Raw genomic sequence first — 61,312 nt, forward strand, 5'->3', positions numbered from 1 at the left:
ATAATAAATCCAAATCTTGAAGGAATCGTTCCGTAGCTTATCTTTTGGTACAAAAACCCATCACATAAGTGACAATTCTGCCCTCCTGCATCAAAACACAGCCTAGACCCAAGTGTAAGGAATCACAATACACCTAGTAGCCCACTCCACTACAAGACACTATAACAATAGGCATAGAAGTAAGTCTCCTCTTTAGCTCTTGAAAGCTTTCCTCACAATCATCAGTCCACACAAAACGATGATTCTTTCGAGTCAGCATAGTAAGAGGGGTTGAGAATTTTGAAAACCCTTCCACAAAGCATCGATAATATCCAGCTAGCCCAAGAAAACTACGCAACTCTGCTACGATGCTCGGCTGTTTCCAACCCAAGATTGCTGTGATCATGGATTAGTCAACTCGAATGCCCTCTCCTGACACCACATGCACTAAGAACACCACCTCATTCAGCCAAAACTTACACTTTAAAAACTGAACAAATAGTTTTTCTCTTCTCAAGGTCTCTAGTAACAACTGGAGATGCTTCTCATGCTCCTGTTCTGAGGCTGAATATATCAAAATGTCATCAATGACGACCACAACAAACCGATCCAATAATGGACAAAAGACTCGATTCATTAGATCCATAAAAATAGCCGGAGCATTGGTTAGCCCAAAAGGCATAATCAAGAATACGTATAAACCATAATGAGTGCGGAAAGTAGTTTTGGAGACATCCACTACCCTAATCCTTAGCTGATGATAACCTCAGATCAATCATTGAGAAGACTCAAACTCCATGCAACTTGTCAAAAAGATCTTCAATGTGAGGTAGAGGATATTTATTCTTTACAGTCAGCTAGTTCAGTTACTAATAATCAATGCAAAGATGAAGGGTGTCATCTTTCTTCTTAACAAAGAGGATTGGAGCTCCCCAAGGTGATGAGCTAGGCTTGATAAAACTTCTATCCAGTAGATCATCAATCCTCTAAGTTCCTCCAATCCTCCTAAAATCAGGTCAATAGTGAACTCGACTCCCCTGTTTGGAGGAAGCCCTTGAATATCCTCAGGAAAAACATCCAAAAACTCTCAAACCTCCAGCAAGTTAGTTAAGGAAGACATGATTGCCACCAACTACGGGTAGTCTACCTGTCGATCTTTAAACAATCGACATTCTATGCCATCATTAAGCTTCAAAATAACTTTCTTGTTGTAGTAGTTAATGCTGGCATGATAAGCGGCTAACCAGTCCATACCCAAAATCAGATCAAAATCATGAATCATGTATCTGAAATGGGAAAAGGGCTGCCCTAAATCCCATTCGCCAAAAGTTAGAGTGCCAGGACTATAAACTTAGCGAATTTCCAAAGAATCACCCATTAGGGTAGCAATGAGCAAAGGTTCATCAAGAGGGTCTAGGGTCAATCATGCATCTCAAGAGGTAAAAGGTCTGTCATAAAATATCATTCACCAAAAGTCAGAGTGCAAGGACGATAAACTCGGCAAATTTCTAAATCACCTATTGGGGTAGCTATGAGCATAGGTTCATCAAGAGGCTCTACGGTCATCAGTATGCCTCACAAATGAGGTGGAAATGAAAGAATGTGTAGCCCTAGAGTCAAATAGAATTCCAGTGGTATGAGAGAATAAGGTCATAGTACCTGCCTTTGCCTAATTTTCTCTAATAAAGAAGGAAGAGACTATTGATTCTATTTAAGCAGGAATTTTGTATTATATAAGAAGCAAATATAATTGTTACCTATTGCCACATCATTACATGCCTCTGCATCCTGCTCCGTCATGGCAAATACTCGACCAGTTCGACCGCCTCTACCTCTGCTAGAGGACCCCATCGGACACCGCCACATCCTTTACTTACAGCAATACTACCTCCTAAGGCTCCAGAAATAGCTGGCATAGTCGAAGTGACTAACCCACTAGTTAACAGAGGACAATATGGTCGAATAGGTCCAGCCTGCCTGTCCACAATGGTGATAGATCACATCCTGAGTACCATGACAATCACGGGATAATGTCCCCTCTGACCACAAGTATAGCAAGTCCTCTCCTTTAATGTAGGCTATCATGTATATCCTCCGCTACTAGTGCTGCCTAAAATTGCTGCTTGACGCCCACCACTGACAGAAGGTGATGCCTTAGTAGGTCCGCGAAATTCTATGAGCTGGAACTGCTCAGAGCTACACTAGAATTGGCACCACCAGCATAGGGGTGAAACCTCAGACGATAAGACCCAAAGGGTCCACTCCAACTCAAACCACCTCATCACGGACGCCCATCAAAGCAACCTGGACGTCTGGCCACTCGCTCCTACAGCTGAGAACGCTCCTCTAGCAAATCTCTCTCAGCTATCCCTATGTTCTCCACTAGCTCTACATAAGTCAGGTTCCTCACCATATTCTGTTACAATTTAACCACATAGGTTAAGTTGAGTCAAGTTAGTTAGCTTTGTCTTATTGTTATGAATTTCAAATAAATAGGATAATCCACATGTGGATCCGATTCACAAGGGATTTTTACTCCTATAAATAGGAGTGGACATGTGTTGATAATTATCACGGAATGAATTTGAGTTTAGCCAAGTTAATATTTTCTTCCTTATCTCTTACCATAACCGTTAGATCATTTTTATCTTTTTAGCAGTAGCTCATAGCAGTAGAGCATTACAATCTTCCAAACCCTAGTCATCTTCCTCCACCAAAAGACACCCCACCTTACAGACATCAAACCACCACCCTTGCTCGCTTGCCACCCTTCGACGACCGCCGTAACGTCGGTTAGTTACCATTTTGCACTATTTGACCTTGCTACCGCCGTAACGTCGGTTAATTACCATTTTGCGCTATTTGACCTTGCTCCGCTATTAGACCTTCATCCAAATATCAGATTCTCATGAAACTAGATCCATTAGAACCCTAACTTCTGAGGTTACCTCATATAAATTTTCACAATTTTCTTACATCTAGGTCGGTCCAAATCTAGTTTGTAATATATTCATATGCTTACGGATTTCAATCCATAGTCCTATTTTGAATTGCTTAGCTCTAGCAACGTCATCTAGCACAACTCTAAGGCAGAAACAAGATAAGGTATTAAACATTTCCTCATACTGAGCTATTGTCATATTCCCCTACTTTAACTAGGTAAACTCCAATGTTAGCTCAACTCGAAAGGATGCTAGGAAATACTTCTGATCAAAGGTGTCTGAGATTGCCTTCCATGTGATGAACTCTCCTGTCTGCTGGTCTGGCGTCAAACGCTCGATGGCCTTCCACCACTCTTCTGCCTCCCCATGGAGAAGAAAGGGGGCAAAAGTCACATGTTAATCCTTTGGGAATCTAAAATCAGTCAGGATCTTCTTAACATCTACTAGCTACCAGTTTGCCTCCATAGGATCGTTCGTGCCACTAAACACTAGAGGATTAAGCTGCATAAAGTAGTTTAGTGGCCACGATGATCCACCTCTAGCTTGCTCAGCTGGGGTAAGGTGCTCGAACGATCCACCCAATGTGTTCGTCCTAGTCGCCACCATGTGCTCACGAACTAGCTCCTCGATGAATCTCTCCTACTGTCTAACCAGACGCCTAATGTGACCCGAGTCTGATCAGATCAATTCACGGGGACACTGGGCTCAATTGATCGAGTCTATTTATCTTTTAATTATTTCATGATATAAGCCTTTTAGGCAAGTCTAATTCAGTCATGTGAGCCATTAAGACAAGTTGAAATAAGTCATGACAGCCTATAATGCAAGTCTAGTTAAGTCAAGTAAGCCTTTAAGGCAAGTCCAATTAAGTCATGTAAGCTTTTAAGGCAAATCCTAATTCAAGTCATGTCAACCTTTAGGGCTAGTCCTAGTGGGACTCGTTATAACCTACCTCTATATATTAAGGGGTTGGGCTCCTTGTTACGCATCCAAGGATTCAAGCATTGATAATTAATTGGGTTTAGTTATTTTCTTATTATCGTATTTAATATTTTATCATAGCAATTAAATCGTCTTTACCTTTCTAGGAATAAATCATAGCTGTAGAACCTCCAAAGCTTCCAAACCCTAGCCATCACCTTCCTCCAGCAGCCATCCTACTCTACAGCCATCCGCCACCCTCCAACAACCGCCGCAACGTTAGATATTTACCGTTCTACCCTATTCTAACCCATCTCCACTATTTTATTTTTATTTTTTTATCCCAACCTCTGATTTAAGTGAAATTAAACCCGTTAGAACCCTACTCGAGAAGCTACTAATACCTAAATTTTCATAATTTTCTTACATCTGGGTCAGTCCAGATCTAGTTCATAACTATTAGAGCTGATGTTCCTCGGACAACGGTGAACACGTGACCTAAAGCTAACCCAAGAGAGATCGCTGCCATGAAGGACCAAGAACTCATCTCCCTACCAACTGGGTCTTCTCTGACACCATCACCACCACCAATAGTCGACGACAAGCTGCCGGCATGGGTGAAGGCAATTTTTAAAGAATTTTCTAACGATGTCGCTAGATCCATCAAGAAGAGCTTTGAAAGAATCGAGAAAGCTCTCCAAGCCTTGACAGCAGTTATCCAAGCTCATTACCACCGTCCTGCGCCACAACTGTCGTCGGCCATCATGGAATAGGCACCACCTCCACCTTCAAGTACTAATAATGATGAAATCGTGAAGACCATCCAAACCGCATCAATCATCCCTTCTCCGGTTGTGGTGGAGCACCCTTTATCCTTGCAGATTGAGTCCTCCATTATAATAACGACGGAGCAGGCCCCAGCAACAGCCCCATTGTCATCTTCCCTGGTCGAGGTGGAAAATAAAGGTCGAAACCCTAATTTTCCACCAATGGTAATCTAGGCACTTTCGGTCCAAGCCACCACCGTCAACGCCTTCCTTGGACTAGCCACACCTAAACCATGGCCTAAATAACATGCGCTAAGACTTTGGCTCGAACCACCTGTGGCGAGGATTTGGTCGAAGCCAACCACGGCTAGGGTGGACTATGGCTCAAACTAGTGAGCCCTAGAGGAGAAACCACCATGGGACCCCTTCCACGTGGTAGATGAGACACACAAGGAGATCGAGGACATAAAGTTTGAGAGTGAATGAAGGTTTGGAAACCACCATTGACACTTTGAGAACAAGATGATCGGAAGTGTGGTGGATTGATGCAATCCAGGTTTGATGGGATCAATTCACGGGAACATTGGGCTCAATTGATCGAGTCTATTTATCTTTTAATTATTTCATGATGTAAACCTTTTAGGCAAGTTTAGTTTAGTCATGTGAGTCATTAAGGCAAGTTGAAATAAGTTATGACAGCCCTTAAGGCAAATTTAATTAAGTCAAATAAGCTTTTAAGGCAAGTCCAATTAAGTCATGTAAGCCTTTAAGGCAAATCCTAATTCAAGTCATGTCAACCTTTAGGGCTAGTCCTGATGGGACTCGTTATAACCTACCTCTCTATATAATAGGGGTTGGGCTCCTTGTTACGCATCCAAGGATCCAAGCATTGAAAATTAGTTAAGTTTAGTTATCTTCTTATTACCGTATTTACTATTTTATCATAGCTATTAAATCGTTTTTACCTTTCTAGGAGTAGATCAAAGCCGTAGAACCTCCAAAGCTTCCAAACACTAGCAACCACCTTCCTCCAGCAGCCACCCTACTCTACCGTCTTCCGCTACCCTCCAACAACCACCGCAACGTCGGATATTTACCATTTTGCCATATTCTAACCTATCTCCACTATTTTATTTTTAACTTTTTATCCTGACCTCCAATTTAGGTGAACCTAAATCCATTAGAACCTTAGTTGAGAGGTTACCACCACCTAAATTTTTATAATTTTCTTACATCTAGATCAATCCAGATCTGGTTTATAACATTAGTATGAGAGCTGACGTTCCTCAGACAATGGTGAACACGTGATCCAAAGCTAACTCAAGAGAGATCGCTGCCATGGAGGACAAAGAACTCATCTCCCTACCAATTGGGTCTTCTCTGACACCATCACCACCACCAATAGTCGACGACAAGCCGCCGGCATAGGCGAAGGTAATTTTTAAAGAATTTTCTAACGATGTCGCTAGATCCATCGAGAAGATCTCTAAAAGAATCGAGAAGACTTGGAAAGCCTTGACGGCAGCTATCCAGGCTCATTACCACTACCCTGCACCACCACCGCCGTCGGCCATCATGGAACAGGCACCATATCCAAACCGCGGCAATCATCCCTTCTCCGGTTGTGGTGAAGCACCCTTTATCCTTGCAGATCAAGTCCTGAACAACAGCCCCATTGTCATCTTCCCCGGTCGAGGTGGAAAATAAAGGTCGAAACCCTAGTTTTCCACGGATGGTGATCTACCCAAGGCACCACTGTCAGTGCCTTCCTTGGACCAACCACACCTAAACCATGGCCTAAACAACATGCACTAAGACCTTGGCTCGAACCACCCGTGGTGAGGATTTGGTCGGAGCCAACCACAGCTAGGGTAGACTATGACTCAAACTAGTGAGTCCTAGAGAAGAAACCACCATGGGGCCCCTTCCACGTGGTAGATGAGATGCACAAGGAGATCGAGGACATAAAGTTTAAGAGCAAACTAAGGTTTGGAAACCACCATGGACATCTTGAGGACAAGGTGATCGAAAGTGTGGTGGATTGATGCAATCCGAGTTTGATGGGATCAATTCACGGGGACATTGGGCTCGATTGATCGAGTCTATTTATCTTTTAATTATTTCATGATGTAAGCCTTTTAGGCAAGTCTAGTTTAGTCATGTGAGTCATTAAGACAAGTCGAAATAAGTCATGACAGCCCTTAAGGCAAGTCTAGTTAAGTTAAGTAAGCCTTTAAGGCAATTCTAATTAAGTCATGTAAGCTTTTAAGCCAAATTCTAATTTGAGTCATGTCAACCTTTAGGGCTAGTCCTAGTGAGACTCGTTGTAACTTACCTCTATATATAAAGGGGTTGGTCTCCTTGTTACGCATCCAATGATCCAAGCATTTTATTTTCTTATTACTGTATTTATCGTTTTATCGTAGCCATTAAATTGTCTTTACTTTTCTAGGAGTAGATCATAGCTGTAGAACCTCCAAAGCTTCCAAACCCTAGTCACCGCCTTCCTCCAACTGCCACCCTACTCTATGGCCGTCCACCACCACCCTTGGCCGTCCGCCACCCTCCGACAACCGTCTCAATGTTGGATATTTACCATTTTGCCCTATTTTCACCTATCTCTGCTGTTTTATTTTTACCTTTTCATTCAGATTTCTGATTTTGGTGAAACTAAAGCCATTAAAACTGTAACTCATGAGGCTACCACCATTTAATTTTTTTTAATTTTCTTATGTGCGAATCAGTCTAGATCTGGTTCATGAGATTGGTAATAAAGCTTTGTGAGTTAGGGTTTCGATGGCTTTAGTTTCACATAAATTGGAGGTCGGGATGCAAAGTTAAAAATAAAACAGTAGAGATAGTTAGAATAGGACAAAACGGTAAATATTCGACGTTGCGGCGGTAGTCGGTGGGCAGCAAATGGCCAAGGGTGGTGGTGGACGGCCGTAGGGTAGGGTGGCTGCTAGAGGAAGGTGGTGGCTAGGGTTCGGAAGCTTTGGATGTTCTACGGCTATGATCTACTACTAGAAAGGTAAAGACAATTTCAACGGCTATAATAAAATGGTAAATACAATAATAAAAAATAACTAAACTCAATTAATTCTCAATGCATGGATAGTTGGATGCGTAGCAAGGAGTCCAAACCCTCTATATATAGAGGCTGATTACAATGAGTCCCAGTAGAACTAGCTCTAAAGGATGACACGACTCAAATTAGGATTTGCCTTAAAGGCTTATATGACTTAATTGGACTTGCCTTAAAGGCTTACTTGACTTAACTAGACTTGCCTTAAGGACTGTCATGACTTATTTCGACTTGCCTTAGTAGCTTACATGACTAAACTAGACTTGCCTAAAAGACTTACGTCATGAAATAATTAAAAAATAAATAGACTCAATCAATCGAGCCCAATGTCCTAGTGAATTGATCCGATCATACCTGGATTACATCAACGCCCGAGGGACTCCATGCTGTTGGTTGATCATCCACAGACGGCTCGTCAACTAGAGCAGAAGCTACCTCTAAAGTAGTCGCACGAATCAATCTAGCGCATTTAGGCGGCATTCTAGTTAAGTTCAAAGTAATTCATTTATAATTTCAAAATTATATTTACATGTCATTAATATTTATTATCTCTAATCCATCATGGTCTCTAAACTTCCTAAATATATATATGGGTTGTACCTTAGAGAACTTGTTAGATTATGGTGAACCTATGTTCTCATACCAAGTTGAAACACCCACCTCTAAAAATTATGTGTTCTTCACGTGAAAAAATTCACGTGACTCTCACATGATCTATTAGTGTAATAATCTCATAATGTATCTAAGATAGGACTAAAATATCATAACAATCTAAGAAAATATCCAAAATTACAATTATCGTAGGTCTCAACAAGACTCTAGGAATATATGTGTATATACAAACTTAAAACATAAAAACCCTTGCGGGGCTAAAGTCCAACTATGAAGAAAAGAATAAGCAACACTAAAAGAAAATAAATCCGCTACTCCTCGATATCCGCATCCTCCATACTTAACTCTGAAATATTTTCACCAAAAAGGTAGTAAGCACACGACCCAGCAAGTACAATCCAATAGTAATCTATGAATAATGTATTGCATGATAAATAAAAATACATGCCCATAATTATCAATATATCAAAGTAATATGTACAATGTAATTTATAATAAACTTTTATTTACTCATAACACACATAAGAGCATAATATTATCATAACTCAATGTGTCAAAATCCACATAGCAACCTTATCAATGATGTCATAATCCACATAGCAAATATAATAATGAGGAGCACTAGTCATCTAGCAGTAATATTGTCGGTAGATGCCTAGCAACGCTGTATATGATTGATTGCATATGGCTATCAAACTAAGGACACTAGTCGTAAGTCCATCATCATCAACATCATCACCGATCTAGTAAATCATCGCATAGGGCAGAATCATTACATGTAGATGAATCACCGCACAAAGTAGAATCATCGCATACAGCGAAAAATAGCTCATAGCTCAATGGATGACCTAACCCTGTGTCATCGAGTATCGCTAGAGCTATAACCCTATCTCTTAAACATCTTTCTACTATCATCCTAGATTAGTCTCCAAACAAGGCAGTGTAATCACCTGAGTGCTCCGCCAACTAACGATCTCAAGTATAGACCGCTAATATGGTAATACTATATAATACACTCTACCCTTAACCCCGGGTTGAGTGGGAGAAGGGGGGACTACCTAGTTGGGACTAGACTAATAATGATGCGTGCATATAATGTCATGTCTTCTATTATCTTATTACATACATTATGATCAACAAGATAACATATGTCAACTAAATATGGAGTTTAACATGAATAAAGCGATTAATAATAAATAATACATGTAAAAGTAGTCATTAATAACATAAAAGAAATTATCATCACAATAAGTACATTATCGTAAACTAACATAGGATCTAACTCACTTGAAATATCTCTAGAATCTGTCTCACTCTCCTAAATAGTCAAGCTTCTCCTGAATCTTGAGATCCTCCTTGCATAGTAATAGGTCTAATAATTTAAAAACTAAAATAGTGCATACGAAAAAAAACTTATAAAACTAAATTCCATATTGTATAAATTAAGTTCAACCCTCTAGGTCAGGATAAGTTTGACTTAGACTTGCATTTATTCTTCCCTATCAATATCTTAGTTTATATTAATTAATTTGATAAAAATTAGAATTATCCTTAGAAAAATGCAAGTATTAATAAATCTAACTACCTAACTTAGTTTTGTATTATTCTAGAAAGGTAGCTAATATAAATAAAAAAAAACTAATAATGGCTAGCCTATGGTCCACAGGTTGGGCCGGGCTCAAGGCTCAGCTTGCATTACTTGGTCGAGGAAGTGGGCTGTGAGCCTACCCACAGCCAACTAATAAAAAGGGAAGGACCAAGCTTAAAGGCCAAGTCAAGCAAGGTGAAGAAGTGGGTTGCGGCGAGCCTACCGCAGCCTACTAAACTGAAGGGGTGGACTAGGCTCAAGGGCCCAATCGATGCCTTGGTTCAGGCTTGCGGGTGTGGGCTGTGGCCCACCCCATAGCCCAATAGAGAACTGGGTAGGAGTTGGCCCAACTAGCACCACCTCGCCCCGCCCTCAAGGTCGACAAGGTCGGACTGAGTTACATGGTTGGGTGGTTGGCCGAAAAAGGGGAAGAAAATAAAGGAGAAAGGATCAAGCTCATCGATGGGGGAAGGAAATTACTTCACAACCAAAGATGAAAAGGGTCTAGAGCTATGCTACAACACTTTATGAGGTGGATAGGTAGGTTCTCAAGCGATTGAATCTAACTGTCAAAGCGGTCGATGGCGAGAAGAGGGGTACTCCATGGCCGGCGGCCATGGAGGTTCCCATTTCGGTCAAGGGCCATTAAGGATCCTACTTGAAGGTAGCCGCCACTTCCTTGGGGCGAGGGGAAGCCTACATGTTAGAGGGTTGGGAACTAAGCCATCCACGGTGATTGGAATTGAGCTGAAAAGTGATGGTGGGAGGCAACCTCCCACACGTAGCGTGGGTACCCAAATTTGGTACCCACGACAAGAGGACAAAAAGGCGGAGCTTCTTGAACCGGTGGGTGGTCAACCCGAAGTCGTCGGCCGACGAAGATAAAAATAGTAAAACTAGGATTTATCCATAATTTTATAATAACCAAGATCTAAATAAAATAAAATATAATAATAATAATATATTAAATTAAAATAAGATAAAAAGAAAGAAAAAAAATTAAATTTAGTGTTGCATGGCACGAGCTCGTGCCATGTAGGTTGTGGGCGCACACTAAGGGCGCCACATGCTCCCACAACTGCAGGCCCGGCCAATCGGGTCGAGCCAACTGGCTGCGGCAGGCCCCGATGCCACCATAGCTGCTGCCTTCCCTCCCTCACCACCTCTCTCTCTATCTCTTTATAGCTCTCTCTCTCTAACTCTCTCTTACCCTCCTCTCTCTCTCTCTCCTTCTCGTCATCGCCATCGTTGCCGCCGCCGCACCCCCCCCACACCACCTCTCTCTCTCTAACTCTCTCGAGCTCTCTCTTTCTCCCCTTCTCTTAGCGACGTTGGCCTGTCGCCTCTGCCGCCAAGGTGAGCCTCCCTCCCTTCCCTTCCCATCTTCTTCTTCTTCTTCTTCTTCTTCTTCTCCTCTACTTCTTCTTCCTCTCGTCGTTCTAACTCCTTCTCAGACAATAAGACACCTATCTAAATCACTTGTTTTATTTAGTTAATATAAATTAGATTTTTAGATATTTAATTTTTCAAGAATATGTATATATTTAGTAACATGGTTATTAGATAAGTGTAATTAGGGCAATTTCAATTAATTATAAGTATAAATATCTGTACATAAATTTACTTATAACTTCATATATTTTATTAGATTAATACATGTCTTTATAATTAGGTGTATATATATATACAACTTATTATACATTATTATGCATGTAATAAAATAGTAGGCTTACTTAATATTTATAGTACATGATTAAGTAAAGATTATTTTATATGCAACTCTTAATGGATTTAGTAAGAGTAGTAGTCACAAAATAATTAAAGTATAATTATATAATATTATATAATATATGTGCTTGTATTTTAAATTATATTATTGTACATGTAGCTCTTTTAAGTTTTTTATCAAAAAAGATTGACTATTATATACTTAATATATAATTAGCAAACTATGGTTTTATAAATAAATCTACAATTAGAATAATAACATATTAATATTATTATAATTAAATATATAATATAAATCAAATTATTTAATAAAAATAATAAAAAGAAATTCTAAACCAAATAAATCATCATATGTTACACAAATGGATCCTATTTGGATAAATTATTGTACAAATGGATCCTATTTGGATAAATAACTAACTTTAAATTGCTTTATTTTCATATCACAACCCCCTTATTTGGGACCCCGTGAACCTTGCTAGTGATGAATGATGATTGATTGACGAATGTGAGGAATACGTAGTTCATGTCTTCTGATCAGATATGAGTAGTCTTATACCTTAGATGCCTTTCTCAAATTAAGATATATTATATAATTATGTGTATGCATATTTTGGCCTAGAGCATGATTATATGACTTTATCTAGAGATGATTTCAATTGATCATATTTTATCATGCATTTGATTAGGCTGATCTGGGATATGAGTACATTGGTGATATATAGAGATGATTGGAGCTAACTATACTGTTATGGTTTTATGTCAAGATGACCTCTATCATGAGTGTGCATGCGATAAACTAGCATGAGTATGCATATATTAGATACATGGCTAGAGTCTGCATTGCATCATCTTTCTCTTAGCTTCTTTACTATCTAGATTTCTGAATTGCATGATCTGTTGGGTCCAGACTAGTACTGGACATACTCTTAGCGTACGACAGAGTATGGTGATGGCTGATACTCTTAGTGTATGACAGGGTACATCTATCATTGATATACCCTTAGCGTATTGCAGGGTATAATTATTTACTAATATACCCATAGTGTATGGCAGGGTATGATTTTCTTCTAATATACCCTTAGTGTATGACAGTGTATGATTTATCTCGAGAGATACTCTTAGCATATGATAGGGTATGCTCTGAGCTTGTGGCATGAGGTGTATCGAGTTTGGGGCCGGGTACCGTAGTCCAGCATGGTGGATGATATTCAGAGTTGAGATAGATGATTGTGATAGTGAGAGATAAGTGGATTATATATGGCTCTGACATATACGATTATCTAGTGGTTGGCATGCGATATGCATCATCATTGATGTGACTAGTATCACTCGATTATGATTGTTATACATCATATGTTGTTATATTATAATTTCATCATGAGATATATTTTTGGTTGAGGATATAATATGCTCATTTATGAGATAATCTTGATTTCATTTATGTATAAGTCATCAAGGATACATGTATACATGCTCATACATGGCATCATGTTTCTTTCTGATTCATATTATCCAGTACATGATTTACTCTCTGTTTAGCATCACTGATTCGAGGTAAGATCTATTCACCGAGCTTTTAGCTCATGACTCTCTTTATCTTTTTTCTAACCCCCGAGATATTATGGTACCTAGTAGCGACTTGAGATATCCCAAGGAGAGTGATGATGAGGTAAGATATAAATGCGAGATGGTATAGATGATAGTTTATATAAAAATTGAGTTGTACAATTATTTGATATTTGTACTCCATTGTATTAGACGATATTTTGTATAATACAGGTCGAATTATATTATACTCGTGTGTCAGTGGTTATAAATTGTATTTTGATGGTTTATCGTGGCATGTGTGGGCCCTGCCAGATTATGTAGCTGTCTAGTATGGTTGTTGTGGATATAGATATGAATTTGTTAACATGTTTAGCTTAATGATGTCTTGATTTATTTTGCGGTCTAGTGTATATTATTGTGGACTTAGATATTCATATGTTAACAGGGTTATTTAGATCAATAGTATAATTTATTTGGTGATGGATTATTTGAGCATACGGATGTATCTGTGCGTGATGGATCCTGCCCGACCTGTCACGTGTGCCTTGCGTGTGCCCGTGCCGGTGGGCATGCATGTGCCTGTGCCGGGCGGGGGTGTTACAAATTTACTAAGCAAAACTCAAATTAATTATAAGGGAAGATAAAGGCTGACCTGAGAATTGGACTAAGGGTTTTGATTTGGCCTGTCAGTGCTCTGGTGATCCACACCCCTCATCGAGGTCTTCAGTGGTACAAGAGAGAGAGAGAGAGAGAGAGAGAGAGAGAGAGAGAGAGGGAGAAGAGAGTGGCAGCCAAAAGAGAAAGAGTTGAGGGGGTTGGGTTTTATAGAGATAAGAGGGTGAGGGCAAAGTGGAGTCTGAACTCCACTCCAGCGCCTTTCTCGCCCACTTCTTGCAACCAATTGCGACAAATTCCCAATTTCTTTCCCAACCAGATTGCAGTAGATGAAGGAGCTAGTGATTATAGTATTTTGGTGGACCTTCTTGAGAATGAAGACATTGGTGTTCAAGAGGAGGCCTCGAAGGTGGTGTCGGTGATTGCATGGTTAGATTCCTACAGAGGAGCTCTAGCTGTTGCTAGAGTTATTGCCCCGTTGATTTAGGTTTTGGAGGAAGTGGTTTAGTGAATGAGAGAGCAGCTAAAGCTATGAAGAGTTTGGCAGAGAATGTAAATAATGCGTGGTCAGGTTTGCGCTCATCGGGGTGTCACAATAATGCTAAAGATTTGCAATGATAGCAACACAGAGTTGGTTTGCTCTATTTGTGGTGTTCTCAAGAACCTTTGCGGTGTTGATGAGATCAAGAGGTTCATTGTGGAAGAAGGGGATGTTGATGTCTTCATCAAACTCTTGAGATCAAAGGAGGAGGTGTGCCAAATCCAGGCCAAAGAATTCTTGATTGCCATTGCTTGTGATAAGCCGGCCATTAAGTAGAAGGCTATGCAAGAAAGGGCTTAGTCCGGCACAGCTTGAATAGGGCTCGATAATAGGCTCAATTCAGGCTCAAGAGAAGCTTGGGCTCGATCTGGCTCAACTTAGGCTCGGTCTGGCTTAGCTTGAGCTCAGCTTGAGTTGAGTTAAGCTAAGCCTGAGCCTGAGCCTGAGCCAAGCTAGTAGGCTCAAGATTAATTTCGAGCCAAGTCTGAGCGGGAGCCGACTCGCTCAGGCTCGACTTGTTTACGCTCCTACATTCGTCACCATCACCACTACTACCATGCCCACTACCTAAGAAACACCATCAGCACCCCTCACTATAGCCACCACCACACTACCATAACCACCACTCTATCATTGCCATCATCATCAAGACCACCACCATCCTTGAAGCACTACCATCTACCAACAACACCTTCACCTTCACCTAAGCTCCATCATTACTATTATCACCACCAACCTATCGTTATCTTCATTGCCACCACCATCACCTCGCTACCTCGATTATCACTTTGCCCACTTACCTAAGCAATACCATCACCACCCATCACTACTGCTAGGGGTGTAAACAAGACTTATTGCTACCTAAGGAGGAGGCGACGGGACCGCGACAGCTTGCCATTGTCGAAGGAAGAGGATGCGGCAGCCATGACACCGCTGCTGCAGAAGAAGGAGGAGGAGGAAGAAAGAGGAGGCGGGATAGCGGGGCACCATGATGGCTTGCCGCTGCCAAAGGAGGAGGAGGTAATAGCCGTTGCACCGCTGCTGCAGAAGAAGAAGAAGGACGATGAGGAGGAGGAGGAGGAAGCGGGGCACCACGGCTGCTTGTCCCTGCTCAAGGAGGAGGAAGCAGCATCGCTGCGGCTTAACACTGCCGAAAGAGGTAGAGGTGGCACTGCGGCGGCTTGCCATTGCCGAAGGAGGAGGCGGTAGGGCACCCCAATCGCTTATTGTTGCCGAAAGAGGAAGCGGCATCGTAGCGGCTTGCTGGTGCGGAAGGAAGAGGAGGTGGCACTGCTGTGCTACCACGACGGCTTGCCGCTACTGAAGGAGGAGGCGACAGCCACGGCACTACTGCTGCAGAAGAAGAAGAAGAAGAAGAATGAGGAGGAGGCACCCTTAATGAGCCTATCGAGTTGAGCCTGAGCGAGCCGGCTCCAGCTCAGGCTCGGCTCGACATTAATTTTGAGCTAATTTTAGCGGATCGGGCTCGGCTCTACTCTGATCGAGTCGAGTTAGACTCAAGCTTTAGCCGAGCCGAACTGAGCCAAGCCCAAGCCGCTCGTCGAGCTTGACAGCCCTAACTACAGCCACCACCACTCACCATCATCGCAACCACCACACTACCATAATCTATCATCACCATCACCACCACCACTAAAGCACAACCATCAACATTACCACAACATCACTTTCACCTTCACCCAAGCACCACCATTATCATTACCACTGCTAACTCACTGTTATCTTAATCACCACCACCACCACCACTCTACTATCTCGACTATCACCTTCACCACTAACACTATCTAACCACCACCCTACTATTATTCTTCAACTATCATCTTAACCATTGCCTTCACTTTCACTATTATTTTAACTATTATTGTTGAAAATGGTTGTATCACTAAGAGTGTGAAAATAATATGATTAAAAAATCTTTTGTGTAAATACAAAGTGCATATTAAATTATTAAAATGGTTTAAGGCTTTTATTTAAATATTTTGTAACTTACTCTAGGAATTAAAAATTAATATAATTACACAAAAATTCTAATGCACGTCTATTTTCCAAATTTTTAGTGCATTGTTAGTTCTGCATCAATTTTTCGTAATAGTGAATCAATTTGTATGATAATGTGCATCATTTATTCAATCCGTCTGCACTATTAGTTTAAAAGATGTGTATCAATTTTTTATAAATATGCACCAACATGATTTTATATCAAACATAAATTTTAATAGAAAGCTAGTCGTATTAATATTTTATTTCTTATGTGCATCATTTATTTCAGTGTGTTTATTCAACTTTCGTGTGCCGCCAGTTCAAAAGGTTTGTATCAATTTTTAAAATATGTGCATCTATTTAAAAATATGCTAGTCAATTTTTTATTAATATATCTATTTTAGTGTGTATCGGTTATTCAATTTATGTGCACCGTTTGCTCGAAATTTGTTTGTTTTGATGATAACAAACAAATAAATTAGCTATATTATTTTGATGATATCAAATAAGTTAAAATATTAATGGCCAACTAGAAGAGGGTTGTGCTGATTTGCAATGCAGCCAGTAATCTCAAGCTAACCAGGTGTATCATACTGGACAGCTGCGAGAATGCCCTAAAAGGTAAAGCCCTAGCCCTTTTCAATGGCTTAGAAAACTCTACAAGTGTGGAGCCAAAGATGGTGATTGCTTGATTGTGGTGAACGTCGTCAATGATCTCAAAAGTGACTTCGACTAGTTAATAGCACCTATTGTTTATGAATGTATTAGGTAGATTGAAATGTTCTAATCCATTAAGGTTTCTTATACAACATTTTCTTGTATGTGGATCAATTTGAATTGAATTTGTCTACAGAATTAAATTAAAAAAACTTTTAATTTGTGTGCATCCATTTAAAAGATGTGCATCAATTTTTAAAATATATGCATCCACCTAAAAATATATATGTCGATCTTTTCTTAAAATATCTTTGTTAGTATACATCACTTATTAAATTTGTATGCACGATCTATTCAAATTAAAGGCGTATATTAATTTTCAGAATATATGCATCAACTTAAAAATATGTTAATCAATCTTCTATTAAAATATTACTTTTACTGTGTATAATTATTCAATTTGTGTGCACCATATTCATTCTATGTGCATTGCTTTTTAGAACATGCGCATTGATGTAAAAATAAGTCAGTCAATTTTCTCTTAAAATATCATTGTAAGTATGCATTACTTGTTCAATTTGTGGGCACTACATATTTAAAATTGATTTTTAAAATATTTACATCGACATAAAATATGTCAGTCAATTTTCTATTAAAATATCATTTATTTAATTTGTGTACGCCACCTATTCAAAAAGTGTGCATCAATTTGAAAATATATTGGTCAATCTTCTCTTAAAATATCATTGTTAGTGTGCACTTGTAACAACCCAGCCCTAAAAAAGAAGAAAAGAAAAAAAATTGTTGTGCATGACACGACGCTGTGGCTGGCCTCGTGCCATGCAACATCAAGCAGGCTTCTCTCTCTCTCTCTCTGGTTTCACCGGAATTGAGCCGCCAGCGGTCCCACTCGCTCCAATATGCGGAACGATCCAAAATACTGATGCGCTAACTTGGGATTGCTTATAGGACGTAGCATAACTTGCCAATATAGCTGGGCTCATACAAATACAAGGTCCTTGACCTCAAACTCCAACTCCCAATGTCGGCGATCATACACTTGCTTCATGCAGTTTTGGGCCGTTGTCATGTGCTCCCGTAACCTCCATAGAACCACATCCTGATTTGCTAGCTCCATTTCTATCTCTATCCTCACTGTTTATGCCTCAGGGTCATATGTCTTCAAGGTAAGTGACGACCTACCATACACTGCCTCGAATGGTATCAACTCGATGGTGCTGTGAAATGTAGTATTATAGGACCACTCCGCCCATGGTAAATAGTCGAGCAATCTCCTCAGTCTTTCGCCTACAAAGCACCGCAGCTACTACTCTATGCCCCGGTTCACCACCTCAGTTTGGTCATCTGTTTGTGAGTGATAGGTTGAACTAGGGTTCAAGCAAGTACCCTAGAGTGCGAAGTACTCAGTCCAAATGTCACTAATGAAGACTTGATCTCGATCAGATACAATCGAACACAGCATGCCGTGAAGCTTGGCAATGTCGCGCATGAACACCTCTACGACCGTTCTTGCTGAATCTGGGTGCGGTAGGGCTGAGAAATAAGCATACTTACTCAGTCTGTCAACCACCACGAATATGACCGAGTACCTCTCAAAGAAGGTAAGCCCTCAATAAAGTCTATGGAGATGTCCTCCCAAATCCTCTATAGTACGGGAAATGACTGAAGTAGTCCAGCTGGCCTTAGTGAGTCGGACTTTGCTCGGAAGCACATACGAACACCATTAGCTCCTATCGTACTCTAGGCCGCGTACAACTTTGTAGTAGTCTCTTGTGAGTCCGTAGGAGTTCCTCATGTCCTGCCTCAGGGATGGAATGAAAATGTTCCATCACTCTTTGTCGCAAGCCTACGTCCGTAGGTATCCAAATGCGCCCATGGTCCAAGAGCAATCCACCTCGGCTCACCATCCCAGGATAACTAGTGGGGTCGTCCTCCTTCTCCTACAAGATTCTCCAGATATCTGGATCAGTAGCTCCTGCTACACATATGTAATCTAAGAAAGGAAAGATAGGCACGGAAAGGGCCGCCAATTCGGCCGGTTCAGGTTGTTGGGATAGCATGTCTGCCGCCTTGTTCTTCACTCCTTTCTTGTATTGTAGCTCGTAGTCATACCCTAGTAGCTTGGTGATCCACCTCTGCTATGCGGGCATGTGAATCCGCTGCCCCATAAAATAAGGTAAGCTCCTCTGATCTATTCGGATAACAAATTGCTTCCAAATCAAATAGGGTTTCCAACTCGTCAGAGCATGCAAGATAGCGTGCATCTCCCGCTCGTAAGTGAATAACTGCTGTGACCTCCAGGTCAAGGCCTTGCTAAGGTAAGCAATGGGCCTCTCAGTCTGCTTCAATACAGCTCTGATACCTGCACCCGACGCGTCGCACTCAATAAAAAATTGCATGGTGAAGTCGAGTAGTGCCAATACCAGTGCAGATGCCATTGTTATCTTTAGCTTGTCGAATGCTTTTGTCGCTGCATCCGTCCATTCAAAGGCATCCTTTTTCAGCAAGGATGTCAATGGTGGTGCAATCTTTCCATAGTTGGCCAAGAACCTGCGGTAGTAGCTTGTTAAACCAAGGAAACCACGTAGCTACCGTACCGTCCTTGATTCTGTCCAGTTGAGCATGCACGCCATCTTGCTTTGGTCGGCTACAACTCCGTCGGTTGAAATGATGTGCCCCAAGTACTCCACTCGTCGTTCGCCCCAAAGGCATTTACTTCACTTCACCTTCAGGGAATGGTCCCTCAAGAGTGCCAACACAGACCGTAGATCATCCAAGCGCTCCTTCCAAGTCTTGCTGTACATGAAAATATCATCAAAGAATACTAAAACATACCATCGTAAGAGTGGACGGAATATGTCATTCATTATTAGCCCTTGGAAGGTCGTCGAAGCATTCCGCAACCGAAATGGCATCACCCAAAACTTATAGTGCCCGTCATGAGTTTGGAACGTCGTTTTGTGGACGTCCTCAGCTTGCACTCGGATCTGGTGGTACCCTTAATGAAGGTCCAGCTTGCTGAAGTATGATGCTGCAGTCAGCTTGTCCAGTAACTCTTCGATGACTGGTATATGTGAAAAATTAAATGTGACGGAACGAAGACTCTCTAGCCATTGGGTGCCTAGCACAATGTCAGCTCCTTCAAGTGCTAGCAGGTACAAGACCAAGGTGAAGCTATGTCCATGCACTTGTACCACTACTCCTCGACAGATGCTGTCAGCTCTAAGGCGGGTGCCATCACCAATGGTCACATCAAATCCAATAATAGGCTCGGCCTCAAGTCCTATACTCCGTACCAATCTCTCATCCAAAAAGTTATGCGTGCTCCCTGTGCCAATGAGGATATGTACACATTGCTTTCGGACGAGCCCATTAGTTTCTTTGGGGTGCTAGTACCGGAGTACGCATGCATCGAAATCTCGGCCAACATATCCTCCTTCGCTATCTCCTCAAGCTCCTCTCTGACTATCTCCTCCGTGATGTCTCCCTCTGCCTCTTTGTCATAGCTATCGATCAACATGACACTGCCCGTAGCCTTGGTGCATCGATGTCCCGGAGTGTAGCACTCGTCACACCAGAAGCACAAGCCCTCGGCTTGTTTTTCATCCACCTACGCTTGGGACAAGGACCGGCCCTTGGGTTGCATGTCTCCTCATCTGAATTTGGTCATTGGTCTCGGGGTACCTCGCTCTCCAAAAGGGGGAGTCAGTGGTTTCGTCATGGAATTGGAACTGCCGATTATGGACGTTGTTCGTGGCGTATACTAGCTATCCTTCGACATCCAATTCATCCTCATCTCCTTTCAAAGTAGTATACTTCTATTCCATCCTTCTGGCAATCTTAAAAGCCTCCATCAAAGTTCACGGTTACATTGAATAGATATCGGCTTTTATCTCTTAGCGTAACCCCGCCAAAAATGTGCTCTTCAATACTTCTTATGGCCACCTTGGAAAACAATGGCTGCTGAGACGCTCAAAGTCTTCTTGATATGCTGCCATAGTAGTCTTTTGTGTCAGTTTGGAGAGTATAGCCCCATAATCTTCATATCCAACAATCCCAAACCGTTGAGCTAATGCAATTGTGAATGCCGTCCAATTGTCGATAGTTGGTGGGCATGCATTGATTGGTACCAATGTAAGTCGCATGTTCCAAATGAAAGCTCGCAATAGATACCTTAGCCTCTTCCGACGTGCCATGGCATGAAAAGAAATGTTCACCACGAAAAATCCAATCAATAGGATTACCTCCGTTAAACTTTGGAAATTCTAGCTGAGCACATCGTCCACGGAGGCCATAATTAGGATTGAAGGGAGATCTTGATGGTGATGGAAGGGGAGGATGAAGATGATATGTAGATATGGATATTTGCGATTGAGAGGGGAATAGGATGAAGGGAAGGAAGAGGTTGCTCTTAGGAAAATTAGGGCCGGAACAGACGAGGAGAAGAATCTAACCAATGAAGGTTAGGGGACGATAAGAAGTTAGGGCAAGAAGGAAGAAAAAGAGAAAGAGAGAGATAGAGAGAGAGAGAGGAGAAGAAGATATGATTTCATAACATAACCCAACTAGACTCCACAATACTTAGAAGCTATTATTTACACTCAAACAATAGAAATAAAACCCTAAAAAAAAGTATTCTCGCCGCGGTGCGTTCGAACACGCCCGAGGCTGTTCAAATGTGAATTTCCCATTCTCTATTTTTGCGAACGCGTGCAGGCGTTTGAACGTACAAATCCCGTTCTCTGTATTTGTAAACACCTGTAGGCGTTCGCATAGTGCGTTCGAATGCAATCCCTAGTGTTCGAAAGACCCCCAACAGAAAGCTATTTTTTCTTCCGATACAACTTGATCTGGCTCTAGTTGTATCAGCTTCCTAAATCAATAAGAATTAGAACTTTATTCTTCTTGATCATACCTTCGACCCGAAGAGTTTTCAGAGTCGACTCGCCGGTGAAAGAGTGAAGGGAAAGCTCAACTTGGACATCAAGCAGGTTGTCCTCTTCAGTCTGGCCACCTTCCTCCTCTTGCTGCTCCTCAAGATTTTCAATGGAATCATCCTCCGTCATCTCATCCATGAGCAAGATGGCAACAGGCTGTTTGGAGCATTTGTGGCCCAATACCAAGCACTTGTCACGATAAAAGCATAGGCCCTTCAAGCGCCGCTCTTCAATCTCCGCTGTTATGAGGCATCGACCCATCATCCGTGGCTGTCCCATAGGGTTAGGGGCTGTCCGTGGTGGGAGTAGTCAATTGGGGTTTGGCCAAACCAACCCCGAATATGCCATACCCGAGACCGGCGATCTAGGATTAGAGCACAGGTCGCTACTCCTCCAAGCTAGACGGTGTGTTGCCTTTAACTCTCTTATCTTCTCTTCCATCATTTGAGCCGCTGAGAAGGCTTCCAACAAAGTAGTAGGACGAGTCGACTTGACTTCCGCTTGTATATCACAATGAAGCCAAGAGACGAAAGTGCTTTTAAGAGGTGAGTCCGACCACCCGTGGACTCAATTGCTAATTCTTTCGAATTTCTCTTAGTAGGCTCTTACAGAGGTCTTTAGAGTTAGGTTCGTCAGGGTGGCTTAGAAGTCTTCATAGTCGGATGGTCCAAAATGCACACAAAGTGCATCAGCGAACTTTTCCCAATTGATTAAGGCGTGCGCGCGATGTGCTGCTCAAAACCACCTCACCACTACGTCTTCAAGGTGGAATGAGGCCAGAATCACCTTTTGGTGGTCAGGTGTCCCTTGGTAGGTGAAGAATTGCTCCGCCCTATAGATCCAATCCAATGAGTCACCCCCGCTGAATTTAGGAAAATCGACTCGAACGGTTCGAGGTTGTAGCATTTGATCACGTCCATTCTTGCATCCTTGGTGAAGTGGCTCATGTTGCTGGACCCTTGTTTGATATGGGCGCTCCTCCCACTCCTCCCAAGGTTCCTCCTCTGGGTCTAGCGCCATAGGAGCCCTCGAGTGCATGGATGATAAATCTGTGCGGCGCCCTTGCAATTCGTCGCGTTGTAGCCATGGTGCCTCCAGGATCGTCCTCACCGAAACCTATCTCATGGTAGGGGATGATCCTCTTTCTTCCATAATGCTTACAAGGTAGAGGTCGACAATCTGGTTGGGCAAAAACCGGTGGTGGAGGCACAAATGCTATAGCCCTGGCTAGATCTTCCTCTTTGTTTCTACGTGGGATGCCGTCTTGATTAACTTCACCATGATTGTTATGCTCAGGGGTATGCTGAGAAGCTCTGATACCAATGATAAGATATGGAACCAAGATACGCTACGCAATGATTCCTTCAAGATCTGAATGTATTACAAGAATCAATTCCCGCAACCGTGGGAAACTATTCGCCAGATATTCTCCAGTAGTCAGAAAATAACGAAATAAATTTTGTTAGATCCGTAACTTCCTGATCTAAAACTTTCGTATTTACGCCCTTCACAGATTCGAAGTGCAGCAAGGATGAAAACATGGAATAACGTGGGTGATTGTGGTGGTGACGAGTGGAGTGGATGTTAGGGTTATGGATGGGTATGGGGATGAAGGTGGCGAAGGGAATGAAATGGTCGAGATCACAAAGAAGAGGGGTGGCTCGACAATAGAGGGAGATTAGAAGTTAGGAGAAACCTTGCCAACTATAAAGGTGGAAGGATGGTGAAGAGGGAGGAGGGAGAGAGTTTAGAGAAGATAGGAGGCAAGAAATCAATAATTCAATAGAATAATGAAGTTGGCTACCATCCACATATTTATAAAGGCTAGCCAACAAGTCCTAAAATAATATGAAACCCTAATTCTACAACTTTCCCATTGATCGCGTTCGAATGTGCCAGATCGCGTCCAAACGCACTCAAAAAGCTCCATCTCTAGATGTGTGAACGCGATGCAGGCATTCTAATGCAGGCGTTTGAACTCGCCCGACCGCATTCAAACGCACAATATGCATTTTCTGTATTTGCAAACCTAATGTAGGCGTTCGAATGCGACCCCTCCTGCATTCGAATGCGACCTACAGGAATTTTATTTTAATGAAAATGAATACCTAATGCAATAAGAAAAAAATCCTAACTAAGTGTATTATACGCCTTGGTGGATTTTGGTTCATGTCAGCAAGGGTTGTCTTGATCTCCAATATCATTTGTGCCATGAACGTTAGGGTTTGCACAAGATCGGAAAGGCCTTCCATCTGTCCTCGTGAGCTCTTTGGGGATGGCAATCTTGACGGAGCCATGTGGTCCGTCCCCATGCCTTGGTTGCTCATTTTCTTAGCTGCCTTCGATCTTGTGGTAGCCATGAAGGTCCAAGGAACATTGGCTTTGATACCAGTTGTTACGAACCGGCTTGATCCGATCCGTAACAGTTCTGGACTAGATTAAGGATGTGACTTTCAAAGGAAGCTACGGATGATCTAGCCATTGGATCATTCTGAAATTTGGATATGCTGTCTGATACACCTTGTTAAAGTCTTTTCTAATTGCATTAGTTATTTGTTTTCATTAAAGTAAATTTCATGTAGGTTGCATTCGAATGCGGAATGGGTCGCGTTCGAACGCCTTTGCGAACGCTTGTATTAAGTTCACAAAAACAGAGAACGCGAAATGTGTGTTCGAATGCGGTCGTGTAGGTTCGAACGCCGCATTCAAATGTCTGCATCAGGTTCGCATCGACTGAAGATGCCTTTTGTGCGATTGAATGCGATCGGGCGCGGTCGAATGCGATCATGCACATTCGAACGCGATCGGCGGGAGTCCACTAGAATTAGGGTTAATTATTATTATTTTGGCTTATTAGCTAGCCTCTATAAAAGTGTGGTCAGTAGACAAAATCAATATGCTATTGGAATATTAGTTTCTTGCCTCTCTATCTTCTCTCTACCCTAATCTCCCTCCCTCTACCGTTGGCAATGTCTCTCCTAACTTCTCATCTCCCTCGTCTGTTGAGTCCTCCCACTTCTTTGGGATCTTGAACACTTTTTCCCTTCATCTTTATCCATTAAACAACATCACCCATCCACCCTCATCTCCATCATCATCCATAACCCTAACATTCACTACACCCGTCACCACCACCATCATCCCTACTCTATCGTGCTTTTGTCCCTGTTGCAGTTCGAATCGGTGAAGGATGTAAATATGAAAAACATAGATCACGAAGTTTCGGATTGATCCAACTTTGTTTCGTAATTTTATGACTATGGAAAAATATTTTGTGAATATTCTGCCTCGGTTGCGCAGAATGCTTCCTACAATCAATCCAGATTTTGAATGGATCGTTCCGTAGCCTATCATTAGTATCAGAGCCAAACGAACCTCAGACCACCATTAATAGTAGAAATAAAGAAGATGGAAACAACAAGGAGATCAATGGAGAACACACCGACATGGGAAGACTCAATCCATCTAACCCTAACTATGAGGTCGATTCCTTTGGAGCGACCATGGCAGGACCAAGTCAACCAATGTCCATGGGTGTGAACATGGGCTTGGCGGATGAACTTAGGGCCATGTTCCAAATATTGCTGCATAGAATTGACGCAATGCAAAATGATCATAATGCTTTAAAGAAATATGTAATGAAACGATCGGCTTCGTCATCTCCTCGACGAAGATCGGTGCCTTAAGAAGGGCCAACGGTCGGACCACACCGAACCGATACCCCATAGGTCCAGGTGCGACATGTGTCAATGATCCTCTTTTACCTATGCCTACACATCATCCCCTACCTCCGATACCAAACCCAAGACCGGTGGTGGTGGAACCAAAGAGGCGTGTGACACCGGTGCGCTTCATCGATGAAGAGGATTGGCATTTAGAGGATGATGTTGGTCCCTCCGGTGATGGTGATGGACGTAGTCGAGGATTTAGAGATGGAGATCAATATGCACAAAGGTTCAGACCTGAACCAAGGATTTTTCGCGAACCCGACAATGTTATTCGGGGGAGAACCGCACGCTTGGACTTTCAAAAATTCCAAGACGGTGATCCAACGGATTGGGTGTTTCAAGTGGAACAATACTTTGATTGCCAAAGGATAGCAAAAGACACAAAGGTCCAGATGGCAAGCTTTCACCTGCAAAGAACGGCAAGGCATTGGTATCAATCGATTATTCGTCGTGGAGGATTTACCGGTTGGACTGACTTTTGTACAAGGATTACACGCAAATTTGGGACAGTGCAATATGAAGGTTTTGCTGCCACAATAAGCAAGATGGTTTAGAGGATGACCGTATTGGAGTACCAAGTAGAATTTCAAAGAGTTAGTAGTCGTTGTGAGCCACCTTGGCCCCGAACCGACAGGCGAATATGCGTGCTCTTTGTACTAACACTCATGAGGAGGCCTTCGAGAAGGCCGTGAGAATTGAGCAAAAGCACAAGGCTCTCAAGATGGCAGCAAAAACAAGTTGGGACAACCGAGATGGACGATTTGCACCTAGAACGCTTGCTAGAAATTTTGCGGGTTCAAAAACAACCGAGATGGACCATGACCACCTTTGAGACTTTTTTCTGATGTTAGAGGAGGCACAAGACCCACCCACCCCCCGTTCGAACTCTCACACCTGCCTAGGTGGAGGAGTGAAGAGCGAAGGGCCTTTGCTTTCGATGCGATGAACGTTTTACCCCTAGTCATCGGTGTTCTAAATCGATCGGGAGTGAGCTCATCGACGGTCTCGAAGAGGATGATGAGGTTGTTGATGATGGAGAGTGTCTAGAGGAGGTCCATGAGGAGGCCCGTTGAGGAGGGCGTGGAAGAAAATATCCAAGCTGAAATATCGATGCAAGCATATTCGGGTACTTGTGCGCCGAGGACGTTACGGGTAGAAGGACTTGTTTGAAAGCATTGTGTGCACATCCTCATCGATTCGGGAAGTACACACAACTTTCTAGACGAGAGTTTAGTGAGGAGATTAGGTGACAAAGTGGTGGCTTTATTTGATCGGTAGGCGATTCATTATCCAAACTAATCAAAAGAGCCTTCCATACTTTATGGGACAACGTATACACACTTCGGCACAGCAGAGATGGGTCAGAAAATTATTAAGGTATGATTATGAAATACAATACAAGAAGGGAACTGAAAATAGTGCGGCGGATGCACTATCACGCCAACCCGATACCGCCGAGCTTGCAGCCTATACATCTCCTACCATTCCCTTCCTTGACGAGCTGAGGTATGCACGTACATTTGACCCATATATTTTGAGATTGTTGGAGGAGGTGATGGATCATCTAGTGTACCATCCTTAGTTCGAGAATCAAGGCGGTTTGCTGCTGGACCGCGGATGCATTCGAGTGCCCGCAAATGATGGATTGCGGCAGAAATTGTTGGAGCACTTCCACCAAACACTAGAGGCTGGTCATGAGAATGGCTTGAGGACTTATAGGAGGATATCTCAGAGTTGCACATGGGATTGAGACGAGATGTGAGGAGTGAGGAGTTTTGCCCGTACTTGCGAAGGCTGTTAAAGGTCTAAGGCAACCACATTGAAACCGGCCAGATTACTTCAGCCTTTACCTATACCGGACCATATTTAGGAAGACATTTCTATGGATTTCATAGAGGGTCTTTCTCTTGTACGTGGATATTTTGTTATTTTTATAGTGATTGATAGACGGAGCAAGTATATTCACTTTTTGGCAATGTCACATCCGTTTTCAGCAAAGTCGGTTGCTGAAATTTTTGTTAGAGATATTGCTCAGTTACATGGCACGCCACGCATGATTGTCTCGGATCCTGATCATGTATTTATGAGTGACTTTTGGACACAGTTTTTCAGATTGCAGAGGACTCGATTGAACTTCAGTTTGGTCAACCATCCACAAACAGACGGCCAAACCGAGGTGGTCAATCGAGGCATTGAGATGCTTTGTTGGAGAGATGCCAAGACGATGGTTGGAGTTCTTACCATGGGCGGAGTGGTCCTATAACACCGCCTACTATAGCAGCATTAGCATGACTCCATTTGAGGTGGTGTATGGATGCATGGCTCCGACGTTTCGCGCTTATGATCCAATGGCATCAACAAATCGGATGGAGGTGGACTTAGCTTTGATGGATAGAGACGCCACATTGAGGAGGCTGCGTGCCCATCTTAAACTTGCTCAAAACCACATGAAGCAAGTTTACGATCGCAGCCATGTTAAGCAGGAGTTCGACATCGGCAGTTGGGTGTTTGTAAGAGTACAGCTGTATCGACAGGTGAACTTGCGTCTCATGCGTAACCAAAAGTTAGCACATCGCTACTTTGGTCTGTTTAGGGTGTTAGAGCGTATTGGTCTGCTTAGATATCGTTACGAGCTATCGGAGGGGTCGAGAGTGCATCTTGTCTTCCATATTTCATTGCTATGGGAGCGGATTGGAGATCATGAGTTGTTGGATCAGTTCTAATGGAACCATTGGAGGAGATTGAGATCATAGAGCCAGTTTGAGTACTTGCTAGCGTCGACGACAACATGTTATCAAATTAGAGATGGAGATTCTAGTTGAGTGGATTGGCAAGCTATCCGATGAGGCAACTTGGGAGTTGGAGACTAATATTTTGGAGTGTTTCCCCAACTTGTCACCTTGAGGGAAAGGAGGGGAAAGCATGGTGGGCTGATACACTTAGTTAGGATCTTTTCTTATTGTATTATTTGTTTATTTTCATTAAAAAAATTCCTGTAGGTCGCGTTCGAACACAGAAGTGGTCGCATTCGAACGACCTTGCGAACGCCTGCATCAAGTTTGCAAATACAGAGAACGTGCAATGGGCGTTCGAATGCGGTCGGGCGCGTTTGAATATCGGCATTTGAATGCCTGCATCGTGTTCACATATATAGAGAACGTCTTTTGTGCGTTCGAATGCGATCGGGCGCGTTCGAACGTGATCGGCGGGAATCCTCTAGAATTATGGTTACTTATTATTTTAGAACTTATTGGCTAGCCAATATATATTTATGGATGGCAGCCAAATTCATTATACATTTGGAATATTGATTTTTTGTCTCTTTGTCATTTTCTACACTAATCTCTCTCCTCCCACTTCACTATCCTTCCACCTCTACCGTTGGCAAGGTTTCTCCTAACTTCTAATCTCCCTCGTCTGTCGAGCCACCCCTCCTCTTTGGGATCTCGACCACTTCGTTCCCTTCATCTATATCCCTTTATCACATCCACTATCCACCTTCATCTCCATACCCATCCATAACCCTAACATCCACTCCACCCATCACCACCACCAATACTCACGTTATTCCGTGTTTTTGTCCCAGTTGTAGTTCGAATCTATAAAGGGCGTAAATACTAAGAAGTTACGAATCTAATTTACTTGGTTTTGTAATTGTCTAACTACAGAAGAATATTTGACGAATATTTTCCCAGGGTTGCACAGACTGATTCTTGTAATACATCCAGATCTTGAAGGAATCGTTGCGTAGCTTATCTTTGGTTCAAGAACCCATCAATTTGGTATTAGAGCTTATCAGGTTCTCTAACGGATAGCATTGTCAGGTTCACGAAAGAACCTTGGTTTTGGTCTAAATCTTTGTGCTTGTTGATCTCCTTCTCCGAATCCTTGAGCATGTCCATCACCATCTTCGAAGGGATCAACTTCATCCACAAAGTGACAATCATCTTCAGCAATAAAGTGCACCGGTACCGCACACCTCTCGGGTTCCACCACCGCCGGTCTTGTGTTTTGTATCGAAGGTGGGGGATCATGTGTAGGAATAGGTAAAAGAGGATCATTAACATTAACATATCGTAGCTGGACCTATGGGGTATCGGTTCGGTGCGGTCCTACTGCTGATCCTTCTTGAGGCACCGATCAGTTTATGACATATTCTTTTAAAACATTATGATCATTTGGCATTGCGTCCACCCTATGCAGCAATATTTGGAACATGCCCCTAAGTTCATCCGCCAAGCTCATGTTCACACCCATGGACGTTGGTTGACTCAGTCCTGCCGTAGTCGCCCCAAAGGAATCGGCCTCACAGTTAGGGTTATTGTGGATTGAGTCTTCCCTTGTCAGTGTTCTCTCCATTGATCTCCTTGTTGATGTCATCTTACTTGTTTCCACCATTAATGGAGGTCTGAGGTTCATCTGGCTTTGATACCAATGAAAATCTACCGAACGATCCCTTCAAGATCTGGATTTCTTGTAGGAAGCAGACCGCGCAACCGAAGTAAAATATTCACCATATATTTTCCTATAGTTAGAGAATTACGAACCTAAGTTGAATTGATCTGTATCTTACTAATCTAAGTTTTTATATTTATGCCCTTCGCAGATTCGAAATGAAACTGGGACAAAAACACAATAGAGTGAGGATGATGGTGGTGGTAACGGGTGGAGTGGATGTTAGGGTTATGGATGATAATGGAGATGATGGTGGATGGGTGATGTTGTTTAGCGGATAAAGATGAAGGGGAAGAAGAGATCGAGATCGCAAAGGAGGAGGGAGGACTCGATAGACGAGGAAGATTAGAAGTTAGGAGAGACCTTGTCAACGGTAGAGGTGGTAGGTTGGTGAAGAGGGAGGAGGGAGATTAGGGAAGAGAGAAGATAGAGAGGCAAGAAACCAATATTCCAATAGCATATTGATTTTAGCTGGCATCCAGACCTTCTTCTGATGTTAAAGGAGGCAGAAGCCCCCCCATTCGAACTCTCACACCTGCTCAGGTGGAGGATTGAAGAGTGAAGGGCCTTTGCTTTCTATGTGATGAACGTTTCACCCCCGATCATTAGTCTTCCAAATCGATCGGGAGTGTGAGGCTCATCGACGATTTTAAGGAGGACGATGAGGTTGTTGGTGATGGAGAGTGTTCAGAGAAGCTCCATGAATAGGCCGTGGAGGAGGGTGTGGAGGAAGATATCCAAGCTGAAATATCGATGCATGCATATTTGGGTACTTCCGCGCTGAGGACATTATCGGTGGACAAACACTTTAGAAAGAGCATTGTGTGCACATCCTCTTCGATTCAGGGAGTACACACAACTTTCTAGATGAGAGGTTAGTAAGGAGATTGGGCTTGGCGCTGAATCGATCGCGGGGTTCAATGTTGCTATTGGAGACGGCACAAAGCTTCGGGCGGAGAACTGGTGTCGCCGGGTCACTATACGGGTGCAAGGACATGATATAATTGTGGACATGTATCCGTTGGCACTGCGAGGAACAGACATTGTCCTAGAGTCTTTCAAACTCAAGAAAAGTAATCTTAGACTAGTTTAGAGACTCAAGGTAATTGAACCAGAAAGAAATCAATTTGAGGAGAAGTATAAATTGGAACTTCAACGTGTCAAAAACCTTACTCAACAACTTGATGAAGCTAAAGATAAGATGAAGTCTGATGAAATTGAACTAGAGCAATTGCAAAAGGAAGTGACATTTCTAAAACGGAAGAACAAATTTGACGAGATTTTAAATGCTCAGATCTCTGAAAAAGATAGATATGGAGTTGGATACACTAGTAATTCTAATAATAAAAAGACTATTTTTGTTTCTGCAGGTCTACAAAAAGAAGAAAACTTAAGACCATCATGATACGATCTGCCCTTTAGCTAAGGTTCGATCTCTTCCAATTCTCAGATCTGGACTTATTCTGGTATGGAACTTTGTAAATAGATCTCGAAAGATACCGCCATCGGATCAATGTGAAATTTTGACATTTCGTAGCCCCAGAAAAGAGCTTTCCAGCAAATCAAGTTTCAGGTCGTCCGATTAGTTGATGAACGTCATAGTGGTCTCATCAGGATCCGTGGATGGAGGCACGAGATCCTAGGATGATGGTGGTTGGAGGTGGACCGGCGTTTGTCGGGTGGCACTCATGAAAAGTGGTGATGGAAAGGTTATGGTTGATGGAAGGGTTATGGTTGGTAGAAGCGGCGTCGCCGGGGATTGAGAGAACGAGAACGAAGAAAACGAATGAGGCAAGGCAAAACTTAATTCTTCAATAATAATCTTTTGATTGCCATCCACATCCCTTTTCGAGGCTAACCCAAACAACTCAAAATGAACCCTAAAAAATACAATTTCGCCGACCACATTCGAACGCACCGAGTTTACTCTTCTCTGGATTTGCGAACGCGTTGCAGGCGTTCGAACGCGCCTGTTTCCCACTTCTTTGGATTTGCGAATGCGATGCAGGCATTCACAGTGCGTTCGAACGGGGCGTTTGAATGCACAACCGCGTTCACAACCGCGTTCGAACTCACTCCACCCGCGTTCGAATGCGACTTATAGAAAACTTATTTTCTTAGAAGTTAAACATTAAAACAAGAAACAAAGACACTCCTAAAGTGAATCCATGCTCGAGATGACATCGGTGAAGTCCGAATCGTATCAATCCACCACGTTTCCGCAACCTTGTCCTCAAGGTCTGAAATTTGGGAAGCGATCTTTGAACTCTGACTCAAGCTCCTCATGATATGATCTTTTCCTGCCGCTATGGTTGGTTGAGCTTGATTGCGGCTTCCTTGGCTCGTCCAACTCTGTTTTAGGTGTAACTTCATGGCCCTGTGTTTGTCTTCCATAAGCACCACATCTTCGAAGGCCTCCTTTAAAGTTCTAGGCCTTAAAGCCTTCACATCAGCTTGTATGTCTCCCCGCAATCTGGAGATGAAGGTGCTGCAAATTTGTTGATCCGTTCATGGTGGATGACATCGGCTACTTATCCTCTCGAATTCTTCTTGGTATGCTCCAACCGTGGTTTTTTGCACCGTCTTTGAGAGGAAAGCATCAAAGTCTTCATATCCCGATGCTCCAATTCGCCGTGATATCAGCACAAAATTCAGCCCAAGTATCAATAGCCTCATTGGCATTGGCTGCTCGAAACCAATGAAGCGCCGTATCCTGAAGGTGGAAGCTCTCAAGTGTCACCTTGAATTCTTCCGCCGTACCTTGGTATGCGAAGAATTGCTCCCCCCTATACAACCAATTGATCGGATCGCCACCTTTAAACTTGGGGAATTCGAGACGCACGATTTGTTTACGGATGCCATTGTCTCGTTCCGGATCATGTCCAAGTCCTTGTCTAATAGAGGAGGATGCACCATGAAGGGTTGACGATCCCGGGTGTGGACTTGCATTGTGGGGTCGATGGTGCGTTCCCGTTCGCCATGGCTTCCCTTGTCGCCCGTAATCCCCACATCATCTCCATCATCATCTAGTTGTTGATGGCCATTTGTTCGGATAGAGACCCCAAAACGACTTGAACACTAGGTTCTTCCGTATTCTGATTAGATCGGGTGGTTCCGCAGGTGGAAGTCCCCGCAACAGTTTTCCCCTCCTCTATTGGGAGAATCTCTTCTTCATCTTCTCGCCATGCCGCTATGGCTCTGGTAGTCATCATAGGAAGTGCTTGTCCGAGGAATGGTGGCTCTGATACCAACTTGATACGATCTTCCCTTTGGCTAAGGTTCGATCTCTTCCAATTCTCAGATCTGGACTGATTCTGGCACAGTACTTTGTAAATAGATCTCGAAAGATACCTTCGTCAGATCAACGTGAGATTTTGATATGTGGTAGCCCCAAAAAAGTGCTTTCTAACAAATCAAGTTTTAGGTGAATCGGATAAGGGGATCTCGAGATATCATCCGATTAGTGGATGAACGTCAAGGTGGTCTGATCAGGATCCGTGGATGGATGCACGAGATCCTAGGATGATGGTAGTTGGAGTTGGACCAGCGTTTGTGGGGTGGCACCGGTGAAAAGTGGTGATCGAAAGGTTATGGTTGATGGAAGGGTTAGGGCAAGTGTTGGATAGATTGGAAGAAGGGGAAGGAGAGGGTCGCCCCTAAGGGTCTAGGGTGATTGGCCGGTCGAGGGAGGTTAGAAGCGGCGTCGCCGGGGATTGAGAGATCGAGAGTGAAGAAGACGAAAGAGGCAAGACAAAACTCATTTCTTCAATAATAATCTTTTGGTTGCCATCCACATCCCTTTTAGAGGCTAACCCAAACAACTCTAAACAATACAATTTCGCCAACCGCGTTCGAACGCACCCGACCGTGTTTGCTCTTCTCAAGATTTGTGAACGCGATGCAGGCATTCACATTGCGTTCGAACGGGGCGTTCGAACGCACAATGCACACTCTCACAACCTGTTCACAACCGCGTTCGAACTCACTCCACCCGCATTCGAACGCAACTTATAGAAAACTTATTTTCTTGGAAATTAAATATTAAAACAAGAAATAAAGACACTCCTAAAGTGAATCCATGCTCGAGACGACATCGGTGAAGTCCAAATCGTATCACATCAACCATATTTATAAAGCAATCCTAGATGAACGTCTCAAAGTTGAAGTTGAATCAACAAACTGCTGAATCTTCAACGGCACCAAAGGTAATTTTAGACATACTCCTCAACAAAAAGTGAATAAAAAAAAGGGTTTATTCTGACATACTTTCATTGTCGCATTCTAGGTGATATTCGACCTTATTATAAATTTCTACAAAAACCTAGGAGTGCCTTCATTTATGGGGTGAATAACAAAGGCCGTATGGGTTAAGAAAAGCGATTTGAAATGTTATGTTGTGCATACTGCCTTGAAAGCTTTAGATTCTGACTTATGATATTTAGACAGTGGCTGTCTAAGACATATGTTAGGTGACAAATTCTTATTTTCTAATCTCAAAAAACATGAAAGGGGAGTTGTGACATTTGGAGATGGTAATTCATCCAAGGTAATAGCTAAGGGCAAGGTAAGTACTCCAGGTTTTCCTATTCTTGAAAATGTCATTAATGTTAAAGGCTTGAAAGCAAATATACTGAGCATCAGTCAATTTTGTGATGAAGATTATTAGATAAAATTCTCCAAAAATGATTGTACTATTCTATATCATTAAGATAATGTTATATGTAATGGATCTAGAATATCTAATAATTGTTATGTTGTTAGAACTTCATATAATCTGAAATGTAGCAGTGCTTCTTTTAACATTGCATATCTTTGGCATCAACGTCTTAGACAGGTGAATCATGAGGAATTATTTAATTTGTCCAAACAAGAAGTAGTAAAGGGAATACCTAAGTTGAAGAAAATGTCAAAAGGTGTGTGTAGTCCATGTCAAATTGAAAAATAAATTAGAATCTCACACAAGAAAGTAAATTCAGCAACCACTGATCGTGTGTTACAATTAAAACATATGGACTTAATGGGACTAACAAAAACAGAAATTCTTGGAGGTAAACGGTATATATTCTTAATGGTTGATTATTACTCCAAATATACTTGGGTTGCCTTTTTCCGTGAGAAATCGGAAACTTTTAAAGTTTTTTAAATCACTATGCTTGAAACTGCAGAATGAAAAATCTACTACCTTAGTTAGGATTCGTTCTGATCATGGTAGGGAATTTGAAAATGAAAGTTTTCTATATTTTGTGATTCTCTTGGTATTCAGCATGAATTTTCAGCTCCTATAACTTTACAACAGAATGGAATTGTGGAGAGAAAACCGTGTTGTGTAGGAAATGGCAAGGGTTATGCTTCATGCTAAAAAGGTTCCTCAAAGTTTTTGGGCTAAAGTGATCAATACAGCGGTACATGTGATAAATCGTGTTTATCTAAGACTAAGTACAAAAATGACTGCATATGAAATTTGGAAAGGTAAGAAACCTAGTGTTAAATATTTTCGAGTATTTGGTAGCAAATGCTATATCTTGCTTGATCGATAACACTTGACTAAATTTGACTCTAGGAGTAGTGAGGGCATCTTCTTATGGTATTCTAATAATAGCAGAGCTTATAGAGTATTCAATCTTAACACTTCTACTATTATGGAATCTGCTAATATTATTATAGATGAAACCACTGCTCACAAAACTAAAGTTACTCCTATTTTTGTTCCTGCAAGCATACGTGACGAAGACATAGAAAAAGAGCCTATCAATTAGGAAACAGGACGAGGACAAGGTTGAAATGAACAAAGATGACTGTAGTGTACTAGAACCATCAGCTAAAGTGAAACTAAATCATCCACTATCACAAGTGATTGGAGACGTGAATGAACCATTGAAGACAAGATGACAAATCCAAAATGAGTTATCGTTTACTTGCTTTGCTATACATCTACTTTTGAACCTAAAAATGTCAAGGAAGCATTGATAGATGATTTTTGGGTCAATGTTATGCATGAGGAACTAGAGCAATTTCTAGAAATGAAGTTTATTTGGTTCTTAGCAATTGCTAGAAATTGCTAGAAATTTCTAGCAATTTCTAGCAATTTCTACAAAAACCTACAAATATGAACATAATTTGAACAAAATAGATATATAAGAATAAAAGTGATGAACATGGCAATATAGTTAGAAATAAATCTAGACTAGTAGCATAGCGATACACTCAAGTTGAAGGTATAGATTTTAATGAGACATTTGCACTTGTTGCTAGACTAGAGTCTATTCGTATACTTCTTGCCATTACTTGTCATTTAAATTTTAAATTGTTTCAAATGGATGTTAAAATTACTTTTTTGAATAGTATCTTGAATGAAGATGTATATGTGGAACAACCTAAGGGTTTTGAAGATCATAAATTTCCTTCTCATGTGTTTAAATTGAAAAAGACTCTCCATGACCACTTTTTTAGTGGATGTAGGGTTCACTCGAGGGGGAGTGCATAAAGCATTGTTCATTAGACGTGAGAATAAGAGTTTCGTTGTGGCACAAATATATGTGGATGACATTGTCTTCGGGGCAACGAGTTAATCTTTAGCTAAGGAATTTGCAGATCTCATGCATAGTCATTTTGAGATGAGCATGATGGGTGAGTTGAATTTCTTTTGGTGACATTAAATTACTCAATTGGAGAGAGGGATTTTTATCGCTTAAACCAAGTATGCTAAGAATCTAGTGACAAAATTCGGGTTAGAAAATGCAAAACATGCTAGAACTCCTATGAGTACAACTACCAAACTAGGAAAGGATATTTCAGGAAAAAGTGTTGATCAAACACTATATAGGAGTATGATTGGTAGTCTTTTGTACTTAACTGCTAGTAGACCAAACATTGCATTTAGTGTGAGTGTGTGCTAGGTTTTAGTATGAACCTAATGAGATATATTTGCTTGCCGTGAAACGTATCATAAAATTTGTCAGTGGCACAGTTAATTTGGGTATCTGGTTTACTTATGACTCGGGTGCTTTCATATCGGAATACACAAATTCTGATTTGGCAGGTTCATATGATAACAGAAAAGGTACCTCAGGTGGTTGTTTTTATGTTGGAAATAATCTGGTTGCTTGGCACAGTAAGAAATATGACTAAATATCTTTATCTATAGTAGAGGCCGAGTACATTGCAATGGGTAGTTGTTGCTCTTAGTTATTGTGGATGAAACAGATGATCAAAGATTATAGCATTGAACAAGATATTATGGTACTTTATTGTAACAATATGAGTGCTATTAATATATCAAAAAATTCTGTTCAACACTCACGTACAAAATACATTGATATCCATCATCATTTTATATGAGAGTTAATTGAAGACAAAGTAATAGCGCTGGAACATGTTGAGACGGAAAAATAGTTGGGGGATTTATTTACAAGCCTTTGGATGTACAAAGATTTGAGTATCTTCGTACTTCTTTAGGGATTTGTGTGCTTTAGACTGATTTCTTTAGGGATTTGTGTTTGGTTTGCGTGTTTTTATTTTTTTATTTTTTTAGATTTTTCTTTTACTTTGAAAATTTTTGTTTTTTTTTTCTAGTTCTAGATTGTATATAAGTTATCTGTTGAGAGTTTTTTCAAAAAAAAATGGTGCACTTCTAGATTCAAAAATATATTCTTGACATATAAATATGACATTTTCTTGATTATGAGTTATTATAGTCAGTTTTGTCATCTTGTAGTATATTGTGTCATTTCTTATTTATTCACTCTCTCGACTTATGTAATAATTAAATTAAATTTAATGCACTCATAATGTGTGTATATTCTTGAGTGAGCATGACATCATGAAATATTTTCTTAGATAGCTCACTATTGACTTTGATTTACACAGTTTGACCTCATACTTAGTCATTAGTAACGTGTTCATAAAAGATCAATGAAAAGGGCTACAATGAGTTAATGTGTGATACACTTAGTTAGGATCTTTCCTTATTGCATTAGTTATTTATTTTCATTAAAATAAAATTCTTGTAGGTTGCGTTCGAACGCCCTTGCAAACGCCTACATCAGGTTCGCAAATACAGAGAACGCGTATAGTGCGTTCGAACGCTGTCGGGCGAGTTCGAACGTCTGCATCACGTTCGCACATACAGAGATGGAGTGTTTGGTGCATTCGAACACGATCAGGCGCGTTCGAACGCGATCGACGGGAATCCTCTAGAATTAGGGTTACATATTATTTTAGGACTTGTTGGCTAGCCTCTATAAATATGTGGATGGTAGCCAAATTCATTATGCAATTAGATTATTAATTTCTTGCCTTCTATCTTCTCTCTAGACTCTCTCCCTCCTCCCTCTTCACCATCCTTCCACCTCTACCGTTGGCAAGGTTTCTCCTAACTTCTAATCTCACTCGACTGTCGAGCCACCCATATTCTTTGGGATCTCGACCACTTTGTTCCCTTCATCGAGCCACTCCTAACTTCTAATCACATCCACCATCCACCTTCATCTTCATAATCAATTATCCATAACCCTAACATCCACTCCATCCGTCACCACCACCATCACTCACGTTATTCTGTATTTTCGTGTCTGCTACAGTTCGAATCTGTGAAGGGCATAAATACGAAAGTTGTAGATCGGGAAGTTATGAATCTAACCCAATTGTTTTGTAATTTTATGACTACTGAAGAATATCTGACGAATATTTTCCCATGGTTGCGCGGACTGATTCTTATAATACATCAAGATCTTGAAAGAATCATTACGTAGCCTATCTTTGGTACAAGAACCCATAATTTTGGTATCAGAGCTTGTTAATTGGTATCAGAACATATAAAATTGGTATCATAGCTTATCATTGGTATCATAGCTCATTAGTGTAAAAGTCAACTTGTTTAGAGTCCAGTTTGACTCAGTACGTTGCTTGAAATTTTTTTAAAAAAAAATGATATATACATATATATGTTTACACATTGTTCATTATGTACTACAAGAAAATGTCTACCCAATCATGTGTGAAAGCCATCATTGCACCTATATGATTTCAGTGAAAAAAAAATACATAAAAAATTCCTGTCAAGTTCTGGAGAATAAGTGAAGTGCATAATTATAGGCTAAGTCAGTTTGACTACTGTGTTGCATCATTGTTTATATAGGAAATTTTGTTTAAGAAGATTGTTTTATGTTGTCTATGCTCAACTTGCATATGCATATTGTTGTGATCAATCAGAATTAATTTATAATTTGAGTGATGTATTAGAGTTAATCATAATATGCTCTTGATGATTTGATTGATCTCTGTATGACTTATTTCATTTGATTGTCATATTTATGTCTTGAATCTATTCTGAATTTTTAGAAGTGCATCTCCAAAAATGTTTTAGATTTTTTTTGATTTAAAATTAAAAAAAATTGCATTCGAATGCAATTTTTTTGAGTTCGAACGAAGCGACTAGCGCGTTCGAACGCGCGGACTGGTGCGTTCGAAAGAACTCGGGGGTTCTATATATATTGCGTCCAAACCCAGGGTTTCATCTTCCTCCTTATCAAACCCTAAAACCCTTTCTTTTCCACTCTCCCAAATCTTCAAGATCTTGACAGTTTTTACTATATCTTTCACTCCATATTCTCTCAAAGGTTATTTCCCCTCCGGATCTAGTGCTTTTGGGTTGAGTCTTCAAGTTCTTCATCACTTTTTACGAGGTATGATTTGTGAATACTTTCTTATTTTTTGATTCAAATTAGCCTCTAGATCTTGGTTGATTTCATGCGTTTTTAAGTTCTGATCATGATAGAGTTTACATCTTGATGTTTCTTGAGCAATTGAACGTGACAAACTTGTTTTTTCTAGTGGAATATGGATTTTACTTAGGGCTTTCATGGTATCTTGGATTTTTTTTTCATTTTTTTATGCTTTGGGTATGTGTTGGATGTTAAGATCTATTTTTCTATAGAATGCCTAAAAAAGCAATCGTTTCTAAGAAGCCAAAGCTGCCTTCTTTGCCGTCATCTGTCCCAAAGTTTTCTTCATCAATTACTGTAGGAAGATATAAGCATAACTTTGGAACTCATCTTATAATTTGTGAGAGGTCTGTAGTCATCTCAGATTTTGCATCGTTGGGGATTGAGAAGATGTTTACTGAGCGAAGGTGGCTATCAATATGTAAGATGGATGGGACAGCTTATGTGGATGTTGTCCGTGAGTTTTTTAGCAATGCTACTATTTTGGATCTGTGTATACGGTCAACAGTCCATGGTGTATCTATGTATTTGGACTCTGATGTCATTCGTGCAGAGTTTCAACTTCCTGATGGCGATTTCGAGTATCCCTTTTCCCTCTTCCTTCTGTTCAGAATTATGCAAGTGACATTTTAATACAGGGGAAAGAGTGGATAGGTAATATGATGCCTCATGCCAAACTGACATTTGTGGCTCGCATGTTACATCTTATTTGTCTATACAATGTCACTCCAAAACTCGGCATTCTAGTATCAGTCAGGATTGGGCGTTCCTCCTTCATGCAATGCTATCAGGCGTCTCCATTGACTTGGCCACTATTATTTATGATACCATTGTGATAGCTGCACAAAAAGATGCCCCCCGTGAATATTTGTCGTTTGGGATCTTCATCACTAAATTATGCATGCAGAGTGGTGTGAGAGTTGATTCCTCAGAAGCTTCGGTTACGGCTCAAAAACCTTTGGATCGGATCATCATTAAGAGGAATCAAGCTCATGATCCACCATCTCCTTACAAACTGACCTCCTCTTCCGCCGTTGAATGTCGATCACACCAAGAAATCTCTTCTGAGGACAGCTCCGATGATGAATCATATCAACTTGAGAAAGAGTTCCAGTTTATGATTGAATGGTTTGATCATATTAGCACTCAAGTGCATGACTTATAGTTGGCTGTTGATGGGTTTTCTGCTACTGCTACAGAGATACGGGCTGAGCAAGCTCGTCAGGGGATAGTGCTTGACTCTGTGTTGTCTATCCTCCATCACCATTTTCCTCCTAGTGCTTAGCCTTTGGAAATTTGTGTTAAAACGTGGGAGAGTTAGTTTAGAAATCATGTGTTTAGGGGGGAGTAAGGAGTGAGTGGCATAGTGAGTTGTATTTGAGTTGCATAGTGAGTTGCATTAGTACCTATTTTATTTGCATTATTTGTAATGTGCTGAATGCTTTATTTAAACTGAACATGTGTTGCTTTGCAGTTTTGATAATTGAAGTTTAGATTGCATGTGTTTACTGTTTTTAAATTTGTATAATCTTAAGTTATTTTCACTTGATCCTGGTATGTTTTTAGTTGTAGGGACTGAAGTGTGATATCTTTTAAACTTGTTGAATGCTCATTTAGGACTCTTTCTAATTTTTGTAAACTAGATGTTTTGTCACAAATTGCCAAAGGGAAGATTGTTAGATTTTTAGTGTTGGCAATTGTGTACAAAATATGCTAAGTATTTTTATACATGTACATGAGCATTTATGCAAGTCTTGAAAGTATTTGGATTGAAGAATTGCAAAATCAAAGGAGAAGGTTTCTACGTTCGCACCGCGTTCACACTACATACACACCATGTTCGAACGTGCTCTCAGGAGTTCACACATACAGAGAATGCGTTCAGGTCATTCAAACGCGAGAACAGGTGTTCGCATATGCAGAGAATGCGTTCAGGCCGTTCGAACGCGAGCACAGGCGCTCACACATACAGAGAACGCATTCGGGCCGTTCGAACGCGTGTATAGGAGTTCGCACATACAGAGAACGTTTTTTTGCCGTTCGAACGCGGTCAAGGGTCGTTCGAATGCACCCTGCATATGTTCACAGCACGTTCACACATATAGAGGAGTGTTTTTGTGCATTCAAATAAAACTAGTGAAAATCAAGTCACCGTGTTTGAACGCACTTGGGCCCTTTCGAACGCACTTGAGAACAAGTCAGGCCGTTCGTCCTCACTCGGGCCACGTTTGAACGCACCTGCATAATATACAAATTTTGGACTTTCATGAGTTCCGATATGACTTCGATTTGGCTCTATCTTGGGTACATATATAAGCATTGTGATGCCCTAATTCTAGGGTGGTTGGTGAAGGCAATTAAAAGAGAATTCTTGAGGCTACATCGTTTCTTCTACCAACAAGGTCTATTTTTTGTACAACGCATTAAACTTTCATCTTAAGGGCCATCTAGATGAATGATCAATCTCAAGGGCTACTGATATTGGATATCAATCACGAGAAGCGGTAAATCGTGAGTTCTAGCAAGCAAGACTGAGAGGAACAAAGTCATGGGTATTGACGGATTGTTTTGAGAGTCAGTCTTATAACTGCTACTATTCTAGTAATTGGTTTTGATCCGAGTTTGGATCCGTGATTTTTTTCCCATTTAGATTTTTCCACATTAAAATCTTGGCGTTCATCTTTACTTTATTTTTTTAATATTTCTTTCACTTTTACTTAAGCAAATAAGTGATATCATTACCTAGGGTTTAAATATATACATGTGTCTAGGTGTTTTTAAATAAGATAAATCGATTTGACTCAACTTAACTCAATCGACTCGACTGACATAACCTATGTGGTCGGATCGTAATAAAGTGTGTAACAAATCCCAAGAAGTTTGATTTACAAATAACTCACTAATAAAGAAAAGAAGAGAGAAAGAAAACTTGTCAAGTGAGAACTTCTTTCCTTCTCCAATATGAGCTGAACTAAATTGCTCTCTTTTGTATTCTTTGATTTGTTTTTCACACTCTTACTTCAACATGAGGTATAGACCTCCTTTTATAGGCTTGAGAATGTTCTTTTCTATTTAAAATAATTTGAAACAATAAAGATCAATTTGCAAAACATTTAATGTATGCAGATTTTGGTCAGATTTCTTTCTCTGCCTTCCCAATCTAACGAGAATTGCATTAAAAGGACATTTGGCTATAAAATAATTTGAACCAATAAAGACCAATTTGCAAAACATTTAATGTATGCAGATTTTTGTCAGATTTCTTTCTCAGCCTTTCCAATCTAACGAGAATTGCATTAAAAGGATATTTGGCTAAAAAACTCATGACTAAAAGAGTTAACAATGTCTAGAAGATGTCAACCTGGAAAATAGCTAGCTATGAATAGTCAATTTGTAGGCCCTATTGCACATAGGTAATATCTGAATTTTAAATATATTTGTATATGAAAATTATAGTATCAAGTTTACTTTTCACATAGAAAAACCGGACTGGTGTCAAGAATCTATTTGCCATAAATACAATTTTGTAATCTTTAAATTATGACATAAGTTTAAAAACCAAAACCTGAGAATTGATAATTATATATTATAATAAAGATGTAAATAAATAAGTCTGCTTTTCAAATAAAAAAGAATCACATTGATAGTTATGGCCAAAATACTAACACATGGTCAGAATTAATTCAGTTTTTACATTAAAAATAAAAAAGCTCCTCAATTAATAATTACTATTTTAACTTGTAAATTAATCAAAATAATATAACTAATTTATTTGTTTGTTATCATCAAAATCAAATAATAAACCATTAAAATCATAGGGCTAACAATCTGTCCCTTTTTTATGATGACAAACAATAATTCAAAATTATATTTTATTTTTAAATATCATCTTTTTGCTTGAATCAAATATTTCTCCCCGTTTTGGAATCGGCAAAAAGATAGAATAAATTTAAAAAAATATTGATATGAAATCAAAGGAAATCAAATAATTGGCTATAATATGTGATGACATTTAAGCGAAATCAATAAAGAGAACATAACTTCAAAGTCATACATAATATCTCCCCATATATATTAGTGAAAAATCAATAGATAACATATATTTATAAGTAAACTATTTTAAAAATTATTTTTCAAGAGGACTAGCATACTAAGTTCTCTTCTAATATAGCAAAATCTATCTTCACTAAGAGGTTTTGTAAAACTATTCGCTAATTGATAATCAGTGCTAACAAATTCAAGTTTAATATCACATTTTTAAATATAATCTCTTATAAAATATGCTTAGTTTTTGAAATTGATTAGCAGTTTTAGTCAAATTGATTGCACTTGTATTATCACACTTAGAAATATTAGAAAAATAAAATTCAAAAACTTCTAATTGTTGTTTCAATTATAAAATTTGGGCACAACAATTACTCCACAACATATTTGGCTTCGGTAGTAGATAAAGCTACTGAATTTTGTTTTTCACTAAAACCAAGATACAAACCTAAGAAATTGACAATAGCCACTAGTACGTTTTGGATCAGTCTTACAACCGATAAAATATGAATTGAGAAAACATGTAAGATCAAAAGGTACATTCTTAGGATACCATAATCCTAAGTTTTGAATGCTCAATAAATATCAAAAAATACATTTAACGGCTACTATGATTGAAATCTAGCACACATACAAACACTAAACATAATATCCAGCTTACTAACCATTAAGTATCGTAAAGAGCCAATCATATCGAAAATACTTCTTTTCATCTACCGACTTACCATTTTCATCTTTGTCTAGCTTCGTTGATGCACTCATGGGAGTTCCAATTGGTTTTGCATTTTCTATGGCAAACTTTTTTATTATATCCTTTGTATATTTGGATTGATTAATGAAAATGGCATCCTTTAATTGTTTAATTTGGAGTTGAAGAAAATAATTTAACTCTCCCATCATGCTCATCTCAAATTCACCTTGCATACACTTAGCAAATTCTTTGCACAAGCTTTCATTAGTAGCACCAAATATAATATCATCAATATAAATTTGAATAATAAGCATGTCATGATCTTTTTATTTTACAAAGAGAGTAGTATCTAGTTTTCTTCTTTTAAAATCATTATCAATAAGAAATTTATTTAATCTTTCATACCGTGCTCTAGATACTTGTTTTAATCCATACAAATTTTTTGTAAGTCTAAAAACATGATTTGAAAATTCATAATGTTAAAAACTGGGAGGTTGTTGTTCTACATAAATTTCCTCCAAAATATAACAATTTAGAAAAATACTTTTAACATCCATTTAATATAATTTAAAATCTTTAAAATATGAAAATGCAAGTAATATTCTAATTGCTTCAAGTCTAACTACTGGTGCAGATGTTTTATTAAAATCAATGTCTTCTTCTTAACTGAAACCTTGGGCTACTAATTTAACTTTATTTCTGTTTACGACACTCGATTCATCTACTTTATTTCAAAAAATCTATTTAGTACTAATTGAGAAATCATCATTTGGTCTAGGTACTAAGGTCCTAACATAATTTCTCTCAAATTGATTAAGTTTTTCTTGCATAGCTAAAATTTAATTTTCATCATTTCGGCTTCTTTAAAGCATTTTGGCTCTATTTGAGAGAGAAAAATAAGATTACTATAAATATTATGAAGTGAAGAGCGAGTTTCTATACCTTCCGATAGATTACCAAACATTCTGTAAAAATTAACCACATGAATGTAAATAGCAGGAGTTAGAGTAATATAGGATCAGCAAATTACTAATAGGAGAAGAATAATGTTGAGAAAACATTTAATAAGAACGCTAACAATACAAATAAATTAAGATTAATTTGCAAGACAAGTGCTATTTCTGATGAGCAAATGTATGAAGAGATATTAGACTATACAAAATGGAAATTTAATTTCAGTAAGGAAACACAAGCGAATCTTCACTCCCATCAATCTTAGCTTTGACTTGGTGTACACAAGATACAAGGAGCTCCCTCTTCCTCATTTTTAAACATATGACTTATTGTATCTTTCATATTTTGGAGCTCAACATATTTTATATTTCTCAGTTGTAGCATGGCATCTGTCTTCTCTATATTAGTGCAATTATCGATCGATAAATAATCAAGATCAGACATGGCACCGGTGTCTACTTTCCATTTCACCAGCTCATGGAGATCAATCTCCAGCTTCTTTAATTTACGGAACCCATCAGTAGGGAAGAGCAATCCCTTATCAAGGAAGGACTCCTGCCCTAATACGAGCTCGGCAAGATAAGGCTGATTCGCTAGCATATGAATGAACTCCTGACCCACCTTCGTTAAGACTAGTGTAACTGTGGTAAGGTTCGGAAGGACGAATGTCTCATGAGATGATGAAATATCCTCATTTTGTGTGAATTTCCCAAAAAGCTTCAGGGTCTGGAGGCGTTGAAGGCTAGGGATAAAAGAGAGGGAATTCCCTCGTAGGTCCAATAATAAGAGGTTCTCCAGTTTCTCAAGAGCAGACAGTTCTTTCTTGTCGGAGGAGCAAGAGAGCCTTAACATCTTCAAGTATCGGAGATTGGGAAACTTCTCGAAATTCACCAAACTACTGTAGACTACACCTTGGAGTGTTTGTAGGTTGTTCAACATGCTTACAGCTTTGGGAAGGGAGATTTCATTAGCAAGCACATGACGTAGTGTTTGAATTTGCCAAAACTCATCTGCAACCTTCTTGATTGTAGTTTGTGTTATATCCAGCGTTTGTAGATTACTAACATTTCGTATGGATGAAGGGACATTTCACAAGCCTGAATGTTTAAGTCCCAGGTACCTCAAGTGGATCATGCCTCCGATTTCGTTTAGCAACTTCTCAAGCCTGACACCTTTTAAATCGATAACTCGAAGAAACTTTGATCCGTGAAATGTGAACTTGGGAGAGCTACTTCTAGCTTCCTTGTTGAAGAGCTACTTGAGAGTTTTGACTTTTTGTTGGATTGCTTGTACGATTTTTGGCTGGCAAGATTTCATGTGCTGCTTCTCCTGGTTTGGGTTGATGTCTGTCTCATCAAAAGCATCACATAAGAGAAAATGGAGTTTAGGGACTAATGTTCTCATGGACAAGTACTTGTCGACGCCATTTTGGAGAGAGAGTCGGCGCATGCTAGCTGGATAGAAGACATCAGTGTCATCATGAACCTCAAGGAAGCTGGCCTCTTGAGCTTCGGACCTTGCAAAAGAGCAGGTGCTCGTGGATGCTTACCGCCATAATATTTTCGTTGATGTCCTTCTCCACTAATTGGATCATGCACCTTGAGATCAATTCCTTCAAATATTCCAGCCCAAGCTCCTCCATGGTCTTTCCTTCTATTGTATGAATCCCTCGGCAATCCACAGAAGCACCAGCTAGTACCACAATTGCCAAAGGCTTATACTTTAATTTGCTCACAATTTTTTGGGTGCGACCCTTGTTCCCATGTTGAAATTTAGTTGTTCCAAAGACTCTTAGACAAAATAATTCTTCACTTTTCTCCTTAATAAGAGATCTGAGTTTTAGAGGAGATATATCTGGATGTAGCACGACATTCGATGTAGTGACTAGAATTCTACTGTCCATGCCGTAATCAGGCAAGGCATCTGTTAGGCAGTTCCAGTTTGTTATGTTCCTCAAGTCATCTAGCATAACCAAGTATGTCTTCCCTCGTAGGTACTCACGTAGTTTTTGATTGATTTCCTTTCCCTCTTTCTCTAGTTGTTGCGATGTGTCTTTGTGAGTTTACTGGAGAGCTGCCGAAAGATGTGGCTGAGCAAGTCCTTGACCTTGAAGGTCACTGGTACATGTACCCAAGCGCGATACTCGAACCTCTTCTTGATCTCCGGGCTCATGTAGACCTTCTTTGCGAGCGTTGTTTTGCCGGTGCCGATGTCTCTCATGATGGAGACAACAGCTCGCCGGCCATCAGTTTCATGATTTACAAGTTTCTTGGTTAGGGTATGGACATGATTTTCAAAGCCAACCACATGCTCCTCCAACTTAGACCTATTAAGAAATCAGCATTAATTACACAAGAAATATTTCAGTAGGGATCAAAGCATATTTCTATGGAACTAATCTAAAATATGAAAAATCAAGCTACGGCAGTTTGTATGAAAAAGTAAGATGATTTTGATCAGTTTTTTTTTATTTCACTTATTAGTAAAACTAACCCAATCATCAAGTATTACTAAGGTAAAATGTTCAGGATTCCATATTTTCTACCAATTAATAAGGACAAAAAAATAGATTTGGATATAGCTTTGCAAAGTGAGAAGAAAATCATGATCCTACAAAATCATAAATCATTTTATTTTTTTTCGTAGAAATGATTCAATGATAAAAAAAAACCTAACTAGAAAATGAAGTTCCTTAGGATGAATATGCAATCAGTCCGTTGGTAAATAAAAGTTTTTTTTCCTTGCTCTAACTGCTCCCACCAGGAATATCCCAAAGAGGAATATACCAATGAGGTTGCAATGAGGTTTTCTTATTTCATTGTTAAATAAGAACACCTCACCATATTAACATCTCACGAGTCTATACCGGGAATATCTCAATGAGGTATTTATCTGGGAAAAAAAAAGGATAACATCAGTGAATTACCACTGAAAATAGGATAACATCAGTGAGTTACCCATCAGGTATTTATCCCAATGAAAATAGCAGCTGATTTCTAGAACATTTTATGATCCATGATTGCTGCTCGACCCGCATCAAGCATAATGGCAATTCTAAAATAGACTTTTATTTTAGAAATAATTATTTATATATTTATTTTATATTCTGAAATAAAAGTGTAATAAGTATTTTTGTTGTAATATAAACTGAAGGCAAATATAAAAAAAGATGTTTTGTGTTTTTAAAAATTATAAAAGTACTTTTTAATTTGATACGTAAAGTAGATTGATGAAATTGATGGACTATTAAATGAGTTGGCTCCATGTATGCAATGCATGCATTTACATATGTGTTATCATTCGATATATATAGAATCCTTTTGTATTACACTACTATGTGGGCAATGCTTTAAAGACCGTTAGTTGTCCGATGTTTGATCCGACCCACGTAATGCTTGAGAAGCTATTGCTATGTATGCAACGGGGGAGAGGCCGTCTATAGGTATGCGTTGTTTGAGATCTCATTGGTACATGTGCAATGCTTTATAGTTACTCATATAATGCTTACTACATGTGCAATGCTTTTTTATGTATGCAATAGCTATTTGTACTATATATTAAGAAATTAGGTGCATAATACTTGAAAGATAGATGTGCAATACTTGGGAGGTATGCATGCAGTGATTATATGTAAATACAATATTCTTCATACTATTCTCTAAGTATTGTTTATTGTTCACTCAATACTGTTCATTTATTACTCTTCATTTGTCACATATACTCTCCATTATCCTGTTCTATTTGGTTTTGGCAGTAGAAAAGTTGGTTTCGGAAGTAGAAAAATGATACAAACAAATTATCGACATAAGATATTTCCTTAGCAGAAGGACAATCTTTCTAAACATGCTTTTGAGTTACGTAAAGTCCCAATAAAATCTGCATGTTTGTTTAGAAATTAAAACAAAAAACAAAATGGATCAACAAGGTACACAAGATTTTGGCAAAATTTATAGAAGGCTCGATATAAATCTCACGAAACATTCTTATTACTTGTTGTGATATTTTTTTTTTTGTTTACTAAATATATAAATGATTTAAACAATACGAACTAATAATGGGTGGTTAAATAATTTAAACAATACACATTGGTGCCTTGGTTTTGAGATGACTCTTGATCTTCTCAATGTCTTGGAGTTTAGATAACTTTTTGGGCTCTCTAGAAGTTGAAAAGTCAAGAGTCATGTAGTACAACGTATATATATATATATATATATTCTTATCCCATAGAATGACAAGCAAGTCAAGTAAGAAAAGTTTTTAATTTTTATCCACTTCATCTTATGCTAAGTATCAATAGGATAATCTTTTTCTGTTAAACTTTTTACCACCTTCCCCTAACAGTTTCCACCCATGTAGCTCAACAAAATGAGAAAAAGAAGAAAAAAGAGTTCATCGTACCCAAAGCTTCTATATATAGGAAACTTTATCAACACATCTATATTTTGCTTTTATTGTCTCAAAACCATCTTGAGTTAAGTTTAACCTAACTACAACTAATAGAATAGAGAATATTTATTAAGTTTAAAAACAAAATTAAAAATTACCTCTCAATTGACTTTAAAATCTTTTTCTCCTATTATTTTTATCTTAAGTAAAAAAATAACTTAAATAATATCAAGGCTATTTTGTATCTATTATTAGATTAACTCATCTATATGGTCACTGACTATTAAGAAAACTAATAGTAAGATGTTTTTTGAAGCTTTAAAAGAAAAATATATCGATATAGTGTGAATAATAAATAAAGATAAAATACAGAATGGTTTTGATGAAAAAATTTATAGAAGAAATTGAAGTAAGAAATTGAAGTAAATAAGTGACTGCATTGGTAATAGGAGTTGTTGACCAAAATAGATCTATCTTTTTAATTTAATTACCGAAATAGTTAACATCTCAATTTAAATACTAAAATTGGTCTATTTTACTATAGCTATAAATAAAATATTTAATTATTAAAAATGCTTAACTGTTAAATATTTTTCTACTTTCCTAGGCTAAGGGATACCGAGTATTATCTAAAGAGTTTTAATAAAAATACTGATAAGATTAGCATTTTACTTAAAAAAATACTGATTTTATCAACGTTTTCAATAAAATATTTAACAGTAAATATTTCATTTAGGACTATAGTACAATAAACCAATTTTAGTATTTAAATTTAGAGATGACCTATTCTGATAAATAAATTAAAAATAAATCTATTGTGGTCAACAACTCTTTGGTAATACCATAGCATCATGTTTCTCGAAAACAGTAAAGGACAAACGTATATTCGTACCATGGTGCAATTTCGCTAGTGCTAGAAATAGTCCACGACGACGGAATACTTTCGAGATTGTGTTTGGTCGTGTGGGAGTCTATTTTCTCAAGCCTTTCCTGGATGTTGTCTATGCCGTACCGATAACTCGTTGGTGCAACACTTGCAGCAGGGTAGCAATCGGGTCGGGTTAAACGAGTTCGGGTCGGGTCGGGTCAGATTTGGGTCGGGTCGGGTCGGGTCAGATTTGGGTCGGGTCAATATCACCCTAACACGAACACGACTCGATTATTAAACGGGTTGCATTTAGTAAACACGAACACGACCCGTTTATTAAATGGATAACACGACAGAACCCATGCTAACTATTTATTAAATGGGTTGGGTTAAAACGGCACGACCTGTGTAACCCGTTTAATAAACGGGTCATATTAATACGACCCGAATAATACAATAATATTTAATTATTTACTATTTTAACCCCATATAAAAATAAATATTTATCAATTTATACTATATAAATAATACATTATACAATAATATCTTTTCAACTCAAAATTTATACAACATAAAAATAATAATTCTAAGTATTAAGCCATTAACCCTGCATTCAATCCTAACACAAATAGAATCTATTATACAATTAACTAAACTAACACAAATAGAATCTATTATACAATAAACTCTCAGTTATACAAACCATTAACCAACAAATCCTAACACAAATCCTTAATTACAATAATAAGTCAATAACAAATCCAACTCCTCGACAATAGAGATCAGAGACCGACGGCGATGGCACAGTAAGTTGATCGACCGACAGCGACGGCGATGGGGCGGGCGGGCGGGTGTGCAAGAAGGATGGTCATCCGTCGGAGATCTAAGGAGAGAAGGGCAAGGGTGGAGGCGAGGCCTCGAGCGGGAGGACCGGAGAAGATCGGGCCTTGGGATTTTCGTCGGAAGTCTGAGGAGAGGCAAGGCTACAAGAGGGTGGGAGGCCCGTCAGAGATGAGGAGAGAAGGCTACGGTGGCGATGAGAGCTTACCATTGGTGGCGGTGAAGGCGAGAGGGAGGAGGGGAAGAGATGATGGGATTTCGAAGAATTAGGGATCTAATGGAAGAAGACCATTAAGCCAATCTAATGGAAGCGAGAGCATACCGTTGTCTCCACCACCGTCACGGCCATCATTGCCCTCTCGGTCGTCGCACCACTAAGCCGATCTAATGGAAGAAGACAACGAGGAGACGCCTGCAGGTATGGGTAAGGGCCAAGGGGCGACGGCTGCGGGATTGGGATTTGGCCGATTTGAGAATTCACTCAAGTAGTGTTGGGTATTAGAGTTAGGGTTAAAAAATTAGAAATATGTATGTATATATATACATATATGTGGCGGGTTAGCGGGTTTGTGAGTCGACCCGACCCGACCCGACTCGTTTTCTTAAATGGGTTAAACGGGTAAAGTGGGTCAGTAGTATAAACCCGAACACGACCCAATTAATAATCATGTTAGGCAAGGTTGACTGTTTATGACTCGAACCCGATTAGACTAAACTCAAACTCGATTAACAGTCGGGTTATCATGTCGGGTTATCGGATTGGGTCAATTTTTGCCGCCCTAACTTCCAACATTTAAAAATAGTGTTAGTGCAGCTCTAGTACCCCAAGCTTTGCTGGTCCACTTGGTATCAAAAAGTAAAAATAGAGAAAAACAAAATTTGGTGTAGAGAAAATAATTTTTCTACGAACCATATCACTTAAAGATTGTATTAATGCTAAGCAAATTTAGGACCTTAACATGACTACTCTTAATATCCATCTCCCTTTCAATGATAACTGGTTAAATGGTGTCAGTTAAAAGAAGGAGAAAATTTACTGAAAGATAAACAAAGATTCATTCAGACACTTATTGCAAATTCCTTATGGCAATTGTGGAGGTCTAGAAATTCTCTCAATTTCAAGGCATAGCAATTCTCCACTTATAATTGTCAGTGATTTATTAGTATTATGACGATGGATTGTATCCTCCTCCACCTCTTATCAGATGGTCCCCTCCTTCGCATCTTTGGGTAAAACTTAACTGCGACAGTTCTTCTGACCCGACAATCGATAAAAGTGGAGGAAGCTAGCTTTTTCGAGATGCTGATGTTGATATTCTTTTCGCATATGGTGCTCCTATCAATAGTGAGTGTACTCAATATGGAAGCTTGGGCCTTACAAGAGTTGGCAACTAGACTACGAATTTTTTATTAAAGATATACTATTCCTCATTCATTCCTTCATGAAAGTAACCATTAAGCACGCCTTTAGAAAAAAAAAAAATTGCTGCTAATTGGTTAGCAAAGCAGGCTAAGATAACTTCTTCTCCTTTTGTGGATTGGCTTAAGAATGCCTGAGCTCTCCTTTATTTTATATCTCGATGCTGCTCATCGAAGGGGCAGCGGACTGTAATTTTTGGGTCACCTTACCTTCCTTTATTGAATTTCTAATTACCTTAAAAAAGAACAAGATGCTTTTTATCTCTTAATTCTAAATAGTGTTCGTGTTTTTGCGTTTGTTCTTGTATGTAAGTCATGCTGTCTCATGCATGTCGGAGATGGAAGGGTTGGTCTATTCAACAGGTTTAGTCCCTCCAGTATGACCAAGTAGTCAATAGATCAATTTAAACAGAAAATAATATTGTTAATATTAATTAGATAAATTTTCAAATAACACCTTAACATTTTAGTATTTTTGAGGATATTGGAACAAACCCTATTTTTCTCTATAGTTTTCATATAACAACATGCTATTATTTTAATTGCAATCATTATTTTTTTTCTTTGATTTGATTTATGTAACTCTACTACCCTTTGAAAAATTTATAACCTTAACATACCTTTTTTTAAGCCATATCCCTCCCTAATCCATTTTATTAAATTAAAAACATCATCCTAAATCTAATCACCCTACCAATGTTGATGTTTTAAAATTCTTTAGTATTCTAATTGGCCTCTCGGAAAGAGGGGAACTAGGATCCTTGCACTCTTAGTTGGTATCCTTTCATTTGAAAATGATTGGATTTAGTTAATTCAGGTGTCATATAGAATATAGAGAAACGGAGAGGCCAGATTATAAAATTATCAAATATGAAGTGCTAATAAAAAGTTGATAAAAATATAGGGTTTTATTTGAAAATCTTTATATAAATTATAATTTTACCGTGGAGTTTAAAATACCATAAAATCAGTTAAATACTACAGTATTATAAGTTTTCAAATAGGCTCTTAACAATAATATCGTATTTTTCCAGATGCTCTTTTATTAATTTATAACTTTTGCTTTCACTTTTAGCATGGTAAAATTATTTTTAGTACGTATAAGATGAGTATTTCCACATTCATAACAAAAAAAATATATCCTCAATCAAGTTAAAATAATTTAAAAAGATAACCACATTGATCTTGATGCAAAAAATTGAAGAATTATTGAGAGGCTTTTTGGTTTTATATATCTAAAAATACTGCATCTATAGATACAAAAATTAGACTGAAAACACTGTTTGATTTGGTATATATAATACACAAAGGTGGAGCGGGTTGCTTTTAATTTTTTGTATTTTTTACTAAGTATCTATATTAAGAGTGTATCTGATGGTAATTAATCATTAATTAATATTATTTTCTTCTGTTTTAAACTATAGGTCACGTTCTTTCTCTTACAAAATTTTGAGTGTCCACCAAAACATAATTATAGGTCCATATATTAATTATATTTTAACATCATATATTAGTTTCTAATTAGCCAGCCAATATTGGAAAAGTGAAGAAAAATTATATTATCTTCGTTTTTGCCATTTGCACCGTAAACTAATATATTTATATTTTTGCACTCTTATCCATTATATTCTTACTTTATAGTTTCACCATTTTTCAGTAAAATAATTGTAACACCCTTGAGCTTATTTTAGAGGACAAAGTCGCTACCACCTTTAGAAGAAACAAAGGCAAGGATGCAGAGTGAATGTATATTAATTATCTATTCTTCTCTGGCAACAACGTAACCATACTTTTTTTATTTTTTTCTTTCAGTTGTAACAAATATTTCTTCACTAATCTCTCTCTCTTTCACCTCTTTAACGGAAATTTTAGCTAAAACTTTTACCACTATACACCCTGTTATAATTGTTTTCCACATAGAAAGTGTTACAAGATTGGATAAACATAAAATATTCGTCTATTATGAATGTGAAAATACTCTTCTTGTACACATAAAAATAATTCACCATGTAAAAGTGAAGGCAAAAATTATAAATTAATAAAAGAGCATCTGGATGAATATGATATTACTATTAAGTACTTTTTCGATTAAAATAAGTTAATTATTTGATGGGCATTATTAAGGATGAAGAACTCGTGTTGATGTTTGAAATATGCCCAATATATCAAAAAACTATATGTTTAGTTGGTAGTAAAATGTATAATCATAGAGATGGACTAAGGTAATATTTGTAAATTCTATACATAAAATTTTATATTTTTTAAATATTCATCTTTAGGTTATGTAAAAATTTGCATTTTATAAATATTTTTTTTGATTTTATAGATATATTTGTGGATTCCATTGATATATTTTAGAAAATCGTAGTTAGTAATTATGAAATTTGTACTAAATTCTCTCGTTCATAATTAATAACTATAAAATCCAAAGTTAGTATATAGAATTTGAAGATACAAACTATGGATCAGGAGTTAATATTTATGAAATCTGTTATTGTCACTATATATATACAATTGAGTTTTATAAAATAAGTCAGTCTATCTATATTAGAGTGTATTTAGATTATCCTATCAGAAATCCATAGTTTTTAATTATGGAATTCATAGTTGTAATAATGGAATTTGAAATTAGTATCTATAGAATCTATAATCAGCATATATGAAATCCGAAAATATTAACCGAAAAAACTTTAATCCAAGATACGCTCTAATGCTAGTTAAAATAAAAGTAAGGAATATTTTTACTTTGTACCATGAGAATCCACTAAAAAACTCCACGTTTGAAAATGTTTATTAATTTTCTTTTGTTGTTCTATTGCTTAGGTATACACATGACTTGCTAACATGTGAGCCATAATAAACTATTAAGATATAACTAAAATGACTAATACAAGGGTACCCCATGATTCGACCTATATCATACAGATCATCGACTAATACAAAAGAGTACAAATATCAAATACTAGTACAACTCATCTTTACTCTAAAATATCTCATCAGGGTATCTCAAGGCGATATCACGTACTATAATATCTATGAGGGTTAAAAAGAAAGAAATAAAGAGAGTCATAAGCAAAAGGCTTAGTGAATAGACTTTATCCCGAATCAGTGATGCCAAACAGAGAGTAAATCATGTACTGGATAATATGAATCAGAAAGAGCATCATGTCATGAATGAATATGTGAATGTATCATCAATAATATAAGTGAACAGTAGATAACATGTCATGATTGATAAAAGTATATAATCCTCGACACTAAATAAATATGTCACCACGTCATACAATCATAATAACTCTTTCTCAAATATGACACATGATGCATGCCAACTATGATCATGCTATGATATCAAATGCAACCATATATGATGCATGTTGATAACTCGATAATCAGATAACCAAATGATAATGAAATCATATGCATTTCTCAACATCACAATCATCACCAACATCTTGATATAATATCATCATACTAGACCACCACTGTGCACAGTCAACACTTGGTACCCGTTCTCAACATCATGTCCGAAAGCTTAGAGCATACTCCGCCACTTGCAAGAGTATCTCAAATATAACCATACCTCGCCACCTGCTAATGTATCAACATCCATCTAGACCGAGCACCCACATAGTTAATAGAAACCTTGTGAGAATAACTTGCCACATATGCCCTAGCGAACGGTATGTGTCCGAATGTCTACTGCGCACATAGAATAACAACCTTAGACATAAGGCCAACAGGATCGCGACTATGTCGAGCGATCAATCATCTTTAGGCACGCCCTAACCCTTGCACCCACTCGGATATCCTCACGTTTTCTATTAACTATCCTATCAATCACATTTCATGTTTTCCTTCTAAATGACAAATCATATGCATATATCAAGTACGATAATAAGTCAATGCATAGCAGAAATTTAGGTGGAATAGGAATCAAGAGAAAATGATGCAATGTAGTTTTCAACTGTATCGTCAACATATGCATACTCATGCTAATCTATTACATGCATACTCATGCTATAGATTAACTCGGTATACAATCATAACAGTAGAATCATCTTCAATCATCTCTATATATATCACCAATGTACTCATATTCTTGATCAGCATAATCAAATGCATGATAAAATATGATCGACTGTAATCATCTTTAGATAGAATCATATAATCATGCTGAATGCCAAAACATGCATTTACATAATATATAATATAACATAATTTGAGAAAGGCGTCTAGGGGATAAGACTACTCACCACCACTGCAAATACCAAACAACCACTCATTCACGTTGCTACGACAATGATCAAGCCTCGATAGCTAAGTCCACGGGATTTTGAACACGGGTCAGAATCTGAAATTATTTAAGTAGTATGATGCTAGCCGTTTATTTGATTAAAATCCGTTCATTTAATATATGATGATTTAGAAGGTTTTAGAATTTCTACTTATCTTTGTAACTAGCTAGATTTTTAATTACAGATAAAAATAAAAATAAAAATATAGATGAAAACCTAACTATAATTATATCTTGATTAATTAGAGATTACTTTATAAAATAATAAATAAATGCATAACCCTAGTATTTTATTTGTTACAAAAATAACTATATTTAATAAATTAATAGAATTACTTAAAATGTATATCATAAGAATATTAGAATATAAATCTAATAATTATAATTTACAAATCTATCTATTACTCTAATATACATATAAGTAAATAAATAAATATAAGTATTACCTATATTTATGTGTAATAGTTTATTACTTAATTAATCATCAATAAACTTTAATTAATAATAATCATAATGATGAATATGTATTATTATTAAAATAAATAATGTCTAAATTTTGTATTAATTAAGACAGAAATACCTAAATAAAGAATAATGGATCACTAGTACTAGTGCTGGGCTTGGCCCAGCACTAGCTTGCTACGGTGCTGGGCTCGGCCCAGCATTGTTGCAAAAAAATAAGAAGAGTAGCACTTGACGAAGAAGAAGAAGAAGAAAAGAAGAAGGAAGAAGGAAGAAGAAGAAGAGAAGAGAAGAAGGGAAGAGGAGGGAGGTGCCGACCTAGGCTCGCGGGGAGGGCGCCGGCAGCTGGTGGCCAGCCAGCTGCCAGCCTCTTGCTGGCGGCTCGGCTCCGACGGGCCCGAGCCCAAAGTAAGAAAAAGAGAAAGAGAGAGAGATAGTGAGAGAGAGAGAGAAGAAGAGAGAAAAGAAGAGAGAGAAGGAGAAAGAGCTCACCAGCACTCGTGGAGGTGGCGGCAGCGGCGATAGGCCAACCTCGGAGAGAGAGGGAGAGAGAGAGAGAGAGAGAGAGAGAGAGGATCAAGAGGATCGAGAGAGAGATAGAGCGAGAGAAAGAGATATTTAGAGGGAGAGAGATATAGCCGGTGGGGGGGTTTTGGCGGCGGCTGCAGTGGCACTGGGCCCGCTGCGACCAACCGGTCGCAGCCGGATGGCTGCGGCCACGCTTGGGGGTGCGTGGCACCTCCACGCCATGCCCAACTGCATGGGCACGTTGTGCCCATGCAAAACATTTAGACCACGTATCTTTTACATCCGCCAATTAACCGAGTGACACTCATCGCTAGCAAGGTCCACATGGTCTCAAATAAGGGGTTCGGGATCTGAAAATATTTAAGTAACATAAAGTTAGTTATTTATCCCATTATAATCCGTTCGAGTGAAATATGATAATTTATTAGATTTTAGAATTTCTACTTATTTTTATAATTGGCTAGATTTTTAATTATAAATAAAAATATAAATATAGATAAAAAACATAATTATAATTAAATTATATCTTGATTAATTAGGGACTACGTAGTCATTACTTTATAAAATAATAAATAAATACATAAGCCAATTATTTTATTTGTTACAAAATAATAATGTATAATAAATTATTAAAATTATTTAAAATGTATCTCATAAAAATATTAGTATATAAATTTGATAATTATAATTTACAAATCTATATATTAATCTAATAGAGATATAAATAAATAAATATGAGTATTACTTATATTTATATCTAATTAATCATTGATTTTACATATTATAATTAATACTAATCATATTGAAGAATATATATTATTATTAAAATAATTAATGTCTAAATAATCTATTTGCATTAATTAAGAAGGAAAAATCTAAATAAATAACATTAATAAAATAAATAAATAAATAATTAATTAAAACACTGCCATTAGTGCTGGGCTCGACCTAGCATTGCCTCCTATAGTGTTGGATCGAGCCCAACACTGTGTAGAAAAAGGAGCAAAAGCCGAGGAAGAAGAAGAAAACGAAAGAAGAAGAAGAAGAAGAAGGAGAAGAAGAAGAAGAAGAAGGAGAAGAAGAAGGAGGAGTGGAGGGAGGTGCGGACTCGGGCCAGCGGGGAGGGCACCGGCAGCTGGTGGCCAGCCAACTGCCGGCCTCTCGTCGGCGGCTCAGCTCCGACGAGCCCGAGCCCAAAGCAAGAAAAAGAGAAAGAGAGAGAGAGATAGTGATAAATAGAGAGAGAAGAAAGAAGAGGAAGAAGGAGGATGCTCACCTACAGCAGCACGACGACAGCGACGGTCGGTCGGCAGTGGAAGAGAGAGAGAGAGACAGAACGAGAGAGAGAGACCGAACGAGAGAGAGAGAGAGGAGAATAAAAAAGATAGAGAGAGAGAGAAGCGGTGGGGGTTAGCGGTGGCTGCGGCGACGCTGGGGCCCGCCGCGGCCAGCTGGTCGTAGTCGGTTGGCTGCGGCGACGCTAGGGGGTGCGTGGCACCCCCAAGCCACACACCAATGCATGGGCACAAGGCCGGCCACACTGTGGCCGGCCATGTCGTGCCCATAACACAGATTTTTATTATTATTTATAGGATAGGTTATTATAATAAATTTGCTTCATGTGGTTTTGAGCAAGTTTAAGATGGGCACGCAACCTCCTTAATGCGACGTCTCTATCCATCAAAGCTAAGTCCACCTACATCCGATTCACAAATACCACTAGATCATAAGCGCGTAATATCGAAGCGGTACGTCCATACACCACCTCAAATGGAGTCATGCCATTGCTGCTATGGTTGGCAGTGTTGTAAGACCACTCTGCCTATGGTAAGAACTCCAACCATCATCTCGGTATTAGGGGTGTAAACGAGCCGAGCCTAAGCGAGCCGGCTCTGGCTCAGGCTCGGCTCGAAATTAGTTTCGAGCCTCATAATGTTGCTCAGGCTCGGCTCAGCTCAACCCGAGCCGAGCTCGAGCTGAGCCTAACTGAGCCCGAGCCGAGCCCGAGCAAAGCTCGAGCTCGATTAGAGGTGGTGGCGATGTGGGCGGTGGCGACATGGACAGCGGCTTGCCGAAGGAGTCGGAGACGGATGGAGGAGGCCAACGACGGAGGAGGAAGAGGAGGAGGAGGAGGAGGAGGCCGACGGCGATGGAGGAGGAGGCCGACGACGACGGAGGAGGAGGCCGACGGAGAGGAAGGCGTGGCGTCGTGGTGGTGGCTTGCCGTCGTTGCCGATGGAGGCCGACGGGGAGGGAAGAGTGAAGGTGATCAGGTGGATGAGGGTGAGAGTGAAGATGAGGGTGGGGTGGGGGAATTGAGGATGGGGAAGGTGGTGATGGGAAAGGTGAAGTAATTAATGAGGGTGGGGTAGGTGAGGATGATGAATATTGTGTTACGGGTGAGAATGAGTTAGTGAGGGACACGTGGCAATATTTCTGTATGCCACGTGTCCTTAGTCATATGGAGTCAAGCTATCGAGCCTATCGAGCCGAGCCTGAGCGAGCCGGCTCCAGCTCAGGCTCGGCTCGATATTAATTTCGAGCCTATTATGATGGCTCGGGCTCGGCTCAGCTCTGATCGAGCCGAGCCGGACTCGAGCTTCACCTGAGCCAAGCCCGAGCCGAGCCCGAGCTGCTCGTCAAGCCTGACAGCCCTACTCGATATCTCTCCAACAAAGCACCTCAAATACTCCTCAATATCTCGATTGACCACCTCGGTTTGGCTGTCCGTCTATGGATGGTAGGCCGAACTAAAGTTCAATCGAGTCCCTTGTAATTTGAAATACTCCATCCAAAAGTCGCTCATAAATACATGATCACGATCCTACACAATCGTGCGTGGCATGCCATGTAACCAAGAATCTCTAACAAAAATTTCAGCCACTGACTTAGCTGAAAATAGATGCGACAATGCAGAAAAGTGCACATACTTGCTCATTATATAAACTATCACAAAAATAACGGAATAACCATCGG

General features: G+C 39.3%; 1 long non-coding RNA gene and 1 pseudogene across 1 annotated transcript; both read right to left on the reverse strand.

The window, feature by feature from the left end:
• Positions 1–8,620: 8,620 nt before the first annotated feature.
• On the reverse strand, positions 8,621–13,856 carry LOC140794343 (uncharacterized). The gene is made up of 3 exons (XR_012110126.1): positions 13,826–13,856; positions 13,672–13,752; positions 8,621–8,652 (listed from the first exon to the last, which is right to left on the reverse strand). It is a non-coding gene; the product is annotated as an uncharacterized lncRNA (long non-coding RNA).
• Positions 13,857–45,800: 31,944 nt separating this feature from the next.
• On the reverse strand, positions 45,801–51,982 carry LOC140793726 (disease resistance protein RPP13-like; annotated as a pseudogene).
• Positions 51,983–61,312: the final 9,330 nt, after the last annotated feature.

The sequence above is a fragment of the Typha latifolia genome, chromosome 8 (assembly GCF_019914945.1).
Source record: "Typha latifolia isolate L0001 chromosome 8, TyphaL0001v2, whole genome shotgun sequence".
In the NCBI taxonomy this organism is placed as follows: domain Eukaryota; kingdom Viridiplantae; phylum Streptophyta; class Magnoliopsida; order Poales; family Typhaceae; genus Typha; species Typha latifolia.